This window comes from Rhinolophus ferrumequinum, chromosome 9 (genome assembly GCF_004115265.2).
Source record: "Rhinolophus ferrumequinum isolate MPI-CBG mRhiFer1 chromosome 9, mRhiFer1_v1.p, whole genome shotgun sequence".
Taxonomy (NCBI): Eukaryota; Metazoa; Chordata; class Mammalia; order Chiroptera; family Rhinolophidae; genus Rhinolophus; species Rhinolophus ferrumequinum.
The window spans coordinates 85,582,608-85,654,696 of NC_046292.1; the positions used below are offsets into that span (position 1 = coordinate 85,582,608).

Below are 72,089 nucleotides of genomic sequence, written 5' to 3' on the forward strand. Positions count from 1 at the left end.
ATTTGTAAAATGCTGATGACATTGACCTGACGAAGTTGGTAAGGATTAAATGAAAATGCCTAGCCAGACACCCTTACAGTGGAAGATATCTGCTGTGTTTCAACAGAAACCCTAACATCCAATACAAAACACAAATGCTGCCCTTTCTGTATAATGTCTGTGAAATTTTAAAAGTTGTACATACCCCACTGTATTCTAATATATATTAATCCAATACATTCCTTTCTGGGTATCCAAAGAATGCACTCAAAAATGTTCTAGCATTGTTACATTAATGTTTCCCTTCCACGTCATTTTTGTGTTGCCTAAAAAACAACTCATCACCTATCCCATCTTGGTTTTCAAATCATTACATCCCAGTAATTGTAGACGTAGCCCTAAATGCAGGGTAAATGTTTATTTAGTAGGAGTTTGACGGCTGGTCAAGTTATGGGATTTACATTTAGAGCAATAAGTGACACTGTCAAAACAATGCTGGCAACACTTCTGTTCTATTTCAAGGACCGGGATGCTGTACCTACAACCTGAATTATTACATCTTCACCAGAAAGCAGGTGTAAGTAAGGCAAGAACATGGAAGCACAGAAAGTTACGGTGACGGTTCCATCTCATTTGGATCAAGCAGAGAGAAGAGGGAACCCCAAGGGTTTCTAAATGCGGGTGCAACATTGTCCAGTTGGCCGCCTTCTCAAATTTCAGTGCAGAGCCATCGGGCTCCTGCCTGGGCACTCACGGGGCTGGGGGTGCCGCAGAGCACCAGGCCGCTGTAACCCGGGAGGCTGCGGAGGCTCAGAGGCGCGGTCCCAGGAACAAGCGGAGCACCGATCAAAGGATGAGAACACTCAACCCGATCGGAGATCGCCGTCCCTACTCCCTTTTTAGTGGGTAGAGAAGCACAGTCCTCGCATCGTTGGCTCACTTTGGCTGCGCTCTAACTCGCGTCCGGAGGAGAGAGAGCATGCGCGAGAGGTAACCGTGCCAATGGCCCCCCCCACGACCCTCAGCCGACAATGGGGCGGGGCCTGCAACTGCGCACGCGCGCAGGGACACATAGGCGGAAGTGGCGCTTCGGCGCCGGGAAAGCGAGCACCTTGCGTGAAGGCGGCGTCGGCGGTGGGAAGTGCAGCAGTAGGCGGAGAGGAGGAGAAGCAGGAGGTGGTAGCTGCGGACCTTGGACGGGGAGACGCCTTGTTTGGCTGGCGCCACCCAGGCTGGGGTCATCTTTCCAGGTGACACACCGGCTGTGGAGTGGACGTGCCGCGGGCCTTTCTCCCTGTTTGGGACCCAGAACCCCTCTCCCCAGAGAAACTTGATACTGTCCATCTTCCTCATACACAGTGAGCGTGCGTGGAGAGAGAATGAGGTCCGGATTGTGAGCTCGGTAACTGCCTTTTTCAAAGAACGGTAACTGGTCCGTGTTTTCTAGGAAGGAGCATCTGCTGCTCCTCGCCCCCTTTCCGCACTCTGGCTGCAGAGAACCCCTCAGGCCTGGGTCAGTGGACTCGCAGGCAGGAGGACACTTACAGGGAGTGCGGGTGGGGACTCTTCTAGACTACAGTCGGGCCTATGGAGAAGTGGCAGTCGCCTGGTGTCCCCAAGGCTGCGTTTCAGTGAAGAGCTACTTCCGGGGTCTGCGTTACATAGGGTACTCAGCTGTTCACTTGATTTGCAGCGTGATTTTTCTCGCCAGGTTATTAAGTTCATGTCATAAACTTCCACTAGAAGTTATGCCGATTCCTACAGTCTTTGCAGCTTCACTCTCTCCCCCACCATTTTATTTTTCTTTTAAATATTGAAAGAAGGCGGGGTGATTTGATGTGCTAAGAGAGTCTGTTTAGTATTGGACATATTCATTTCTTCCACAGTAGGATATCATGTGTTGAGAATTGATTTTTGGATAAACATTTTCTAAGTGAACTGGAATGGTTTGGGACTTGGAAGAGAGAGATACAGTAGCATTTGAAAATAATTTAGATAAGTGTTATTTGTACTTAATTTCTTAATATATATATTAAATCCTAAATTTAACTTTCCCCCTTAGGGGTAAAAAAAAAGAGTAGCCTTCAAAAATTAGCACACGGTTTCTTGAACTTTGTGTAACAAAGTATGTACAAAGAACTGAAACAGAATCTTGTTTTTCTCTATTTTGTAAGTATACCCTGTAGGTCATGATTAATATTTAGAGTCCAGTTAATCTAGATATAATGGCAAGATTCTTTTATTTGTATTGAGTGTGAAAAATTACAGAATCAAGCGTTTTTCAGGATTCTGTAATTCAGTGTGAATGATCACACTGAAATGACAATTTTCTCATTCTGCCCTTTTATATAGTGGGAGACTTTTATTCTAAAGGCTTGAAAAGACTAGATTAAGAAACTATCTGAAATAATTTTGATTTCAGTAAGTCATTGTAAATCACCATTATCGCCAGTTATTAGAATTTTTAAATTTCACTATGTACTGGAAATGCTACCTTTTATTCAATTTTAACAGTTATTTTTACCGTCAAGTAACTAAAGTTAAATATCTGGGTTGACTTTAGGAAGAGGCCTCAGGCAGTGATTCAAAGCCATGGGTTTTTTATACTTAGTTTCAAGGGTTACTATAAACTTCTAAAGCAAAGCAAAATGTGGATCATTTAACTTGAACACTAATTTGATTTTTATGCTTGAGGTTTTTTTTTTCCCTGCACCACGAGGACATTGGCTGAATTTCTTTGGCTGTTGGTTAATATCATTAATGTCTGAAATGGAAGGGATAGGGCAAACATTTATTGGGTATCAGTTTAGTGTCTTCCTTCTTCAGCACATGATCCGACCACTGATATTCTGATTAATAAAACTGCATTTGAAATGCAAGGTCTTAAAGAGCAGGTTTTCTGGTGCTGTTGGCTCAAGTAGGCAAAGGAATGAATTGATTTCCATGTTCATTTTAGATGCTTTGTGGGAAATTTCAGTAGAGATGTCAGTATGTTGGCACAGATGTCCAAGAAGTGACAGTGAGGGAGGGGTGTAACTACGTGTCTGGCACAGATCTGTGGCTCATAAGATTGTCAGTAGATGTTAGAAGTGGCAAAGAATTGGAAAGAAGAGGAATACTTTGGATTAAATTGTGCTTACTAGTGCAAGGGAGTCCTTGAATGTGTTACACTTTGGTTATGTGCTAGAACTTCATATGAAGATGACATTATCTCTTCCTTTAAGTATTTCATAAACTTGTAAGAGAAGCAGACATAAGAACAAAAACAGTTATACAATTATGATTTAAGTATTTATAAAAATACATATAAAGTGCTGTGAGAGTTCAGAGGATCAACCAGTTTGTAATTCATAGGTCCTTAATCAGAAGTACACCTTGATCAGAATTCATGTTGAGCAGTATGAAAGATGTATCAGAAAAGGAGAAGAGGTTCTAAACAGGCTAATCTAGTAATCTAGGCAAGAGAAAACGGTTGCTTGATGTTAGGGTCAGGAACAGATTTTAGATATACAGATGTAGAGTCAACAGGAATCTTAGCAAAATATAGAATGTGAGGAAAAGGAAGGAATCTAAGAAAACTTCCAATTTTCAGCTTGATATCATTAAGTGGGATTGGGACTATAGGAAGAAGTGCGGATTTGTTTTGAGAGTAAAAGAATGAGTTAAGCTCTGGGCACTTTTAAAATGAGGTGCCAATGGAGCTCCTGAGTAGAGGTAACAAAAAAGAATTTTGGAATATAGATCTGCATCTCGGGAGAGAAGTCCGAGTTGGAAATCCAGATTCATATTTCCAGCTGCACATCAAAGGAGTGAATCTGCTTCAGCAGACCATTATCACCCTAGCAATATTTGTAAAAGTTTAATAATGATAGCTAACATTTATGCGGTGTCTTACTATACACCAGGCACTTTTACATTATTTCATTTAGTCCTAACAAAAATCCTATGATAGGCACTTTTTTTTTTCACCCCTCTTTTAAAGATACAGACCTGAAGTTCAGAAAGGTTAAGTAATTTGCACAAAGGCTCCTCCGCTGACAAGTCGCAAAGCCGGGTCTTGAACTTAGATCTGTCAAAATCCCAAAGCATACGGGGAAGGACCATGCCATGCTGCCTCCTCATACTATCAGGTATAATTTCATTGAGTCATTGCAACATGCCAGGCATTTTGCTAAATTACAAACATCCCACCGGAAGGTGATTTGAGGAAAAATTTTTTCATACCAATAAAATCCAGAAACAGAGGTCTTCTAGAAATTTTATTTATTCTCTCTCATTTCTCTCTCTCGTTTCTCTCTCTCTCTCTCTCTCTCTCTCTTTTTCTCTCTTAGTAAATATATAATCATTATTTTTACTTTCCTCCTATCCTCTGTTTTCTATGAGATTTTTAGTTTTGCCCACAAGTTTGCCACCACCACAGTACATTTTAAAAATCATAGTGAGGTAGAGGTTGAGGGATTGCAAGCTGAGGTGAAAGTCATCCAGGAGAATGGTCAGTTTATTTGTTTCATCTGAGTATTGGGTGCAGAGTAGGCCAGATATCAAAAATGCAAAGACAAACAAGATTTGAGTCTTGCCTTCCCAGTTCCGTTCTCTCCTAACGGGGAATTATGGACGGTGTCACAAAGGATGGAACATTACAGCTCATCTTCAAATCCTGACCCAGAGAAAGAGGACATCAGGCTGAAAGAACATCATGAACAAAAGGCAAGGATGTGAAAGTCCATGGTGTGTTTAATAGTGAGCAGTTCAGTGCTTGATTGAAGGAAGCAGAGGGAGAGGAAGCTGAAAACCCTATGTGGGGCCAGGTTTATTTGAATGGTCCTCTGTATCCATGCCTACACATAAGGAAAGGAGTTCAGTTTTTTTTTTCCTCTGCATTCAAGATCATTTAAAGTAGGTTTATAAAGAAAGTCAAATCTCAAGGGTATCCTACAAGAGGGCTTAAAAGTCTTATTCAGAGATGACAGTAAAACAGCGTGGGAAGCAAGAACAATGTATAAACAAAAACAGGTAAAGGAAAAGAAATACAGTAAAACTTCTTAAAATTACACATTTTCTGTTTGAAATATGGCAGTTACCCTATAAAACAAGTACTCTTTGATGGTCAAGTATTGTTAGTGACAAGTTGTATTCAAAGCTTTGGCCCCAAATTTAAATTACTGATTGGGACCTACTTAATCTCTAAATTAGCCACTTGAAGTGACCAGGAAGAGATGATCTTAGTTCTTACTCTTTTAAACCATCATATGACAGTTTCTTTAAAAAGATTTCCAGAGGAGCATTCACTATCAAAATTATACTTATCCTTTTCCCTCAACTAAACTCTAAATTTTAGTTCCCACTGGGATGTAACAGATTTTTTTTTCTAGGAAGATAACAAACTTTTCTTAAGTTTGTTCTATTCTTTAATTTTTATAATTCTTCAGTCTTCAACCTTTACATGGAATTCATTTTTCAGTTTATAGAAATCCAAAGAGAAAACAACAGTCATCTATGGAGCCTTCATGATTTTTTTTTAATACAGGCTAACAAAAAATGTTGTTTTCCAGTTTTTCACAATTCTAAAGACCGTTTTCTTTTGTTTTTAAACAGCTTTATTGAGGTATAATTAATATACAAAAAAAAACTGCACATGTTTAATATATACAATTGATGAGTTTGGACATATCCGTACACCTGTGGTACCATCACCAGACTCAAGGTAATAAACTTATCTATCACCTCCAAACGTTTCTTTGTGTACCGTGTGTGTGTGTGTGTGTGTGTGTGTGTGTGTGAGAGAGAGAGAGAGAGACAGAGAGAGAGAGAGAGAGAGAGATTAAGAGCACTTCACATGACATCTACTCACTTAACAAATTTGTAGCACACAGCACCATGTTGTAAACTGTGGTGCCATGTTGTACAGCAGATCTCTAGAACTTACTCATCTTGTGTAACTGAAATTTTATTATACCCATTGAACAACAGCCCCCCCCAAAGTCTTTTCAAATTAAAATGATTTTCTCCAACGGAAAAAAAGCATTTACTTTTTATCTAAGAGATACTATTATTAAAGCATATTATCCTTGTGATAGTCTAAATCTAGCTTTTTAAATAACTTAAAAATTGTTTGACTTGATTTTAAAATGTCATTAGCAAATATATTTTACAATTGTCTTAGTATTTTAAAGGAGTATCGGTTCTTTACTCTTCTTCAATTAAAAATTGACATTCATGTTGAATATGTTATTCATAAACTATGATGGGCTTTAAAAATTATATCCCTACTACATATAAAAACATCAAGGCTTGTTTATTCCTTTGATGAAATAAATGCAAGGTTAGCTGTTTTGTTGCTATGGAAATGAGAATTCTACATATTTAATTTAATGATGTGTTGGTTTTTACCGGGTTGAGATCAATTGTTTGGAGAGTCAACATACTGTTTTTGATTGGTTGGACACTTGACTAGGGGAATTAAGATATTAATATCCAGAGAGAATGAGACTTACCTGTATAATTTTTAAAGTGTGATTTGAAATATTTGGAGCATAATACTTTATGCTCCAAATATTTTGCTTAAATTCGTTATTTCCTTCTTTAGGAATTAGTAAGCAAAAGAAAGACTGACAAAAGGAAAAGAAGCCAACAAAGACAACTTTGGAAGCACTGAATGCAGCGAAATAAGAACAATGGATCTCAAGTTCAACAACTCCAGGAAATATATTTCTATAAGTGTCCCATCCAAAACCCAAACAATGTCACCACACATCAAGTCAATAGATGACATTGTAGTTCTTGGCATAAATCTCAGCAGATTTAACAAACTTACACAATTTTTCATATGTGTTGCTGGAGTTTTTGTATTTTACCTCATTTATGGATATTTACAGGTAAAAAACATTTATTTGTTAATAATGTCAGTTATAAAAATTAAGGTCAATAAGGGTACTTACTAGTAGTTTTGTTCAAGATTTTTTTTTTAGTTGCTAGTTTATTCACAAATTTGAGTTTTTCAATATAGTAGTAGAAAAGGGCTTAAAAGTAACTGCTGAAAATGGGTCACAATTTCAGAGTTAAATATTTCAAGTGAGGTAAAGGGAGTAGAAACAATCTTTAAAACTTTATGAGAAAATTTGAAATATATTTTAACAAAATACAGGTAATAGTTGCAAATATGTTCGTTTTTAAGAGAATGATTCAAATATCAATTGGTATTTTGCAACATAATTCCCCAATAATATTGAATGATACCACAAAATCCATATTCCAGTTCATTCTTGATTCTTGGAACTTAATAACAGGCCATTATTGCAAAAGCATATCAGGATGTTTTATAGTTTTCTAAGAGGATCTAATTCCGTAATAATTGAATCATTCCTTTTTGAAGCATCTATTGTGTTTTCTTTCTTGTTGGTTTCTTCTTCTAATCAAACTTTGCCAGAACCTAATTTTTCTGTGTTTTTTTTTTTTTTTTTTTTACCTGTGCAAAACATTTCTAACATTGCAACAATTTGTCTGGTATTTGCATGCATTGTGGCGTAGTGTGGGTGTACACTTGACCAGAAGCAATTTAGCATAAAGTGTTTAAATGGACTAATATTAACCGTTAGTTCATTAGTATTTTCAGCCAGTACCAATTTACTTTTGGTACTGGCAACTCTCTAATTTGGGAGAACCTTTTATAATTCAAGAAAAGGAAAGTGATATGTTTTCTTAAAACACAATGTATTTCTGGTATTCTGTGGCATTAATCAGTGAGCTTAATCAGTGTGCTCTTTTCCATGTCTTACAGAGATGAAATACAAATGTTGGTATAAATAAAGGTGATTTGTGACTATTTCTTAGCGTATAAAAATGCTATGAAGAGTATTTGTGTAAAACAAAAACATTAATTAAAAATCTTAGTTATAATAACTGATTTTCCAAATAGAAGATGATATAAAAATTCAGGTATCACAATGAAAAATAGTAAATTTTATCAAATAAAGATTGGAATTTCTTGCTGGAAAATATTTTTTTCCTCCTTCAAAATGTCATTGTTACCAAGTAGCTTGGGAGCAAAGTTAGCCAGTGCAAAGGAAAATGAATTGGAGATTTACGGTACCGATTTTGTTAATTTGTTTTTTATTTGATTATTAGAGATTTTAATTGTAACTAATGTATGCAAAGTTTCTTTTAAAATTAAATAAACCAGTGATAATTATGTTTGTAACATCACTGTCACTTTGTGAAAACTGACATTGCTACCAACTTACGTACAATGCATATTATAAAATAGTTTAAAGAAAATAGAGTTTTATAATAAAATTATATATATACAAAGGGTGCCAAAAAATGTATACACATTTTAAGAAAAGAAAATCTGTTTTAAAATTACGCTGATGGTAACCACTTTGAGCACCTCTTGGAATTGCAGAAATCAAACGTGACTTGTATTCATCTTTTGTTACCTGTATATATTGAGTATTAAAACTTTAATACAGTATTTTCCTTTCTTAAAATGTGTATACATTTTTGGGGCACCCTCTGTATATATATCAAAGTACTTAATAAAGGTTTTTTCATGTTTTACAGTTAAACCAGGAAAATCCTAAATACTTTGCCGGCTTACTTGAACGTGAGATTTAAATTGGGGGAATTAGCACAATATCTTAAATTTATAAAATCTAGTTCAGAGTCTATTTAGAGGCTATATTTAGTGTTTCTTTGAAAAGAAATGTATACATAAATCTCATCTTTTTAAACTATTTAAAATACAGTTGAAATATATATATGAAAGTTTAATTTTTTTAAAATTAAGCCAGATAACTTAATTAGAACACCTCTTAATGACTTCTTAAGAATGTTGTCAGCAACTAATGTATTACTTCATGGTTTAACATGTAGGCAAAGTAACCATTTCCTCTACAAGGAGAAGTTTTATATAATCTGTGGCACAAGTATTCCAAAAAATAGCATTATTGATTTGAACTGATTATAGTCCTATAGAAAAACAGGCCTGAGATAATAGACTTCTGATGAAATATGCTTTTTGAATAATAAATGAGTTCTTGAATCAGCTACCTTTATCATTGTTTGGGGCAACTCTTTCAATTTTGAGGAAAGCATAGAATAATGCTTCATAGCTATCCTCCCTCTATTTTTTTTCTTGATTTTCATACCTGGAATATCTATTATTAGTTCTTTGGAAAGTCCTCCTAATTACTGTAATTTTACCTCTGTGAATTCTTGTAATTTGAGTGTTTCTTTAAATGTGGTGTTTATAGGAATTTATTGCAGGGAAATTTATTTGCTTCTTGAAATTAACAGTATTCATGTATCTTTTAACAGGAATTAATATTTTCAATGGAGGGTTTTAAGCCCTATGGCTGGTACCTTACTTTAGTGCAGTTTGCATTTTACTCTATATTTGGCCTTATAGAGCTTCAGCTTATTCAGGACAAAAGGAGAAGGTATGTGGTTTGTTTTTATTTTTTGACAGTTAAGCTCACTAGTGGTAATTAAATTTTTTGTTTTGCTTTTTGGGCATACAGAGTGTATTATACATGAAATATACACTTCCCATTAATAAAACGTTTCTTCTACTATCCAAGAATTTTTATCAGTGTAATCAACTTGTTTAAAATATTAAATATGATGTTTCATTATACACTGAAAAAAGTAATCTCTAATGTTACCAAATGTTACAAGTAGGCTCAACTTGTAACTGATCTTGAAACAGGAGAAAGTATTCAGATGTACATATGTGTTTTTATAAATTCCACTGCAATAGAGTGATTACTGAAAGATTTACAGTGCTGCTATATCAAAGTGCTTAAATGAAATATCAATACCTGTTTTTATAGCGGTTTTTTAAAATATATAGTCATGTTTTGTTTTGTGGAATATATTCCACTTAACATTGCCACATTTGTAATGTCCAGTAGCTAAGATTGCATTCTTAGACATTAGAGAAATGTTACATTCCTTTTCATCAACACTGAAGAAGCTTGTTTGACAGCATATTTTAAATTGGCCATCTAGGTTTGAGAAATACCTCGAAATATTTGGAATGATATATAAAACAATATGCAATAAAAAAACCTTGTCTCTGATTATAAACAAAAAAAAATGAGTAGGAAAATCAACAGAATGTTTTGGGAAATGTAAGTGTGGTTATTCTGATCTGTCAGACCCTAATATGTGAGTAGTTCATGTATAAATTAGGCAGTTTAAATGTAATAAGGAGCTCTAATACTGTACTGACATTCTGTCTTCATTGATGTAAATATTGATATAATCCTTCAGTGAAAATACAAAATTTTCACAGCTATTTTTTCTTACATAAATATTTTTGATGTTTGTATGAAGGCAACTATGAAATTAAATATTTAAATCTGTATCACCAGTGTTTCTTCGTGAGTATAATTTTACCTTTCAACCTATCTATCTTGCCAATAAATTGTTATAGCAGTGATATTAAAAATGTTTGAATCCGAGATATCTTCTTCATTATTTTCATGCTCTAAAATCTGTAAGACTGAGCCATAAGTGATAGAATAGGAAATAATTAAATATACCGGTATCTGTTAAGACTAATATATAGGGAAGCCTGATGATTCGTTACCTGTTGCAAACTGCTGGACCTCTGATTGCTTCTAAAGTAAAAGAATCTAATGCTGTCTCTATTAAATGAAAAGTGGCACAAAGAAATTACACCTGCTCAACGTGAGACCTCTCAGCTACCCAGATGAGATGGAGAGTAGGCCTCGAGCCATGTTAACCCCAACCTTTAAACCACATGACCATACATAGTTAAAGAGAACATCATTTGAGTTTGTTTAAACATAAGTGAAGGGAGACTGCACATGACTTGCTGCGCCTGTATGTGCTGTGTTGCAGTCGTTTTTCCTTTTTCCTTTTCCCAAATAAATCCTTTTTGGTAACGGAAAAAAATAAAATAAACGTAAGTGAAGGAATTTGATAGAAGAATTTATAGGTGTATAACAAATACAATTATGAATTGAAACCTTTTCATTCCAAAGTTCATGAAAAACTACTTTAGAAAAAGTCTTCAAAGGTATGTTACAATGAAAATATGCCTAATCATATATTTTATTTCTGAGTATATACCCATCCCTGTATTTAAGTGGCACTGCTCTTTAGACCTTTGCTTAGTTTTTTTTTTCTTTCTTCCTGTTTATATGAATACAAGTGTACTTGAAAGAGTACAGGATTTGGAGTCAGAAAACATGGTTTTGAGTCTAGCATAGCCTCTGACATTGTCAAGACGTCAGGGAAGTTTCTTAAATTCTTTCCATTTTATTTTGACGATCAAATGTGGTGATGTGTGGTAAGGCACATTGTAAACTGGAATACTAAGTATACTGCTTGTTATTGTTCAAAGATACCCTTGTAACTTTATTATTAATTACTTTATGTGAGTTTTTAATAAAGGAGATCTGTCAAATTGGTTTTGAAGGGGCTTTATAAAGTTAAAATTTCCCCCACCATATCTAAGGAAGTAAGCAGTTGGGATGTTAAAAAGAAACAATGAGAATCCTAGAAGCAAGATGCTGAAATCTAACTTCGTCATTTACCAACAGAAAGCAGAGACCCAAAGGACCGCTGGGACTTTCGTGAGATCATATAGCAAGTCACTCTGAGAATTGAGCCATTTGAATTTAGGTTTCCTGAGTTTCGGGTTGTTATTTTTGTTTGTTTGTTTTTTTGTTTTCCCTACCTGTACTATGCTGCTCTTCTAATCATCATTCCTTGCAATTTTTCTGGCTTGAACTTTTTATCTTTTGACCACTGTTTGACTGTGACATATCATTGCCTAGGCAGCGATGCTGTCCTCCTTCCCTGATATCGCACTGAGGGGTAAACCCCACAAGCAGCATAAAAATCAGTGTTTGTGTACGCAGATGCGTACAGACGTGCCCGATTATTTCCATGTGGATTTTTTTCTTTGCTTCTTTCTTTTTTGTTATTAGTTTTAGGGGTACAAAACAATGTAATAGACATTTATCGTTTATACTCCTCACAAAGTGATGACCCCCTCCCCCAATCTACTACCCCTCTGACATCGCACACAGCCATTACATTTCCATTGTCTCTATTTCTAATGCTGTACTCCACTTCTTGTGACTATATATAGTCACATATATATATATATATATACACACATATATATATCATATATATATATATATATATCTTAAATTATAGTTGACGTTCATTATTATTCAGCTTCAGCTTCATGTGTACAGGCATCTACCCCATCCCTGAAGTGGTCTCCCTAATAAGACAAGTGTCCATCGGATACCCTACAAAATCTCTACAACATTATTGATTATATTCCCCAAACTGATTTTCGTATCCCTGTGGCAATCTTGTGGTTACCAATTGTGCTTTCTAATCCCCTCACCTTTTTCCTCATCCTCAGCCCCCACCCCAATCCAGCAACCCTCAGTTTTTCCTCTATCTCTGAGACTGTTTCTGATTAGTTCGTTCATTTATTCTTTTCTTTAGATTCCACATATAAGTGAGATCACATGGTATTTGTCTTTCTCTGTCTTACTTATTTCACTTAGTGTAATGTTCTCTAGGTCCATCCATATCGTTGCAAATGGTAAGATTTCATTCTTCTTTATGGCCGAGTAATACTCCATTGTATAAATGTACCACAGTTTCTTAAGCCATCATCTACCAATGGGCATTTCAGTTGTTTCCATGTCTTGGCTTTTGTGAATGGCACTGCAGTAAACATAGGGGTGCATAAATTTTTTTGAATTAGTGTTTTGGATTTCTCTGGATAGATACGAGTTTTAAATGTTGACCCCTGTTTAAGTAGTAATGTAGGAAAAGGCCTCAAAATTGAAAATTGAGTGGAAGTGATGCACTTTCATTAAATTTTCCCAGTAAATTATCTTGCCTTACATCTAGCCATATTAAAAACGTTAAAAGAATTTGTTGCCTTGATTTAAATATGAACATAAATCCCAAAATGCAACTAGATCTAATTACGCACCATAATCTAATTATGTGGATAGTGCTTCCTGTGTTAGTCGCACCAGTGTATGAGATTATTATTTCAGACCATTTAAATAGCTAGTCAAAGTGGGCATATATGCTCACAGTGACAGCTCAAAATTCTGAAGATGCCAAATTTAAGAATCTTTTTTAGGAAATCCACAAAGAACCCAAAGTAGAAGATTCGTGATCATAAGGAGAGAGTCAGAGGCATCATCTGAAAGTTGATTATTTTAACATTTTATAGAATACAGACAGGGAGGTGAATCATAAGATACTGTGGTAATAAAAATTTTGTGTAGAGTTTTAAACCACTATGTACTTTTTCTAGAGAAAATCTGCTCAGGTTACTCCAGCAGAATAATGGATGTATTTTTTCCTAATGCTAGATGGAAAATTAGGAGACAGAACAACAATTTAGAAATTAAAAATTAGTTAAAGTGCCTTTTACCATCATAGAGATCAATATTTTTTTAAAATTCAACTTTTTTTCTAAATTTAATCAAGATAATTTTTATGTATAGCTAGAACTACTGTTAAAAAAACATTTTTTATACCTTATACCTTCAGTAAGAATCTAACTTTCTCATATACTACTTTTTCACACAGTTGAGACTTCTTATTTATGATTAAGGATGAATTGTCATTTTTACCAACATTCTTTTATATAATTATACTGTTACAACTCTAAAAATGGTGATATTTTACCATTATTTACAAAATATTAAACAGAAATAAGTGTAATTAGACATTTACACATTGTAAACACATAATCGAACAATAACATGAATTGGGTCCCAAAATGAAGATTTTAAAAATTGTCTTTTACAGAATCCCAGGAAAAACCTACATGATAATAGCGTTTCTAACTGTGGGCACCATGGGCTTATCAAACACTTCCTTGGGCTACCTGAACTACCCTACCCAAGTCATTTTCAAGTGCTGCAAATTGATTCCTGTTATGCTAGGAGGAGTTTTTATTCAAGGTACAGTAATGACGTATTTTCATACTGTTTGAAACCAGTAGGATATGTTACAGCATCTAGCATAGGAAAAACGTGAAACTCCGGTTCATATTTTTAATGAACATTCTAGATACTGTAGCAATTCTGAGTGCTATCTTATATAAATGAGATATAAAAACGCTGATACTTCTGTGATATACCTTAGTATCTGAAATCAACAATTTGAAATCAGGTAGAATAAAAATAGTATTTTGTTTTATTCTCTTAATCTGGAATCTACTATGTTTCCACAATTAATATACTCACATTATTGAAGGCCTACCTCAGAAATATCTGGAAAGCGCCATTTTTCAACTCTCATTCTACACTCAGGACTCCACTCTTTATCTCCATTGTACAAATGGTCAATTCTCATATGAAGCAGAACTGCCTGTTTACCAGCTCTGCTGGCTTCTTGAACACAGGCAGAGTTAGAGATGAATCATTAGCTACTGTGGTAATAATTATGTCTAGAGTTCTAAACCACCAGGTACTTTGGACCTAGAGCCCTCACCAAGTTATAAGTTACGTGGAAGCAGCAGTAAAAGAGGCGGTAGTGATAGCAACAGGCAGCAGAACAGGTTCTTGTTCACATAATTGCCATGAGGAATATTCATGTTTTCATAATCAAGCGTTTCTGTATCACTAACGTTCTTAGCCTGACTTCATTTTATGCCTTGGACGCCTTCCCAAAAAAGCCTTTTTGCAATGAAAGAATGTATGTCAACTAATTCATGTGTATGTTCAGGATAAGTGTTCCTGCAGGAAAAAATAATAATCTCAATCCCTATTAAAAATCACATTTAATGTCATAACTGACTAGCATGTATAATGTTTCCTTATAAGCCTTCCAAAAAGTTACCGTACATGGTTTCTTTATTTAAAATAAATGCGGGTATTCTAAAATAAGTTAATCCTCACCAACCTAGAAGTTATTTGATGATGGTATTTGCAAATAAAACCTAAATAATTACTTTGCTTACTTTGTAAACTTACAAACTATAAGAAAATTCATAGCTTTACATTATTCGTAAAGAAAAAGAGGCACTGGTTTCCACAAACTTTTTAAATGTTCATATTTACTCACTACCACAACAGATAAAATCTGATTATCTAATTTATAAGGACATATTAGTACTCACTGGTAATTTAATTTTCAATAGCCTTTCTGTGACTATCTCATGCTTTGACCTAAAGTATTTTTCATGTTTTTGATATGGGATATAAGCAGATTCCTGCTCAACTTGGTTAAAGACATAGATCAAAAACTATGCTAGGTGGGTATTTGCATAATGAGGTTAACTTAATGTTTTACACAGGAAAGCGTTACAATGTTGCAGATGTGTCTGCTGCAGTATGCATGAGCCTTGGTCTGATATGGTTTACCCTAGCTGATAGCACGATTGCACCAAATTTCAACCTGACAGGTAAGGAATTTTACTGCCTTCCTAGATTTTGTAGGCAGTTTGGTTTAGAGTAAGAATTTTTAGTTTCATAAGAATTTTAAATGATGGTGTGACGTCTATCATTCTTACATCTAACATAAAGCTTTCAGACTTTCCAAATAAGATGTAGTAAAAATATTTACAACTCTGGAAATATAACAATTGTTTTTTAGTACTCATGTATTTGCCCAGTCAAAATCTTTTGTCAGGTACATGATAGATCAATTTCTTATGGGCTGAATTGGAAATATACGCATGAGTCATAGGAGAATCACAATAATTGTTTTTATTCTCTTTTTTAAAAGAAAATTGGAATTTACACATTTACTTGTCATCGTTTTAGTTAAAGACAGACTGTTATGCTGTGCTTCAGTATTAAATGGGGTGATATAAATATGGTCATAACCTTCACATGCTTAAAGTTTCTGCCATAAATAGTTTCCTCGTAGTATGCCATGTGGAATTTTGTAAATTAATTTTAGATTTTTCACAAGCAGTATAGGTATCATAGTATGTTTCGAAATAAATACGAATAAAAAATATGTGTTGGAATCTTTTTGTCATTCTAAAGACTTTATGGAGAAATTGTTTACATATATATTGTTATTCTTAACTACTGAATTTTTCTCATAAGATTATTTTAGTATCACATCTCCTAGCCTAACAAAAATAGTATTTAAAATATCTAAGTCTTCAAAGGAACTCTGAGAGAACAGAAAAAAATATATGTATATATCAGCTAGTACTAAATATAGTAAGTATAATTACTTGTGAGGACAAAAGTACTGCATAATGAAGAAAATCATTTACATCAGTTTCGCTATTACCAATTGTTAGTCAGCGTTCCTTACTAACCTTGTTAATTAACCAGGTTACATTGATGGGTTGAAATGTAACCAGTTCAGCCTTTTAGAGCAGCCCTTTACCAAACCAGAAGATCTGGTAGAACCTCTTACTGTACTCTACTTACACCTTGGAGCTTTCAGAGTGCAAGGGATCATTACCTCAGTGAGTTTTACTCCGAGAGCTTATACTTGCAGATGTTTCCAACATGGTTTAGACTTTTTAGAAACAATTGTTTTCATGTCGGCAAATCTAAAAGAAAGATTATATTTGGAAATTAGGAACTTGACTCTTCTAATTATGAAAACGCAGTTTTAGAAAACACACAGAATTTGCAGAAACATGGCTTCCAATTCTTTTTGAATCACTTAAAAAATACATAACCATGACTAAATGGCCAGATCCCTTTGTGCTTCACTTACAAAACAGAGATAATTTGGTTTCACACAATGGTAGTGAGAAGATAGACTGAGATGCTATAATGATGGATGTGGAAGTACATACGCATGGTGGGCTTGGGGGGTGATGATGGTCTTCGTGATAATGATGGAAAGAGGCTTCTGTCACTTATCACTGTAGCTTAAGTACTAACCTTTTCTGAGTTCCATGGAAATATGCTTTTTAAGAGAATTAAAACCTAACAATACTTCATCGTTAAGAAGAGTTGATGACCACTTGTCACAATCCCTGATCTATATTATCTAAAGGCAATTAGATAAACTATTAAAATAGCTAAGGTAGACATAAATCAAACTTTGAATGTATAAAGGAAATGTATCAGATTGACTTATTCAAATACATGTCCACCTTTAAAACATTCCCCTGAGGATACAATTCAATATTTTCATAGAAGTATTTTATGCTGTTGCCATTGTTCAGAACGTTTCTGGAATGTCTTCCAATAGCCTTTTCAGAGCTAGGCCATTGTTTTCAGAACCTTCAATAATACTGAGTCTCTTTCTTTTGAGGACAGATTTGATATTTGAAACAAGTAAAAGAGCATTCAGAATCAAGTGTGTGAATAAAAATGCATGATTAGGTGATACATACCTAAGTTAGATGATAAAAAGTCAAAGATTAAGTATGAAAACTTGAAAATTTTCAAGTGCAAGTATGTGTGTGTGTGTGTGTGTATGTGTGTGTGTGTGTGTGTGTGTGTATATATATATATATATATATATATATATATATATATGCTACCTTTGATTGCTTATACCGTGTTTCCCCGAAAATAAGACCTAGCCGGACCATCAGCTCTAATGTGTCTTTTGGGGCAAAAATTAATACAAGACCCGGTATTATGTTATATTATTATATTATATTAAAGACCCAGTCTTATATTAAAAGAAGACTGTGTCTTATATTAATTTTTGCTCCAAAAGACCCATTAGAGCCTGATGGTCTGGCTAGGTCTTATTTTCGGGGAAACACGGTACCTTTAAAAGAATGAAAAGAGAAAACGCCCTTGAATTCCATCAGACTCCCAGGTGTAACCCAGGCTGCTTATCCTTCTTTTTGTAAAGCACCATGAGTGGTGACCAGTGCCCTGCACACTTGCAGGTAAGACCCTGTTTCTCAGATAGACGTGCACACCTCTGTGAGTGTATTGATTTCTGGACTTGTTTAGACCATTTGTACCTGTTATTATAATTATGCAGTAATTAAATATTTACATGAATTACTCAAAAATGAGTTTGAAGACAGAATTGTTTCTGTGAAAACTAAGTTAATTGACATAATTTGGTTGACAAGTCAAGAAAATCACTATTGAATTAGGTGTGAGTGAAAGACCTGTAAAAATTGGGGGATGGCATAAAAATAACGGAAGGATTCTGCTCCCTGATTGTTTAAGAAGTTCCTAAGGCTTTGGTTACTTTTGAAAATAAAAACTTGGAAATCATAGAGAATGTGTGTTAAACAAAGGAGAAAGTGCAGAATTTCAGTTGGGACCCCTACTCAAGGAAAAGACCTTGGCCACTGCTTGTATGTTTATGTGTTTTAAATTAAACATTTTAATAATATAGGTAATTTTTTTAATGATTTTCCCTCCTAATCTGTTTTTGTTAATTAACTGACTAACCACCAATCCCAATAGATCGTCTAAGAATTTCTTCTATATTTGTTTAATACAGTATTCCTTTCAAACATATAATCTGGTTTAAAAGCAGAGCTATTGTTTGACATGATAGTGAAGCACAATAATGGTGACAGCATTGATGTAGTTTATTAGTATTAGTTACTGTTTTTTATTTTTTAGTAACATCACCTAAGTGCCTGTTTTAACTGGTTTGGATAAAAATACTCCGTTTTACTGAACAAATGTGATTTAAAATCTGCTTTTGTTTTTTAGCCCAATTAAATCTCTGATAAATCTTGATTATCATTCATATGTTTAAATAAGAGGTTGTTTGCTTCTGCCTTCTCGAAGGTGTGATCCTTATTTCCTTGGCGCTGTGCGCAGATGCGGTCATTGGAAATGTTCAAGAGAAAGCCATGAAACTGCATAATGCTTCTAACTCAGAAATGGTAAATACTTGAGTGTTTTCCTTCAATCAGACAGACTCAAAAATGGTGATATACTTCATTATACTTCATTTTATGACATTGTTATGATAAAGAGTTGCATTGCAGTTTTAAATTAGTTTATCATATTCACGAAAGGAATACATTCAAACATAGTAAGGTAAAACGTAAAAATGCTACTACCACTGTTAATAGCTTATTGTATAGTATTTGGTAAATTTTTCTTCAGTGATTAATAGGTTTTTAACATATTAAAAACTCCTTTGGAATATCATTTTTCTCATCCCTTTGTATTTGGTATTATTTTCCATTTAGAAGTTTGTCATTTTTATGCAGTCCAGTTTATCTTTTCTTTTATGGCTTCTGGCTATGTATTATGACTGAAAGGGGCTTTCCTGACTCCAAGATTTAAGAATTTTACCCATGTTATCTCCTACTTTTATGATTTCCTCTTTTATTAAATCTGTGATCCACCCAAAACTTTTTAACAGTTTTCTTCCTCCATATGGCTGTCCACTCAACCCAGTATCATTTATTGAATAATCTACTTTTGCAGCTTACTTTAAGTGCCTTCTTTATTATTTCATATTCTAACGTAGAGTTCAGAATTGTATTCTGTTGAATCTATTTCTGCACCAGAACCATATGATGACAGCAGCTTTATCATACGTTTACCATTTGTTAGGATTAGCCACCATTGTTCCTTTTGTTTTTCAGAATGTTACTACCAGTAGTTATTCTTGGTGTTCATATCCCCAAATAAACTAGAAATCCCATTGATATTCTGATTGGTATGGCATTGAATTATAAATTAAATTAGGGAGAATGGCATCCATACCCTTCATTCTTTCAGTCCAAGAATAAGGTATGACTTTCCTTTTCTTCAAGTATTCTTTTTAAAATGTCCCTTAGATTTTAAAGTTTTCTTCATATAAGTCCAGCGTATTTCTTTTGAAGTTCTTGTTAGATGTTTCATCTTTTTGCCATTGTTACTGCAAATAATGCCTTTTCTTCCAACATCCCTTCCAACTGGTCGGTGTTTGTATATAGGAAAGTTGCTGTGTGTGTGTGTCTACATTAATGTTAGAGCCAACCACCCTGCTAGACAGATAGAATACACTGCATTAAAAGGGTATACAGCTAGAGATATTCTAAGGAGTCCCTGGGAGCACAGGGACGTTCATCTTGGGCAGAGTTTTCTTGATCGTCATCACCACTCCTCTGATACAATAAAGGTGAGAGGATGAAGGAAGTGTAGGCAGTTAGAAAGCTAATGTAATGCAGTGGTTATGGCCATAGGCTCTGGTCTAAGATGGCTTCAGTTCACACCCTAGCTTTCCTCGCTCTCTTATTTGGGGAAAAGGACTTAATGTCTCTATTTTCAATTTCTTTATCTGCAAATTGGGAAACGATGATTAAAAGTACCTATGTCATAGGTTGGTTGTGAGAAATCAGTGGAATAATCCATGTAGAGCTTTATTAGCACAGCACCTGACATATTGCAGGTACTTAAGTTTGATTCTGACGCTAATTGTGCTTATGAGGAGTATAATAAACTGGGACAGAAAGATTAGTAAGAAAATTGGAACATTAAAAAATAGATATGCCATATACTGCTTATTTTCGTTATATTTTAATGTCTCTGCAAACTTAATGTTTGGGGTTTTTTCATGTTTAATAAGTAGCTTTAAAGTTTTTCTGTTTTGTTTTGTTTATGTATGTTTTTAGAATACCAACATTAAAATCTGGTTTGAATTCAGTAATTAAGCCAGGCGAAAAAATGAGTAATTATGTAACCATATATGGAAAGATCACTACTGATGTGTTATGTTGTTCATAAAATAAAGTGTAGACTTATAAACAGAATCAACCATTAAGTTCCAGAAAGTCAAGCCATATTGAAATAGTGATGTTATTTTAAAAGTGGTTTGTTCTACAAATCTAATTGAGTAGATAAATTGAGCCACATACTGAAAATCCTTCATTTTCCACCTTTGGTTTGATAGCACTTTTCCACTTTATTTTTATCTACTCTAGGTTTTGTATTCGTATTCAATCGGCTTTGTGTATATTTTACTCGGATTGACATGCACTAATGGATTAGGCCCTGCAGTAACATTTTGTTCAAAGGTAAACACTACACACATTTTAAAAAATAAACATCTCCCATTAAATAGTTTTCTCTATATTTCTTATTCCCTTTGCTCAAAAAAGACTATTTTATGTAATTTGATATCTCCTTTATATGCAGATCAGAAATTATTTCAGAAATGAAATGATTTATATTTAAATTTATTTTATCCTTGCTCTACCCTCTAAGTTAATTTTTAAGCTATTCGTGGTGTGGAAGTTGTGGATTTTAAATTTCATCATTATTTTTCCATTAAATCACAACTAAATAAGAATCTTTGCTTGACTGCGTTGTTGAATGGCTTATTATTGCTCAAGAAGTTGATTAAAATCTGTGGTTTTATTTCATTTGTAATACCTCAGGGTTTGTTTTGCATTTTTCTAACTGGCTTTCTTGTATGTTGCAGAATCTAATTCGGACCTACGGTTATGCTTTCCTTTTTTCCCTCACTGGGTATTTTGGAATCTCCTTTGTTCTGGCTTTGATTAAAATTTTTGGTGCACTTCTTGCTGTAACAGGTAGGAATGATATACTTGCTTAGATTATGAAATAAGCATTTAAATTTTCTTTGATGCTCTTTTGTAAATGATAATGGCAGCATCTCCATTAGAAAGAAAATTGTCGTATTTCACCAACTTATTTCTTAGCTTATGGTATTTCTTTACAATTCTAGAGAAAAGTGATGTTGGTTTAATTTTAAAATCAAATATATACATTTATCTAAATAGTAACTTAAATACATGAAGAGAAGTTTTTATTAAAAAGTGTAATGGGATGAATACCTTCAGAGAGAAATGCTACCATTATACCCTTTAACTGACTATTCCAGATGTGTTGCACTTGACAGGTGTATTTTAGTGTATGTGCTGCCAAAGTGAGCACATGACAGGTGTATTTTAAACAAAGCTTTTTGGACCCTTCTCTTGTACACTTTCTAGGACATCAACCAGATGAGCTTCTCTTTTCACTAATAATTATTATGCACATGCTCTGTGCAGGGCCTTTCCTCGCACCTTAGAGGAATGGAAGTTGTATCAGTTCTGCTTTGGTGGAGTGGGGAACAGGTAAGGGGCTACAGGTGAGGCCCAGTGAGGGCAGCAGGTGACTCCCTGTGTTGCCTGTATCATTTGCCAAATGAGCAGCACAGATGATGAGTGCTCTTGGCATCTCCCATATGGAGAGAGCCCAGAAGCCAGGATTGGAAGCAGTGTGGCATGTCTTGAAGAGCACTGGCTTGTGACGTCAGAGAGGATGGAGCCCAGTCTCAGCTGTGACATTTAATGACGTGTGACCTGGAGAGTAAGTCTCTCCTCTTCCCTGGGCCTCACTTCTCTCTTTTGTGTAGTGATGGGTTGATGGATTTGATAGTCTCCAGAATAGATCTGTAGAATTGCATCCATGATGTATACATACATACATTAGTCATTGACCGGATTTTAATTTTCCGTGGTTTTAGGGGACTACTTACGTTAACACCACAGAGTAAATTAAACAAATGAACAAATACCTCTCCCTTTATAGAAGTATATTTGCTTCCTAACTTTTATCTTTATTTGCTCACATATGACTCTCGTTTTTATAGTTTATATCCCTAACGGCAGATAGAGGGAATTTAATTGTAGATCAGTCTGTATCACTAATCTTTCAAGTCATCTCATGCAGTCAAGAAAGATTGCAAATTCATATACTTAGGGTTCCAGTGATGCTTGTAACACTATAACTGTTTAAAAAGGGTCTGATATAATTCGGTGTGTGTTGATTGAGCCCTGTGGTAAGGATAGAGAAATGTGAGAATGTGAGATGCCATTCTTGTCTTGAAGGTGTGGGCCGGTTATATTTCTCTCGTAAAAGAAATGCAGAGGTGGTAATAATAATTATAGCTAACATGTGCATAGTCCTTATTATGTACCAGCCGCCATTTTATGTATTTTATATATGTTATTTATCTTAATCTTGAAATAATCTTAGAAATTAGGCATTATTGTTTCATTTTACGAAAGATAAAGTGAGGCACAGGTAGATTAAATTTTAAGTGATTTTCCCAATAGTCAACCAGCAAATAAGTTGCAGAGTCAGAATTCCAACTAAGATAGTCTGGCTCCAGACCTGTGCTCTTAACCCACGTGCTATGTATACTGCCTCCTGAGCTGGGGGGTGTCTCCACGCTCATTAGGAACCTAGGCTGCTTCTGGCTATGTATACTGCCTCCTGAGCTGGGGGGTGTCTCCACGCTCATTAGGAACCTAGGCTGCTTCTGTCTGCTCTGCCATCTTCATCCTCATTCCAGGCAATGGGATGGAGAGAAGGTGAAACACGCACCTGCTTTTTCTGGAAACATCCTTGAAATCACACTCCTAGAATTGTGAGTACTTCTGCTCACAATTTCATTGGCCAGAACCTAGCCACATGACCACACCTAGCTGTAGGGGAGGCTGGGAGGTATGCTGTGTTAAAATAGGGGTCCTTTTACTAAACTACAAGGAAAAATAGATGTGGAAAATCAGGCTCTGACACGTGTTCCAAAACAGCCTCATTTGGTGTTCATTCATTCGGACAATGAACATTAAATTCCAGGAATTATAGAGTCTGAGATGTAAGGACCAATAAGACAAGGAAGTAAGGAAAAGTACTGTCTAGTGGAAGGATACCCAGTGATAATGCAAAGTTGGGGAAGGCTGCAATGGGAGGTACATGCATCATTCCTGTCTACCTGGATGGGACAGGGAAGGAAGGAAGATTTCAGGCCTTACAGCAGACTTCAAGGTCATAATTTGAAGGACAAGTAAAAGTTAATACACACATGTGAAGAGGATTGTAAAGATTACTCATCATCGTATCCAGAGATGACCACTATTAAGAAATTATGCCTTTAGATCTCTACTTTTAAAGGATAACGATTGCTGTACCTCATCATATCTTCTTTGGGAAAGCCTTTCTTTCCTGCTAAAGTAAGTCTAAGGGATGACATGCCTCCATCAAGCAATTATTACAGTTGTACTTTATCATTTACCTATTAATGACGGTGCCCCTACTGCCATGTCTCCCCAAAAATAAGACCTAGCCAGACAATCAGCTCTAATCTTTTGGAGCCAAAATTATTGTAAGACCCAGTCTTATCTTTTATAAGACCGGTGCTTATGTTATAGTAAAATAAGACCGGGTCTCATATTAATTTTTGTTCCAAAAGACGCATTAGAGGTGATTCTCTGGCTAGGTCTTATTTTCGGTGAAACATGATAAACTATAAACTCCGTAGTAGTAGCAACAGTAACTTCTTGTTTGTTTTTTGCTTTCCATTGTTTCCTTTCACCTCACATAGAATCTGGCACGTACTAGACTCTGTAAATATTTGTTGAATGAATGATTTTCAAAATATCACCAAGATAGTCGGCACATACTAAACCAACCATTTCTTTCCCTACAGTGACAACAGGAAGAAAAGCAATGACCATTGTACTTTCATTTATATTCTTCGCTAAGCCATTCACATTTCAGTAAGTACTTTTTAATTCAACAGGTTTTCCTCATTGTAGATACTTTGTTCTATGTTTCCTCTTAAACAGCCTTAACTCTGTATAAAGACTACTTTTCATCTTGACCCCTAATTCATTGTCTTCTGCTGTTTCAGAAATGTGTGTAATTATTTTGAAGAAATCATTTTGTACACTTAAGTTGACTAACCAGAGTCTCAGTGTAAATGTGACCCTGTTTGCAATATAAGTAAATGAATGTGAGTGATATGTTGAGATTGAGGGACTCATTCCGCCTTGCCCTAGTGCAGATATATAAATTATATATATATATTTTATTTTATTTTATTTTTTATGGAAGTGTCCAGTGACAAAAATAATACAATTTAGCAATGAGTTTGACGTCCTTCCCTCAAGGGAGAACAATCCGTGGATGGGGGGACAGCCCTACACAAGCAGTGCAGCCTCTTCCCCAGGGATTTTGGGCAACAGTGAGATTTATAAAGCATTAGAAGAGGCAACACTGAAACCGGGCAGGATTGGCGAGGAGGGCAGGGATTTCCTTCCAAGGCTAGCTGGTCGTTTTCTAGAGTTAGCTACGCTAGCGAAAGCGGAATCGGAGGTCTGTACTGCTGTCTATAGGTTTCCTTGACAGTGAGCAGTTTTCCCTGAAGTGCAGACTGACGTAGGTTTAGGTTGGTGACCTGGGTCTGGCCACTGGGCAATCTCCATGATGTGAGTCCTGTGATAAGGTTAATTTGTTATCATAAGTTTGATAAATTTTGATTATCAAAGTTTGATCAAATTGATTGTCATCACTTTGATAAATTTTATCCTAACTATATATCTTTGATATGTTTATCATAAGTTTGAATGAATTATTTTATTTGTGCTAATAGTACGTTATATATATTTTTTTTAAAAAAAAGACCTCTGAACTTCAGTAAAACTTTAAGAGACGTGGAAATATTTTTTTCTTTTTGCCACCTTTTTTCTCATCATCTAACCAGATTTGGGTAAATTTTAATATCTTTTTAAAATTATCAGGTAAAAAACACCTAGCGTTTCTTTGGTTGTTAAATACAATCACTTGTATTTTACATTCTTCTCCATTCCCGTACTAAGCTATCCATCTTTGCCAGATCTCTTTTCACTGTGTTTCCTTTGCAATCTCTGTTTGCGTATATACTGTCTAATAGTGTCTAAAAATAAGGGTACTTGCAAACCAGGCTTTTCTGCCATTGTGGTTTTTCAAATATATATTTTCCCATAAATACATAGAAAAACAAACAATATTGGTTGTAGAAATGCAATGTTACCTTAATGAAAGTGAAGAGAGGGTGTATGTTTTTAATATCTCAGGTTCCACTGTACATACTCTGCCCGTTCTGTGTGTTACTTAATGATGTATCTGAGAGAAACACAGAGGCAAATCACAGCATGATTATACAAAATTATTTAACCAGCCCTCTAATTGTATAGAGTTAGGTATTTCCAGCTATTGCTTTTACAAAAATTCGTGCAATAACTCTCCATACATACAATCATGTGAGTATATTTGCAGAATCAATTCCTAGAGATAGAATTGCTGGGGAAATGAGTGCTTTGTAAATTTCAACACTTTCAAAAATACATGTAGTTTTTTAAATTGTTGGTTTATTTGCTGCCTTTTTCTACAAAGGAGTTGAGGCAGAGAAGTATTCTGTAAATTGCACCCTAATTATTTAGTTCGTTTGTGGCTTTTTGTGAAAGCCTTTACTGTTTTCTTTATTGTCTGGAATGTGTTGGAAATTCGCATCATTTAAATTTATGGTGGTTAGGAATTGAGAAGATTCAAACCTAGAAATGATCAATGTATAAACTTAAAGGTAACCACGAACTAAATTTCTATCCGTGTATTATTTGTTTTCTATAAATTAGTTTCTGTATGTGGTAAGTATACAGTATAGTCATCTTTGGCAATTCACCTTTCTCAGAAAGTGCCCCTTTTTGTCTCTGTATGTTCTACCCAGCTGGGATAACTAGTTGGACTGCTGTGTCTAATCTGATCTAAAATTGCTGTTTTGATTTTAATGCTATTACTGTAGGCTTCCAGTAGTAAAATTTCAATTTATTGTATAATTTTTGTGAATTCATCACCAAATTCTGTGGTTAATAAAAAATTTTACCTTAATATTAATCCTTGTTTTCCCATATTGCTTTCTCTTAGGTACATATGGTCTGGTTTGTTAGTTGTTCTTGGTATATTTCTCAATGTTTACAGCAAAAATATGGATAAAATAAGACTACCATCACTATGTGATCTGATAAACAAAACACTAGAAGCAAGAAAGTCACGGACGTTGGCACAGACTGTATAGGCAGTGATTCTTGCTGTTTAACATAGAATTCCAAGGAACAATCATCAATTAATTGCCTTTCCAAAGGGATTATTATAAAAACCAAAGGATCTGAAGGCAGGCTCTCCGTTTGCGCCTGGATTGCATATAAAGTCAGCCCTTTCTTCCAAGCTCTTGTTGGACTGTGTGGCTTCTGAAGCAGTCAAGACAGCAGCATCTGTCACACCTTAGAATAAAATGCCAATATGAAGGACTGTTACTCTTCGCAGTTTATTGAGAATTTCACTGGAAATGGATTGGACCATGTCGCAAGACTAATTAGATATCATGACATATCAAACAAATTGATATATAATAGCAGATTGTTTTCATTCCATTTTGGTGGTGTTATTTAAATTGATTCTCTGTTATAAGAGTGAACTGATGATTTAAAGTCTAGAGAGAATTACTTCATTATAAATAAAAATTATTCTGTGATTTTTTTATTTTGAAGAATGTTGATACAATTTTGTTATCCAAGAGGGCAGTGAAGGGTGGAGAAAGACTTTACATAAACTTTAAAACTTAGGCTTTTCTCTGCTAATTTAAAAGTATTCTTTAGAGAAAACGTGCTTTAAGTTTTCTGTAAAATACAGACAATATGGTAAAAGAAGTCATACTGCCTCCTGTAAGTATGTAGCACAAGAAAAATTTGCTACTATTCGACAAAGAAGTGCTAAAAGATTTAATCATTTGGATCTTCTAATTGGAGGGAAAATAATTGATGTCTAATATAAAATAATAAAATTGTCATCTTTTTTCTCATAAAAGTGGAATTTAATTTGGCAGGTTGAAGATGAAATAGGATAAATTTTAAAACTATAAGTAGATATGGCAAATGTGTACAGTATATTGTTTGCACAGTTTTGGATCTAAACTCATAAAGATTTTGGCCCTTATTTTTTAGCAGTGAGTTTTAGAATTGCTTCTACTGTATTAAAAATCTTATTAATCTTCATTTTCAGTGTAAGTAATGTTGGTTAAAATAGCTCAGGATCTGTGCTATTGGCAGTATCACTATATTTTGTCAGTATAATATCCTTGGAATATTTAATCTCAATTCTTAAAATTCCATTGTATTCTGATGGTGACTTTAGCCTGTTATATGCATATGTGGGTACAACAGAGCCCGTGATAATTTAAGGATCTAACATAAGGAATTCTGACTGATTTTCATTTGTTATATATTAAAATACCGTGCATTTTTCCCCCCAAATGGTAATTAAACACTTTTAAGTTTTCATATTTTAAAATGAAAGGAATCTTAATTTTTACTTCAGTATGCTGCCTTAATCTCAAAAAAAATAAGGATTTGTGCTTTAAAAAAAAGTCAGTTTTCCCACATCCTTGAAAAAATGTTATAATTAACTTATCAGGGCATCATTTTATCCCCCACTATGTTTTAGTATTTTACTTCTATCCCTATTAACAAACTCTTCATCACACCCTACCCCCAATTTAAACAGTTTAGCACTGTTTAAAAATCAGTTTTCCAACTGAACTCTTTATACTCCATTTCCTTTTTTTACCTGCCATCAGATGGAGATAAACTTCACTTATTTACATCCATGGAGTCATTTTAATGAATAGTCTGAAATATAGAATAATTTCTATAGCAAAGGAAATCAACATTTGAATGTGTGTTTGTGCCAGATTTTAAATATGATCTTTCGTTAATATTATGGCATCCCAACAACCAAAATAAGTAATAACAAAGGAATTAAAAATAATAACTGCAATTGCCAATATTTAATTGCTTGTTTGGTGTCAGGCCCTATTGTAAGTGCTTCATGAGCAGTAACTTATTTAATCCTCACAACATCTCTATGAGGGTATTATTATTCTATAAGGGTAAGTATTACCATCGTCATTTTACAGATAAGCTGTGGCCAGAGGGATTAAGTGACATGCCTCACCTAACATAGCTGGACAAAGCCGGAGCTGTCTGTCACGCAGTCTGGTTTGAGTCCTTGCCCTTAACCACTGTGGTTGCCTCTCTGTGGAGATGTGATTATTCTTGTTCTCATTTTCACCAATGCAGAGGTGAGGACCAGGGTAAGTACTTCTAGCTCATCGTCAACATAACTGCTAAGGCAGTGGGTTTCAAGTTCTGTCATACTCCAAAGCATATTTTCTGTCCATTGGACCCCACTATAAATATTTAAGTATAATACCACTTTAAGTAATAAAGTGTCTCTAAATAAAGAATTTATGAGGCATACTTAAAAAGCAAGGGTCATTTGATTGAACATTAAAGGCAGAAGGATGTATTTGTTTTAAGCATTAGTACAGAAATTGTTTCTTCAGCTGTGTTCACATCAGGTGCCTGCCATACAGTAGGCACTCAGTAAATATCTGTGTCACGAAACTAATCAAAGAACCCCATTAGACCAAAAAAGACTGAATAACTGATGTTCTTAATTTTGCCATAGTCCCTTTTTTTTGGCATAATACTCGGGCAATAAAATCACACAGCAGAAGAATCTGGGTAACGTGTTAGACAACTATATCAGCCTAGCCAGAACCCTCTAAGGCCATGTTGTGTAGTAAAGAATTTGGCTGCCCTTTGTCCCTGGTTCCTAGAAGGGAACTCCTAATCCTTGGAATTGTCCAATTGGTGGGCCCCTAGATGGTGCCAGGGTGGAGGCTGGTCTTTCTGAAAAGACTAACCATGTGATTATAGGGTTGGGGGTTTGAGCCATATGATTTCAGCCCATCCTCGGGGAAAGAGGGTTGGAGATTGAATTCAATCCTGTGGCCAATGATTCAGTCATGGCTATGCAGTGAGACCCCAATAAAAGCCGTGAACGCCAAGACTTGGGAGAGCTCCCCTGGTTGGAGATACACATTGCTGTGCTAGGAGGGTGATGTATCCTGAAGACATGGAAGCTTCGCGTTTGCACCTCTTCCAAAACTTGCCCCATGGTTCTCTTGTCTGGTCCTGATTTGTATCGTTTATAAAATAAAACTAATGGAACTTAAACTGCTTTCCTGAGTTCTGTGAGTTGTCTGACAAACTGTCAAACCTGAGGGGATAGTGGGAAAGCTCGAATTTGTAACAAGTTGGTAACAGTGCAAGTAGCTGGGAACCTCAGGCAGTCTTGTGGAGACTGCGCCCATAACCTGTGAAACTTGATCTAACTCCAGGTAAAATTGCACTGCAGGCTTTATGCTTAACAAATGTTTTTCAATAGTTACTGATACTCTCTGGACTGTTATCTAAGTCTCATAGTTTTCTCAAGTGACTTTAATCTTAAACCCACTTTACATTCTAGGTTCTTTATTGGTCAAAGAGCACAGAATTCTACTAAGATTTGACCAGGATAATGGGCCAATGAAAATATGAGTGCATTCCAATATCACATTTGCTCTGTAAACTACACAGTTTATGCACAGTTCAGGCTATGCATATTCTCAAAACCTTTGTTGTGTGCTTCATAATTAAGCACATGACAATTTTTTCCTATTACGTGTTTGAGCAAAAATTTTTCATATTTTCACTTATTCTGCTTTTCATGTGTCCTCATTGAATGTCCTTGCACTTGCCCATTGAACCAACAACCTTAACCTTTTTAACAAATTGTGTAGCATCACTGCCTTATTCCTCATTTAGTCCTTCATTCTCACTGGGCCAAATATGAGCCAGGCATTGAATGAGATGCTGAGGATGCAAAAAAGAATCAATTGTAACTTTCACTCTTAAGGAACACCCATTCTAGAGAAGGTTTGCTGTGATCGCTATAAAAATACAAACTGTTGGTTTCCTTCCACTCATGGATTATGATACTAACACGAAGTTTTCAAAAAATTCTCCACAGTGGTAGTGATTCTAAACTTGAATGTGCGTGTAAATCACCTGGAGATCTTTAAAAGGAGGATTTAATTCAGTAGGATTGGTTGTGGCCTGAGATTTTGCTCCAACAAGATGCTGATGCTTGTGGTCCATGGACTACACCTGAGTACCAAGTTTTCAGAGCACAAACCCCAGACGTTTTCAATCTCAGGACACCTTGAATTATTTGAATACTGTTCACCTGATTACCTCCCATTTGCTTTCCAAACTTCTTCTGTGTGACCCGACCAGATTTAAGAGACTCCCAGTCTCCTTGTCCAAATGGAACAGAAATCTCACATTGCACAATTGCTGGCATATGTGAAAAGAGTCCTTTAATCATTGTAGGTGTATAAAAGATTTAATATTCATTACTTTCTCCATAAATGTTACTTTTTTAAAAATCTTCACAAAAGTAAGATAAGCCCATAATTTTCCAACAGTCATGGTCTGTTGTTTTAATTTCATGGCATGTAGTTAGAATGTTTTTTATGCTATTTTGTAGTGACATTATGAAGAAAATGTTCGCTTCAGCGATTTACCGCCGCTTCAGAATGAACTGTGCATTACAGGGGGTTCAGGAAGTGGGACTTAACACTTAAGGGATTCTTCTGAGACTTTAATCACAAAATGTGTTTTATTAAATATCTTAATCCTGCGATACCCCCAAACTTTCTCAAACATAATTAATTAGACCATTTTAATCAGTTTAACACAATTGATAAGATTTAAATAGATGGAACAAGTAAAGAAATGTGGATAATTATTCATGGTGATGATAGAAATGAGACCTTGGAGTCTGATTATTACAGATCTCATTGCAGGACTCCTCTTCCATTTCTTTTTCTCCTAATGCCAATTACAATGAAAGGAATAAGGAGCAACTCAAGTACATACGTGTTTCATTTCTGACTCAACAGAATTGATTTTTTTAATATGCTCTGAAAAAGTTTATCAGTATGTATCTTAATTGTGTAGGATATATACTCGTATGTATAGGGGAGAAAACAGCATATATAGGGCTCGGTACTATCTGTGGTTTCAGGCATCCACTGCGGGTCTTGGGACAAATCCCTTGTGGATTAGGGGAACTACTATATTACGGTTACTTTAAATTCCTGAGCTCTCTGTTCTAATCATTCTGTCTCTGGTGGCATGTTTTTTAGTCATCTTTCTTTTACAGTAATTGTACACCTCAGCGTAGGCATTGACGGTTTCCCTCCAGCCTTCCCACCTCCCTCCACACAGTGCTTCCCTCCTCCACTTACAGTCCACACTCCACCGTGATCATAGCCTCAGCCTGCCCAGCATGTCTCACTTTTTGGTAAAGTTCTATTTTTCCTAGAATCCATATGTCTGCCTGTCTCCTGCCCCCTCTCTTCCTTTCTCCTCTTTTTCCTCATCTCCTCCCCCATCTCTTTAACAGTTTCTCCAGGGTTTTAAGAAGCCTATGCTAATTTACCATCGTGATAGGAGCCAAGACTAATTAAAAGGGAATTTCTCCCATTATTTGTCTCAGTGATTTTACTAACTGTTCTCCGATTTACCATTCCAATCCGTATAAATAATAGCTTGCTGGCTTCTAGTTTGATTCAATTTTTAAAATGCTGGTTCATTTACCAATGGAAATTAGTAAAAATTCAAATTTAAGCAGTATGCATTGTAAAATGTTTAATAATTTATAGATTTAAAATCTTTTAGAAGGAAGATTAAGGAAATATAAAATAGAATGAAGTCGTTACAGTAAACTTAGAGTTCATATTATGGTTAATTAGATTGTTATTAATACATATAATTGTTTGAGACTGGAAAACTACTTCACCTTAAAGTTTTGCTTACTTGAGATGATACTAACTCACGTTACCTTATAAGATTCCCCAGTTCTGCTGTAGTCTAGTGCACAGCGGAGAAAGCGTCACTTGTACGAAACCTTGTGAAATAAGAAAGGCAGAGATGATTTCTGTTGTGCAGTCATGGAAACAGGCCTCAGCCAGATAAATGACTTGCCTCAGATTCACGTGTAGGAAGTGGCAGAATGGACCTGAATCCAGTTTCTTTGACCTTGGATCCTAAGGCCTGTCTGCAAACCTGCCATTCCTGCACCTCCACCCTCTGCAACCGTCGCGTCCCCAGGTTACGATTGGCATCCTCTCTACTTATTCTGTGTCTTCCCGAAGGACTTAACAGTGCCTTCCTTCTCTGGCCCACTTAAACCGAGGAAGACATTTTCCAAGGAAGGTCTTTAGTGGTCAGTCTTGTTTGTGTGCTTGTTACTCCATCTCAGGAGATTAGCCTCCTCAACCGGGCTTTAGAAGGGATGCACATATTGGGGGAAAGGAGAAGGGATATTCTGCCTGGTGTCCCTGATCAGCCAATTCATCAATGCATCAGTGACATGGTCCTGTTTTACAGGTAGGCACTTAGTTGACCAGTTGGTAATGGGACTGAATAATAGGGGGAAGCGTTTAGGGGCAATTGAGGATTGGGGATAGAATTAAAGTACTGGACAAGATCTGAATTTCAATAGTCGTGCTGAACAAGGAGCCAAGGCGAGTGTCGTCAAGCCTGAAAAGACATAGCTAGAAATGGGACACATGGCAGAAGCCTAATAATATGAGGAAAGACAGAGAATGTAGGCTGCAAGGGCAGAGGAGAACCAAATGGTATCTGACTTGCTAAACTGTGAAGTCCAAGATTTGTCTCCCCCAGCAAGAGACTGAGGTGGTACTAAACCTAAAGCTGGTATAGGGATTAAAGGTAGTTAACAAGGGCAATTTCAAAAATATGGCATGTAAAAGCCAGATCAGGAGTTATACTTAGTGATTTTATGTGACTCTTCAATGTTAGCTGGAGATAGTGTTACCACCATAAGCAAGAGGAGAATCTAGAATTAAGAATCAATACTCCCGAATTATTGTCAGTAATGTGATGAGACATAGCGTAAGTTGCTTGATTTCATTACACTTTATCCACCACGTTAAAAAAGGGATGATTAAAATCCCTCACCACAGAACTGAGTTTTCTTTCTTATGATAGTTTTGTTAATAAGTATGTAATTTGAAATTATAATATTCAAAATTCAAATTACATGACGCTAAGCTTTTCTAAGCATACAACTTCAGTAGTAGTATGATTTCACTATTATCTTCCAGATATAAATATTCAACTGAGGTGGCTATAATGTCAGAAGACTTCATTATAACTGTATTAACACAGACTTCTTTTCTAGAGAGCAGAGATGATCATAAATGGTTCAGCTCTATTTTAAAGTGACATTGACACAAATCCACTCAAATTTATAGTCCCTTCTAAACTGACTTTTCAGAAAAGTTAATAAATAACAAACCATGGACCTACATGACCCCACCACTGAAACGTATGCATTATTGGAAATTGTAATGGTGGGAAAATAGCTTTTCTTTTTTGTGCTTGCTTTTTCCTGATGACATCCATTGACCCAAGTCACATTGCTTCATCCATTCAACAAATATGTATTAAGCGATTTGCAAGGCTCTTAGAATATATTAGGATACATACATAAATGCCATAGTTCCCTCACTCAGTTGTCTCAGAGTGAGGAGAGAAGCAGGAATAGAATTACGGTAATTTCTATAATGTGAATATGTGTGAAGTGTAGTAGGACTACTCAGAAAGACTTTTTCTAAGAGGAAGTATTTAAGCAAGTCCAAGTAAGAAATTTTGAGGACCTAAAGAAGCACTAGGGAGTTGGGGACAGAGAAGAAGGAACAGATACTAGAAATATTTAGGAGGTGATTAATATGGGAAGGAGGAACATAGGGAAAGGAAGAATTCTAGGATAACTTTTCAGGTTCATCCTACAAAATACCTGACCTTCCTCTTTAAAAGTGTCAGAGACATGGAAAACAATAAAAGACTAGAAATTGCCACAGATTAGAGGAGGCTAAGGAGACAGGACAACAAAATGCATCATGGTATCCTGAGTTGGGTCCTGGAACAGAAAAAGAACAATAGTGAAAAAGCTGGTGATAGCCGAATAAACTCTAGTTAATAGTATCATATCAGTGTTAATATCTGAGTTTGAAAAGTGTTTGATATATTTGATAAATACGTTAATACTGGGGGAAGCTGGATGAAGTGTATTTGGGAACTACTTATACTCTTTTCTACTCTTCTGTAAATCTGAAATTAATTCAAAATAAACTTTTTTAAAATAAAAAGATATCACCAAGAAAAGTACAAATGCAAGCCATGGAGTAGAAATATATGTGTGGAGAAGAAATTTCCACACATATAACCAAGAAAGAGCTCATATCTAGAATCTGAAAAGAACCTCTGCAATCGATAAGAAAACAGCCCAATATAAAAGTTGAGAAGCAAACTGAGACATTTTACAAAAGATGATATCCAAATGATCATAAACATATGAAGAAGTGCTCAACCTCATTAGTCATCAGGGAAATATAAATTTAAATTCAAATGAAAGTCTGTTACAAACTGTCAATGAAAAAAACATCCAGCCTAAGAGAAAGCCTGTAAGAGTTTATTTGAGCCAAACTGACGACAATTGCCAGGAAGCAAAGTCTCAATGGGTTGAGAAAATGCTCCGGAAATTGGCAGTTTGCAATTTACTTTGTACATTAGAATCAAGGGAGGAGGGTTACATGAAATCCATTGGTTGTAGATTAAGGGGGTCAGAGAAAGCAAAGCAGGGGAATCTCTGGGATTGGATAAAAAGCACAATGTAGAGACACACTTCTTTTACATTGGTGGGTTCAGGATAGTTAATAGCATTTTACAGCACATAGAGATGGTATTTGGGAAACAAGATTAACAATGAGGGATTTTGTAGTTTCCTACTCTGGTGTGGTGGGTTGTGCTCCCTGAGGGGTCCTGAAAAAGCGATTACTCTGACATTCCAAGGGTATGTTATCTTAGATGCAAAAAGATGGCAGACCAGCTCACTTAAGGTAAAGATTGACCTTTGTCAAGGAAGCTACAGGCCAAGGATGTGACTTCCCGCCATGGCCCACTTTAGTTAGGAATTTTTATGTTCACGCCATCCTGAGTTTGTCAGGTTTAATATGTGGCCTCTTTTCCATCCGCAAAATGTACCAGAAAGGCTATAATTAAAGAGATCATAACTACTAAACATTGACACGTGGAGAAGGAGGAATTCTCATACACTGTTGGTAGAAATGAAAATTGATACACTTCACAAAGCTATTTGGCATTTTCTACCAAATTTGAATATGTGTATACCCAATGACTAAGAAATTCCACTCACACACACATACAACAGAAATGTGTGCATATGTATATCAAAACACACAAAAGCAGCCTAATTCATAAAAGCAGATACTGAAAGCCACCCAGATACAGGAGCTACCTATGGCAGAATGGGGGAAAAAAAGGTGGTAAATACATATAAAGGGATGAATATGAAAACCAATTAATTTCACATTTATACAGTTGCATAAAGAACATAGATACAAAATAATATAAATTGTATGATTCCATTTATACAAAGTTCCAAAGGAAAAAAAAAGGCAAAGCAAAACTATAATGTTTAAGGATGAATTAAATGAATATAACTTAATATACACATGCCTACGTACATACATGTGTTTATTTTTCTAAACCCTCCCTCAAAGACAGTATATTTGACTTTAAGAGATGTATTCAGTCATCAGACACTTTTTCATCTGTGTAGACACATGCTACATTTAGTGTTTTCATTTTGAAGACAGATCTAAAACACTAGTCTTATCATTCTCTGGTTTGCAATTTAAATATAAAATCCTGCCAGTGTTGCATCCATTAAAACAGTCTTGGAAATTAAGCACTAATTTCCCCTTCGAATGGCCATTTCTGTTATTTTCTTTTTCTTTCTAATTACCACTGTAATGAAGTGGCCAGTATCATGGCAGGAAGTGATTTCAAAAGCAGCAATTCCTTATTATGAATCATACATTTTATTCCTCCCCTAATGTGAGTCGGTTCCTGTCACATAAAACGCATGTGCAAACTCCATCTTGACTGAGACCAAAATCACTTTGGAATAGCAAAGCATACATTCAGCTCAAAGAGCAGTCTTTCCGGCATTTCACTACAGCTGAGAGGAAGGGGAAAGCTGTTACATTTTCAGTAGAGGATCATTTCTGATCACTCTGATTTCCTCTAAGCAGCAGCTTTTCAATATCTTTAAGCATTGCTATATTAATAACACATCTGAAAATAACTTGTATCAAAACTGATATGAGAAAAGACACTTAGAAGACTATGAAGCACTATAAAAGTACTCATTTTTGTTAAGCTATTAGTCTGACCACACCCTTTCATACCGTTGGTCATGCCATTCACTCTGCTTCTAACATGGTTCCCCTTTAGTTTCCTGTAAAAGTGAGGCTTAGACAAAATATCTTCCTTTCTCCGTTAAAAAGGAATTTCCCTTTTAACTTTGATCATATTCCATATAAACTTCTGATCCTTCTATATCCCTTTAAAGTTATTTTCCATCAAATGTCTATCATGTATCCAAGCGAAAGTCAGGGCTTCTTGCCTATTGATTGTGCATGGTAATGCTGAGTTCTGCTTTCCGCTGCTTTATTAAGCTGGTATCATGATAATTTACACCAAGAAAATAGTGATAAGCATGCACTCCATTCTCTTGGACCAGCACTCTCAAATTAAAATGGGAATGTCATCTCAAAATGAGTTGTTAAGGTGTCTATTTCAAAATGAGCAGTGCTGACGTCTAAGTTTGAACTGCCACAGCTGGATTTTGTTCTGATGGGGAAAATACAGAAAACGGTAACACTGACCATTGAAATTGAAATTGCCTAGATAATATACCACATTTATTCCCCAGGGTGGGTCTCCCTCCTATAGCTTTTGTTGACCAAGGATCTATTCACTGCACGTTAATGAGAGTAGGAAATGCAATTAGGTCCTTGAAAAGCACTCCAGCTAACTAAGAAAAAGTAAATCTGTGAACATTTTCTGACTATGCAAAATAATTTAAATTTCATGAAGATATTCTTTCTTCATTTTAAGAAAACAGAGATGTGCCTAAAAAGGTGATGAAAACTTTGTTTTAAAATATAATGTTGGGGCAAAACGACAGTAACAAAAGAAAAATCAATGGTTGCCAAGAGTTGAAGAGGAGAAGACGGAAGGGAAGGATAAATAAATGAAGCATAGATGAAACTCTGTGAAATTGCAATGGTGAATACATGTCATTTTGACATGCATTTGTCAAAACCCATAGAATTGTACATCACAAAGAGTGAGCCAGGATGTAAACTATGGACTATAGTGAATAATAATGTATAGATATTGGAACATTAATTATAACAAATGTACCAGACTAGGGAAAGATGTTAATAACAGGGAAACTACATTGGGGGTGGGTAGGATTGGGGTGTATATATGGAATTCTGTGTATTACCTGCCAATTACTCGGTAAATCTAATGCTGTATTAAAAAATAAAGTTTATTAATGTTTTTTCTAAAAAAAAGAAAGGGAAAAAAGAAGCCTGCATCATAGGCGAGGAGTGGCCTAATCTCTTACTCCAGATCTGGGGTTAAATTCACGGCTCCCAAGCTTGCTTCTGGTGTGAGTTACGCATAGAATTGAAAGCTTTGCAAATATGAATAGACTTAAAAGAATAATAACTTTTTGAAGTTTTACAATTCCTATATTCATCTGAACCATACCAGAAAAATAAAGTACAAGAAAGAAAAAGCCATTACTTATTCATTAGAGTATTTTAACAAAAGTTAGATGTTCTAATTTAACAAATTTTCTTGTTCATTATGAAAAACTGAGGGGAAAATAACAAACAACTTTAAATGTTAAATATATGTATAACATCGCTGAACAAATCCGTAATGACAAGGATATGAAAGGCAGAGACCTACTTAGACAGGTTAGTTAGCATGTTGTTAGGTAAACAGGAAGTCCCTGGTAGAATAAACAAAGGCAGCCATATCTTGGAATTCCAGGTTCTGGAATGACTCATTCGCTCCAGAACAACAATGTAATTGTGCTCTGGGGATAAATGGGTTATTTCGTAAATCCCTTCAGGCTAGACAAACAGAGCAAATCTGATAGATAGAATCCATTAGAAGGCTTCAGCTCCCTTCCCCAAGCATACAAGAAAATGCATAAAATAAGAGCCTGTTGCCTTAGTCAGTGGGCACCCCAGTTTCGGGTACCCCTCTCTCATAAGAGAGCTGTACTTTCACTTTAATAAAAATCTTTGCTCCTCTACCTGTCCTTCTGAGCCCACGTTCTCATCCTTTGGGTACATGAGACCACGATCTCTGGGCACCAGTCACCAGAATTCTATATCACGAACAACCCAGTACTAACAGGCTGGGTGGAGAAGAGTAAAGGAATAACTGCAGATGAGTGACAGCAAAAGGAGTGTAGACAGGGGCAGGTAGTTCACTGCCGCTGAAACTCAGATTTCAATTAGGGTTCAGCTGCAAAGGAAGGGGGAGGAGTCCTTAGAGTTTGGGTTTTGCCCTTTGGGAGTAGGAAGCCATTGTGGAGCTTCCAGCTGGAAGTAACATATGCCTCAGGAATGGCTGTGGGACACGGCTGGAGGCGGGGGACTAGTGAGGAGATGTGTTAGACTAATGCAGATTAGACTGGCTGAGGGCTGTGATAAAGGGCTGCAGAGGCAGGGAAGACTGAGAGATATAAAGAAGATAGAACGGTGGGATTGGGTGAACACTTGGATGTGAGGAGGGAAGAAAAGGACTTAGAATGATTCCTGGGTACCATCTACAAGAGAGAATATAGAAGCAGTGGGAGGTGCAGAGCAGGGTGTAGGCAATGAACTCCATTTGGGGCATGTTGAGATGTCATTTCCTGTGGGTCATCCAGGCAGAACTGTCCCGAAAGAAGAAATGGGATCATGGTTCTGCAAGTCAGAATGGTCTGTACCAAAGATGAATTCCTTGATGGTAGTGGAAACTGAATGCATGAGATGACCCAGAAGACACCATATACACTGAGAAGTAAAGAGGCCCAAGGACAGAACTCAGGGAAACACCAGCATCTAAGGGGCAGGCAGAAGAGACGAACCCTAAGAGGTCCAAAAGGACTGGAAAGAGAGAACCAGGAGGCTTGTGGGAGGCACGAGAAAAAAATATGTAATGCTCTGGTGAAGAATGTTACTAAGTGTTGTCCTTCCTTATTTCTAGAGTATTTTAAAAAGTCATAAAATAAAACAAAATTGTGTACCATATATCTTCTAACTGAAATATTAAAAATGTAGCTGAGTTAAATCAATCTGATGATAATGGAGTGCCAAGTAAGAAGTAATTGTCAAATTGTATTTAGCTTAACACTGGAGTTCAAGAGAAGAAATACTGCTGCCATCTCTAGGCATGATTTACCACGTTATCTTGGCTTATACACAGTAGTGAACTTCTAAGAGAAAAAGCAATACAATGTGTCTTGGCCTCGGTGTCAGAAGACCTGAATTTAAATACAATCCCTGCCACTTACCAGCTGTAGGCAATTCATTTAACCTCCTTGAAGTCCAAGAGGGAGATAGCAAATTCTAGAAATTAAATACATGAGTATGTTTTTTCACAATTCAATTAATATTTCTCAAGTCTTTTGTATTTGTTAAGTATTTCCAAATACTATTTGACGGCATTCTGGAGATTAGCTAATATTTTCTTTCAGCATAATACCTGCTTAGAGGCACACAGGTACCCTTGAAATGATAGGAGGTTTGCTCTCCTCTGTGAAGATTCTGGTGCAAATACATGCAGAGGCCAACTGGCTAAGAAGGACTTAGTCCTTGTAATGAATAATAGTAAATGCTGGAAGCTTCTCCAACAGCAAATAATTTGGTACATAACACACTGTCCTCTTTGAATTACCACAGCAGGAAAGAATGGCAGCCCATTTGTTACCTTAGTCGTTTTTTGTTGTTGTTGTTGCTTTTAAACTTTTATTACTTTTTAAGTGTGTTTTTCCAAGGCCCATCAATTCCAAGTCAAGCAGCTGCTCCAATTTAGTTGTGGAGGATGCAGTTCACACAGGCCCGTGTGGGTATGTTACCAGCAACCCTGGTGCTACAAGCATCGCGCTCTAACCAACTGAGCCAACCGGCCGCCCTCCACCTTAGTCGTTTTGAAGAAAAAGAAAAAAATAACTAGATTCCTAGATATTATGGAACTGAAAGAAAATACATATCCCTTGACACACTAAATTGGAATTTTGCTTGTCTTCATTTTTTTTCTTTTTAAATAGATTTATTGAGGCATCATTTACATACAGTAAAATTCACCCTTTTTTCATATGCAGTTCTATGAATGTTGACAAACACATAGAGTAATGCAACATATAATTATACTACCCAAAGAATTCCCGAACCCAATTTCCTCATGCCCTTTGCAATCAACCTTTCTTTCCTACTAGTTCTTAGCAATCAATGATATGTTTTCTGTCTCTATATTTTATCCTTTCCAGAATGTCATTTAAAATGGAATCAGAGTATGGAAAGCGTTTTGGAAGGCTCCTTTCACTCAGACTAATGTATTTGAAATTCATCCCTATTGTGGCATGTGTCAGCTGGCTGTCCCTTTCCATTGCTGAGTAGTATTTCATTGTGTAGATGTACCATAGGTTAGCATTTCAATTGTTGATGGACATTTGGGTTATTTCCAATTTGGGTGATTATGAATGAAGCCACTATAAACATTTATGTACAGGTTTGCATGTGAGCATATGTTTAGTTTCATTTCTCTGGAGTAAGTAAATACCTCGGTTTGGAATCTTTGTGTCATATTGTAAGTGTATGCTTACTTTATAAAAGGCTTCCAAACTGTTTTCCAAAAAGGCGTTCCCATCAACAATGTATGAGAGTTACAACTGCTCTGAATCCTCACCCACACTGAGTATTATAAGGTTTTTACATTTTAGCCATTCTTATAGGTGTATAAACATATCTCATTGTGACTTTAATATGCATTCCCCTAATGATTATGATGTTGACTACCTTTCATGGGTTTATCGGACATCTGTGTATCTACTTTGGTAAAGTATCTGTTCAAATTTTTTGCCCAATTTTTATTGGTTGTTTCCTTATTATTGATCCACATTATTTTATATTCTGGATACATGTTCTTTCTCAGATACATGTTTTGCAAATATTTTCTCCAGTGTTTGTCTTCTCTATTTTCTCAACAATGTTCTTCAAAGAGCAGGGGTTTTTTTGATGAAATCCAATTTATCATTTTTCTCTTTTGTAAAGATCATTCTTTTGATCATTTGCAATGAATCTTTGCCTTACCCAAGATCACAAAATTTTTCTGTTTTCTTCTAGAAGTTTTATAGTTTCAGGTTTTATCTTTAGGTCTAGTTATCCTTTTTGAGTTAATCGTTGCCTGTACTGTGAGGTATAGTTCAAAGTTCATTGTTTTGCATATGGATTATCAATTGTTCCAGCACCATTTATTGGAAAGAAGTTACTTTCTCCACTACACTGTCACTGTACTTTTACTCAAAAATTAATTGACTATATATGCATCAGTCTAATTCCAGACTCTATTCTGTTCCATCAATCTATATGTTGATCTTTTTGTCAATACTACACTGTCTTGATGATTGTGACTTTAAAATGAGTCTTAAAATCAGGTAGTGTGTCTGCTGTAACTTTGTGCTGCTTTTTCAAGATTGTTTAGTCTAATTTAGTTCCTTTGTTTTTCCATGTACATTTTACAATCATCTTGTCAATTTCTTTTTAAAAATTCCTGCTAGGATTTTGATTGGGATTGAATCGAAATATACATGAATTTGGAAGAATTGATATTTTAAATATACTAAAATTTCTAATTCATGAATATTGTATATATTTCTATTTAATTAGGTCTTCTTTGATTTGTTTCATCAGTATTTTGTACTTTTTAGCGTACACACACACACACACACACACACACACAGGGTACCAAAAAAATGTACACATATTTTAAGAAAGGAAAAAACTGTATTAAAATTATCCTGATGGTAACCACTTTGAGCACCTCTTGTAACTGCGGAAGTCAAACGTGACTTGTATTCATCTTTTGTTTTCAGTACATATTGAGTATTACAATTTTTAACAGTGTTTTCCTTTCTTAAAATGTGTATACATTTTTCTGGCACCCTCTCTCTCTTTCTCTCTCTCTCTCTCTCTCTCTCTCTCTCTCTCTCTCTATATATATATATATATATGTATATATATATATATATATCATTCACATGTTATTAGATTTATGCAAATATTTCATGGTTTGGGTGCTATTGTAAATTGTACTTTTTAAAATTTTAATTTTCAATTGTTCATTGTTGATACATAGAAATACAATTGATTTTTCTATATTGATTCATTTTTTATTTACAATTACCAATTACATATATATATGTAATAGAATATATATATATTCTAATAGAGTGGTCCTCAAATCAAACCTGGCTAACCTCAAAATCACCTATGGAACTACAAATACACAGATTCCTGAGCCTCATATCCCACAGGTTCTTACTCCATAGTTCTGGGTCAGGCCCAGGAATTTATGTTTAAAAAGCTTCCCCAAGCAATTCTGATCTTAGTGAGGTTTGGGAACCATCATAAAGTATTTCTGGATGTAAAATTTTCATAGCTAAGACAGATATAACAAGAACACAATACATTTCCCATGCCGACGCTATTAACCTACACTCATTGGGCATTTTCCGTTGGCTTTCCGGTGATGGAGTTCCGAAACCCAACTGCTTCCTTCAGCCAGTGGCATGCATTTGTTAGAATGTGTGCCCAATTACTAACTGGGGTTAGAAGCTCATTAAAATTCAGTCTGTGGCCATATAGGCCAGGTTAGTACAATATTACTAACTATTTGAGTAAACTACACACAATTACTTTCTTGGCGGGGGCAGCAAATAAGAAGACACTGGCTAAATAAGCTAAGAGATGTGGTTAAATTCTGGAGTGGTTTGCCAAGATAAGTATGGTGATAAAGGGATTGTTGAGTGTGAGTGCTACACAATCATATGAAGTAGTTTTGTCAAAAGGGTGGGAGTGGATTTATTACCAGGGCATTGCGGTATCTCTTAGAAGAACCCAAAGACAGGAATTGCAAACTAGCCTCCCAGGGGACTGAAAGAAGGACAAAGAAAGCCATCAGGATCCCAGACAGTTCCTTGGGTTCCTTCTGTCCCCATAGCCATTTTTTGCTTCTCTCTTGTTTGCTTTCTACAGAGCTTTCTTAGCTCCCTCTAAATCAAGAATATCCCTAAAAGAAATGCCACACCCTACATCTGCACAACTTCAGAAGTCACATTAATGTCCAACTAAGCAAGAAGCTCTCAAGTCAGATTATGAGATTGGCCTGAATTAGATGATGTGACTACCCCTTAATATTGACTATGGGAAGTGATCTTCTGAGAAAGAGATTGAGTAAGATATGCAATTTGATTAACATCTGCTGTATATGGATTCCATCCACATATGGAATCTCCTAAGAAGTACCAAATAATGGCCATATAATATGTCATTCTGTGATGATGACATATGTCCCATATAAGTGTACATATTTTGAATTACCTAATAAACTAAGAACAGCATTTGCTAAATAAAACTAATGCTTGTAAAGAAAACATTCTGTTCTAAACTCATAAAGTTTAAATTTACTCTACATTTTTTAACATCAGCATTGCAGAAACAGTATTGGAGTAATTAAAATTAAATTACTTCTAAATAATGAGCTAACTACATAACAGAGCAATGCAAATACCGCCATTTACTTGGATTTTATACAGTGTGTTTTGTTTTTGTTTCCTTCTTCACTGCTTCTCAGATTCCAGTGGTTTCCAGATTATACCACAGAGTTAAATCACATTGGCATAAGGCTTGGCATTATAGAGCTACTTCCATTTTAGAGGGGCAGGAAAGTTGTTATACGTTATTAGATAGCAAGTGTTCTAGAAACACTGGAACAGGCATACACATTCTCCAGAAGTCTTAGCGTCATAGAAACCAGACTGTTAGGAATAAGATAGGCTGGGTCTTAATGTGATGTACATTTCACTTTAGAGAAGAGGAAACTAAGGGCTCCAGGGATTATGAAAAGTGTCGAAGGTCTTCCTTCCTCCGAGGTATTGGCAGGATTGATTGGGGACAGAATAGAGATTTCTGACTCCAACTCAGGGGCCATCTATGAAACCATGTTTTTCCCATTTACCTACAAGCTCTGGGCAAGAGAAAAATAACAACAGTAAGCTTTTTAAAAGCCAAGCCTTTTGTTCTCCCTGAGGAAACAAACCTGAACAGGGTCCCTTTAGCTCTCACTCTCCCGCTGATTCTCACATGTATATCGCTATATTCCTCCCCTTAATTAGACCTCTCCTCCACCATCTGGGTGTCCTAGCCTCGACTACTATCCACGGCTTTCATTTTAATGTTGCTTTAATCTTTAAGGAAATACATCGATGTTGCTGATATTACTTTTAAATGCATTTAAAGTTTACAAATGACACCTGGCAAAAAACTTATGTAACTAAAAATATTTATATATAACACAGTAGAAGAAGAAAGTTTCTTAGTAAGAATTTTAATAACTTCAGTTGTAGTTTAGCTCTTCCTTAGAGTTGATGAGTGTCATAGACCAAATTGTGCCCCACACAAAAATCACATATTGAAGCCCTAACCCCTCACGTGATTGTATTTGAGGAGATAGGACCTAAAAAGAAGTAATTAAAGTTAAATGAAGTCATAAGGGTAGGGCCCTAATTTGATGTCCTTATAAGAAAAGGAAAAAACACCAGATCTCTCTTTCTCTCTGTCTCTGTCTGTCTCTGTCTCTGTCTGTCTCTGTCTCTGTCTCTGTCTCTGTCTCTCTCTCTCTCATACACACACACACACACACACACACACACACACGCACAGAGGAAAGACCATGTGAGATCAACTAAGAAGGCAGCCCTCTGCAAGCCAGGAAGAGAGGTCTCATCAGAAACCAACACTGACACCTTAATCTTGAACTTCCAGCCTTTGGAACTGTGAGAAAATAAATGTCTGTTGGTTAAGTCACCCAGTCTGTGGTATTTTATCATGGCCACCTGAGCTGACTGATATAATGAGCAAGGCTGTACATGGTGTTGTGGGTGGTAAAATGTTTTCTGAACTCCTATGCAAGGTACTTCTAATGAAAGGAATAACATAAGCATATCTCCAGAACTTATGATAGTATATATTTTGAAACTTTATTTTTCATTTTCCAATGTCAGCACTTTTAAACCTTTAATTAGAGTGCAATATATTTATGTGTTCTTTCTACCATGAATCTTTTTTCCAGATTTTTTGACATGACCTAGAATACTGTAAGCATGTTTTTTTTTATCTTATATTTATTTCAGAGATACCGCTTGCTAACACTTTTCTATTTATCACCTTTCGTATTTTTCGACATTTGTGACCCTTAGTCTACTTTTACTAAACTCTTAAATACTGGGTTTTAAAAAAAAATCTTATTCTTTCAATATATAAAATTTTTTAGGCAATTTAGATTAATTTTCACTTTATCTTGATCCTTTAAGATTTCCCCCGAAAATAAGCTTTTTTTGTCTGTTGCATAAGCCTGTTAGATTAAACGGATACTATTTGTCTCATCTTTCATCATTTCCAGACATAACTCCTAAGTTGTAGGAGGATCCATACCGACAATATTTATTTACTTACTCCTGGAAGATATAAAGTCTCTAAATGACAGTACACTCTGTTTTCGCCAATAAATTCTGAAGTCATACAGAAAAATACCGTTAGCTGCATCATACTTCCACACCCCATTTGTGTCGGAAAGCCGTAAGGGCATTTGACAGGCTGGCAAACTAATTAGCAAGATTGTGTGATGTTATTTTCAGAATCATGCTGAAAAATCATAATGAAACATTCCACTCTTAGTCTCTCTTATAGTTTTCCTTTTTCCATTACCTTGTTGTGGGAAACCTTCCAAATATTCTTGATTGATTGAAATCAAGGAAGGAAGACAATGTCCACTGACTTTTCAGAATTCTGAAACAGTGCCAGGTAAAGCCACTCTGAGGATTTTTGATTCTATAAACAAGGATGAAAAATACCAAAAAAAAGTACCAATTCACTTTAGTACATATTATCTAATACAAGAAATGTAAATACATCAGAAATTGGAACAAAACATTATTTGAGAAAGATCAGCATTAGTTGAGATCACTAAGGGCATACATAGCATTCATTTTCCACCTGTCATCATTAAGTGACATTTGCTAAATCAGAGAGGATGACTTTGAATGCTCCCATTCACACAATCTGATATGATTATTTTGACTGCATATTTTCGTGTGCATGAAACTCACATCAAAGATGAATGCCAGAACAAGAACATGAACCTGAAGTGGCTACATTAGCTTCCAGCTCAAATTCAAACTTCCTCATTTACCTTTCCTTTGTATACTCTCTCTTCTCTCCCTCTTATTTCAGCCTTCATAGAAGCCTAAGGAAGTCTTCTTCCTTCTTGCTGTTCTATGGGTGTAGTATTTGTTCCCTGCTGCTTTCAGGGTAAAACCAAAATGCTTTGCTATGATTTCCCAGGTCTTCCTTAGCCAGCCCCTGCCAGTATCTCCAGCGTCATTGTCTCTGGCACACACACGTCCACTACAGCTAAACCGGGACGTATGACGAGTTCTCTCTTCTCTTTCCTGTTTACCTGCACCAGATGATTCCATCTGTCTGGAATGTTCTTCCTCTCCTTCCTCTGGCTAATTCCTTCTTGTCTTAAGATTCCTCTTATGCATGAACAACGTTCCTTTGTCCTCTTGTCCCCCCGCACTGTGCCAGGTAACCCTCCTCTGAGGTCGACAAGCAGATGGTGCTCAGGGTTAGCATGGCACTCAGCATGCTGCAGGCAGTCAGCTACAATCTTCTCTGCTTTCGAGACCAGAACGGAAACCGTGTCTCTTATCTGTGTGGCCCCCTCACCTAGAATAATGAGTGAAAGAGTAAATGTTTATTAAATGAATACCCAACACTGTGCCTTTGTTCACATTCTTCCCCCTTGCCCAAAATTCCCTCCTTCATTTTGTCCACCTGCCCAATCTTTTTCTTCTCCCAGAATCCCACCGAAGCCCCACCCCTCTATGAAGCCCCTTTCTTCTCTGTTTTCTGAGAGCATGTTGTTTGTTTTTTACTAATTTTCTGAAAGTCTTATAGACCCAAATCCGACCAGAAGACCATCTAGATAAGGATTAAATCTTTATAACTTCTGCACATGGTACTTGGTCGCGTAGAAGGTTCTTAGTACTTGGTGACTGATTTGCCTGAATGGGGAATAAAACACTCTGGAAATAAGGTACAGGGTCAACCCTTTCAAAAGAATAATGATCTATACAAGGCTATGACACCTTTTTAAAATAAAATAATTTCCTTTGTTTAATATAAGCACTATTATCATCATCATTATTTTTATTATTATTATTTGCCAAATAAAACACATCTATCCTGAAGCCAAGAAAAGCAATAAGGCCAGTGACATGCTTTGAGTGCTTTTATTAGTCAGAACACTGGTCTATTACATGCTTAAGTCTTTAATATGCATGAAACAATATTCTCTGATGCAACAAATGATTACAGAAATATATTAAAGCATTCATTCTGAATGGAAATACACGGACAAGGTAATTCCCAAGGCTCAGAGCAACTGCAAGGAGGAATATAAGCTGAAGTAGGTCATTTCTCCCCAGAGAATTTCTATGGAGATTGCTTTCAATTTTGGGTTTTAAATCTAAGAAGTTGTGGCATAAAGAGTTGAAAAATAAGGTTTCTATCTTGTTCACATGCCAGCTCTGGTTAATTTGTTTATTTTCTTGTGGGTTTTTTTTTAAGGGTTGGGGTAAGAAAAATGTATTTTTTCTCTTATGAGGACCACTCAATAACATTTTTATCACAGGGCCAGTTTGTTGTCAAAAAGCTGGGAGGCTACTTGCCATCCCAGACTACTAGCTAGTTAGGGGCCTTGGTGAAGCCGCTTGACCTTTCTGAACCTCGGCTTTTTTATATTTCAGATAGGGACAATAACATTTTCTTTGTTTACCCCAACTGGAGTGAGACTGGGGGTGATGGGGTTGAATAAAATAAGAAGTTAGAAATTTTCAAATCATATTCAAAGACAAGGCATTAAAAAATTCGGTTGTTCCCACAGTTTGGGCTGCCCCCAAGCTGAATTTATGAACACCTATATTAAACCATGAGACTGGCACCAATATATGCTTAATGCAGGCTTCAATCCAAATCTGCTTGGCTTATCTACAGGGAGAATTATTCTGGGGCTAACTAGCACGCTTGACTGGGAATATGAGGTCCTGAGTTGTACTCGGCTTTCAACCAATCAATCAACAAATACAGAGGGTACCAAAAAAATGTATACACATTTTAAGAAAGGAAAACTGTATTAAAATTGTAATACTCAATATACACCGACAACAAAAGATGAATACAAGTCACGTTTGACTTCTGCAATGACAAGAGATGTTCAAAGTAGTTACCATCAGCGTGCAGGCACTTCTGATTATGTAGAACTACTGCTTGAGCAACGTTGACCAAAGTGTCCACTTGTATACATTTTTTGGCACCCCCGGTAGATATTGATTAATACATTCACAGGCAAGTAGGGTGGATACTGTACAGAGCTTTCCCAGCATCCAAAACCATAATGCATATTTGAAGACATATGGCATGTACATATGTCAAGTTAATTAAGAATCCACCCAATATAATTGTGTGGGAGTGCATTGGGAGGGGTCAGGAGGCTGCAGGAGAAAAGCACTTGAGCTGACACCAGGAAAGACAATGTATTATTTTGTGAGGGCTGTCCTAGCAGAGCCCACACTCAGTGGCTTAAACAACAGAAATTTCCACACAGTTCTGGAGGCTGGTAACCGGAGATCGAAGTGTCAGCAGGGTGGGTTTCTTCAGAGGCCTTCTCATGTGTCTGCATCCTAAACTTCTCTTCTCATAAGTACACCAGTCACTGTGGATTAGGACCCACCTTCACGACCACCTTTTAACTTAATCCCCTCTTTAAAGTCCCTATCTCCAAACATGGCCACTTTCTAAGCCACTGGAGGGTAGCACGTCAACGTATAAATTTTGGGGAACACAATTCAGCCCATGACAGGTGTAATTCACATACTTAGAGGAAAAGGAGGGAAGGCATTCCAGGCAGAGGGAAGGTTCTGACACAGAAAGGTGTGTGGGCAGGGAGGAACCGTGAGTAAACCAGGATAATTTACTTCATGTTGGTGATGTACTTCACAGTCACCAGAATACATTGTTTCATTTAATCCTCACAACGGTCCTAAATGAGAGATTATTCTTTGAAAACTAAAGAACTAATATTTAAGTGGCTTGTCTCCCACCTCAATACTCAAACTTAGTGTGTGTGCTTGGGGGATCTTGTTCCAGAGCACATTCTTATTCATTAAGTTCGAAGAAGTGGAGCCTGAGAATCAGCATTTCTAGCAAGCCTAAGTGATACTGAGTTCAGGCTGCTTGTCTGCAACCACACTCTGAGTAGCAAGGGTGCAGGGGACAGTAGAGCAGAGCAGTAGAAATTATGTTTTAAAAGAATACGATGGGAACAGGCTACGAGTTCATACTTGACTGTGGTGTTGACTCTGTGGTCTCTGATCATGAGTTGGATATAATCTTGCAAAAATCAAACAGTAGTGATAGTGTCCCAATTCATAAAAAAAAAAAAAAGAATGAATTAGGTAGGGTTTTCTCAATTAAAAAATTCATCTCATAAAACTTCCTTTAAAAGCTTAACACTTAACTACAATGAAAATACAAACAGAAAGAAACTTCCAGAAAAAAAAAATTGGAAATAGTCAACCATGCTTAGTTTGACAATATGTTCTTAAGAAAGATGTGCTCACATCTGTGATTTTTGTATTATACACAATAGAAAATCTTCCTCCTACAAATATTATTCTTAGTATATTTATTGGAATATGTTATTACTCTATGGTACTCTTCACATAGCACCCAGACTTCTAGGTGAATAACCTGGAAATGACAGTAGAAAAAGGAAGACCACTGAGGGTTGCCCAGGGTGTGAATATGGGTGCTGATGCAGGATGAGTGAGAGGAGAAAGGAAAATTGAAAGCAAAAGAATTCAGCATGAAATTATGAACCTCTGAGCAAGAGTAGTAATAAAAAGCAAAGGGTAGAGGCTGAACTGTCCAGATTAGGGGCCTGAGCTCAGTTGGACAGTATTACAGGCCTCGTGTTTCACAGGTATGAACGGAGTGCCAACTGGTCATGCTTATCAAGAGGCCTCATTTAAGAAACTGATGCCAGGGAAAACTGCTTCTTAACAAATCCTGGTTAGAATTAACCTGGGAAATGAACATAGTAGAAATATCCTTGTAAGTAATTGTAAACCTGCTCTCTGAACCACTATTTCCCTAATAGAGGCTCCATAGAAAAAGGGGCACAAGGATTCAGAAGAGGCATCTTTTTCAAATCCAATAAATTTGGAAAGTGTTAGTTACTATAGCCCCTGTTGAGAGATCTGAAATGCACATTCAGTTATCTAAAGTTCTGAGAATCCCACCATTAACAAACAAATACTCTGAAAGCTTTGTAGAGCTCTAATACAGCATTTCCTTAACTTACCACCTAATTCTTTTTTTTATAAACACCCTACTAATATCAAGGTTAAATAGTGTTTTGAGGAACATATCTTAGAAAACACTGTCCTACATCAACTAGCTGAACAAATATTTTATTCTCTGTAGTTTGTAAACTCTTAGGTAATTCCTTTACTTAATGATTTGGGAGAGGAATTCACCATTTTCTAAAATTTTTATCAAGACATGGACCCAAACTTATGAATCTCAAACTCCTCACACTGGTAATAGATGCTTCTGTTGAACTTCTGGTCAGTCAGTCAGTCAGCCGTTTATCATTCATCACATAGGTATTGAGGAGTCACTTCTGTGCAAGGCACTGTCCCAGGCACTTTGGTGGCATCTGGTAAATGACAGCCTCTGTGTTCAAAAAAATCTAGAAGGAAGAAGAGAACACTAAGTAACTATAACCAGGAGAACAAGAGAGGAAAGAAGAAAGATGATGAAAGAAGAAAGGAATAGATCACAGCCACTCAAGAGGATCAGAAAAGACATTCGAATGGGAAGGTTTTAATAGATGGAAATTGGAGGTAGGTGACAAGTAATCATATACCACCATCCAAAACTAAACACGTATGAAAGTGAAAAGGAACACCATTGACAATTACTCCAGGAAAATAGACATAAGCTGGCCAGTGTAGGTTAGGGGGAAGAAATGAGTCAGACCCTCCATTTGCAGAGACGGCTGGGAAGGGCAAAGAATGGGGAATGGACCATCCAGACGAGGCCATTAGGCAGGTAATCTGGCCCCAGCTATCTCTGGACCTCATCTCCTACACCTCAGTCTCCACCCAAGCCACCGCCCCCAGACACACCAAATAAGCTCTTCTCAGGGTCTTTGCACTTGTGTTCCTCAGATGTCCACGTGGTTAATGCTTTCATTTCATTCATGGCCAAATAAAAAGTCCTTCCGATGATATGTCATCTAAAGGGAGTGATGTGCTCTCACTTCTAGTTTAAAAGGATCGTTATGATACCATGTGGGAAGTAGGCAGGCCAGAGTGGAAGCAGAGATCCAAAGGGGGAGTCGGTGCAGTAGTCCAGGTAAAAAATGAAAGATTTACTCTAAGAAGATGGTTTAGCAGCAGCGTGTAAGAAATGAAGAGCGAGACCAGTTGGGAGGCTTGGCTCATTTAGACAACAGGGATTGAAACCTGAATTAGAATTGTGAGAATGACAATGGGCAAATGAAAGGGTAGAAGTGACAGGATTGGCACTTGGTTGTCCATAAGAGAAAGGAAAAGTGGGGAGTTTAAAATGTCACCGAGACAACACCCTCCAAATTGTTTTCCTGAGAAATGCCTCTCAGAGAGACATTTCTAACTGTTGGTCAAATCCACTGGGAAACACTTGTGTTCCACACATCTTCTTAGAGAGTCATGACACACAGGAGGAAATTCAAGGTTATGAGGAGTTCAGCTGTACACACACTTTTTTATTTGATTTGCCTTTGCAAATTTGACAGTGGAACTTTAAAAAACAAAACAAATTAACACCTATGAACACCCTGCTAGAGCCTTAGTCTACCAGCTAGCTAGAACTAATAAGTAAATGTTCACCAATTTTTCAAGGCACAGTCACTAGTAGCTTGAAATCAACCATTGTGGGACAATTTACATTGGGAATGAGCAAACCACTGCCTAGCTGTTTTTGTACAACTGAGGTCAGAATGGTTTGTATAGTTGAAAAAAGTTAGAAGATAATGACATATTATATACAAAATTATATGAAATTCAAATTTCGGTGAACATAGATAAAATTTATTGGAACATAGCCATGCTTATTCAATTGTGTATTGTCCATGGCTGATTTCGCTTACAGGAGCAATTAAGTTATAAGTGGATTTTCAACTGCATGTGAGGTCACAATATAGATATTGTGGCCTAACCTACATTGGGCAGCTTGTGGTTATTTTCCTGGAGAAATTATCAATGGTATCCCCTTTCACTTTCATAAGTGTTTAGCTTCGGATGGTGATATAGGATTACCTACTACCTATCTCAATTTCCATCTATTAAACTCTTCCCATTCCAATGTCTTTTCTGATCCTCTTGAGTGTTGTGATCTAGTCCTTTCCAAAACCACATCATTGTTCCTCTTTCCTCTCTTGGTTTCCTGATTATAGTTATTTAATCTTCTCTTCTTCCTTCTAGATTTTTTGAACACAGAGACTGTAACTTACCAGATGCCACCAAATTGCCTCTAACCCCGGTGATATTCAAGGGTCAACTACAGTTGCAGCAGAGACCACGTGACCTGGAAGCCTAGAATACTTACTATCTGGTCCTTTATAGAAAAAGTTCTCCAACCCCTAATTTACATCATGGAAACCAACAAATACTGTAAATCAGGGCTTTCGGGTGGGGGCATTTACCATTACAGCACTAGACTATGCTCTTCTGAGATTTCTAGCCCAGGTGATTGGGGACAGATGGTACTGCCATGAAGAGAAAAGTGAAATATAACTTGGTTGGGGAGCAATGTGATAATTTTGATCTGCATTATGACAACAATATGCTGCTGGGACTAGAAATAAAATTGGGGGGACCACTCACACAGAGGTGATAGGTAAGGAAGTATAAGACAATGAGGTCTGAGGGCAAAGCTCTGAGTCATACCAATACTTGGGGAGTTTGGTTGAGAATGAAGAAACAAAAAGATACAAGGCAAACCAGCTGCCTTTAGTTCATGTGTGAGAAGTGTTTGAGGGGAGGATGAGAAAATCGGTCAGATTTAGTGATCAGGTAGTATTTTGAACCACCCTTCAAGACAAATGAAATATAATGAAGTAAAGTCAGCAGGCATGGACTGGACTGTTTTTGTTTTTCTTTTTGTTTTTCAAGAAATGGACAAGCAGTGATGACAACTTGAAGAAGAAGCTGAGTTTAAAAAAAACAAACAAACAAATATTCAGTTGTGGGGATACCTGAGTTTGCTTGAAGTCTGAAGGGAAATTGTTCATGGAAAGAAGTGATGAAGTTTGTATCTATGAGGATATTGTGATCCACAAAATAAAGGCTGCCCCAGTGGCCCAGCTCATGTCACAGATCTAAATCTAAACCAGCCTGCACTTAGAGGAAACACCTATCAAGGATACCGAACATACTCTAGTCACAATTCTCCAACTCAGTTTTAGCTAGCTTACCGTACCCTGGAAATAGGATCTGCTAGCCTCGTAAGGAAATCCCCAGCTTCCTAGCCAATTATGCCTTGTTTTTGCATTGCCTCTTCTAACACTCTGTAAAACTCGCTCTTACCCAAATTCCCTGGGGAAGAGGCTCCACTGCTTGTGAGGGACTGCACTCTCCTATCCATGGATTGTTTTCCCTTGGATAAAGGACATCAAACGCATTACCAAATTGTCTTAGTTTTGTCATTTGACAGAAGTAACTTGAGGAAGCCAGACTGATGAGACAAATGATAGAACAAAGTCTTGGAGACAATGGGAACAAGATCAACGTGAATGGTGGTGGGGTCAATTTTGGAAAGCAGACACTCCTTCCTGAGAAAGGAAGGAGAGAAGAAAGGGAGGGAAATATAAACAAAGCCGGAAGTGAGAAGGTTGGTGTTAACAACATCCGCAGGGTCTCAAAGGAATGACAGGTAAAGGATTTGTAGAGAGGGCAGAGGTGAGAGTGCACCTTGGGGGTCAAAGTGAATGGGGATGGTGAAATAGTCCCAGCGCTCACAGGGAACTTACGTACCACCTTATATATGACGTTATCCATTCCAAAGCACAAGCCCAGTTCTCAACCCAGTGCGCCACATTTGTGTATCAATATCTGAAAGACCCTCCTTCCTGGGAGAAGGAGGGACAGGAAACAACAAATGCTTCTTGATTGATTTTCACAAATTCATTGAAATGAAGACTTTGGGCTGAATAAGCTAATCAATTTATCAGTGACAGGCACCAGGCTGGGCTACGAAGCTACAAAGAGAGAAATACACACAGTCTCCACCCTCAGGAAGCTTACAATTTAGCCAAAATCTGAGCCCAAGCATTTGCTCAGGTCTTCATTGGTTTACCACAGAATTAGTGCACTATAGATAAAAGCCATAAGCAAAACAGTACCCAGGAACAGCATTTGTGAATCACTGGGTGGCGAAGCTGGACATCGTAGCGTATGGACCGTCTAGACTGCATTTTTGACTGTATTTTTATTACATATTAAATAATGGTAAGTTAAATTACTTGATTTGCATTGCAATTCATCACAGCTAGTTTTAAATGCACTCTTTGCATAAGCAGTCATACCATTGCTTCGCCAACTCTCTCCGTTGTAAATTATTTCTCTGTATGTGTTTCCTCATTGCACAGTACAAAAGTTAAACTAAAAATAGCCCTAAGAGTGAGTCATGAATTAAGACTGACTATAAGGTGTCTTTTGATTTGAAAAATGTATATAGCTGGGTCATTAATTACATATTAAAATAAATGAGAATCTGTCCAAATATATCCTTTTCCAAAAAATATTTGACAAATAAGAAAACTGCAGATATAAAGTTTTAATTGTGAGTTAAAAAAGTAATGAAAAATACTTACAACATTAGTCTGTAACGACAACTAATTTCCAGTTAATCAAAGACCCAGTCTCCTTTTCCTCTCAGTGAGAAAATGAACGTATTACCTAGTTTTTAAAGAAAACTATTTTAGACACACTATAACGTAGACGGGGACCTACCCAGTTTGGGGTGCACCCATTGTGTATATAATCTAAATCGTTATATGTTCAAGTAGCAACCCTTTTGGATCTTCCCAGACTAAAATAAAACATTATGAATTAAATACTGGTGAGATAACAAAATTGCTTTTCATATTCATAAGTTGAATCCCTCTGGGGTACTATTGTCAGTGACGTTAGAATTGTACTTTCTGAGGTAGAAAGGTATAACTTGTGTTTCCACCTGGGTCTATACCAGGGTTGAAAATAATAATAGTAATAGTAATAATAATGACAATGATGGCGGTGATGATGGCTTCAGAAATGTCAAGTACTCCAGCATTTTTTGCTCTGTTCTAAGTTGTTTAGGAGGCAGTTCCTCTGTGTTTGTGGTTTTGCAGTCAAGATCTATCACCTAGTGTGGTCAGTTGCCTTGTCAGTTACCCACACACAATGTGCATGCGCTCACACACACACACATACACACACACACTCACATACACACACACAGAAACAAATGAGTTCCCCACACTTCATTCATGTCAGAACTCAACAGCTTGAGTAGCACAAATATTCTGCAGTCACTCATGAAAAGAAATTTTTAATAATAAATATCTAACAATTAATGGGCTGGTAGCTGCAATTGTCTTCAGGGCATACTATCTAATTTCCTTGCAATGTTTCATATCCTTACTTTTCACGCTGCAACAGTCTATCATTAAAACCAAATGCAGGTTTCTATCACTTTTATTTATTTTTCAAATCAACTTATAAATCAGTGCCAGGCCTTGTTACAGATGAGTTCCAATAAATTATCGGCTGTGGACAAATTCTGAATGTTAAACACTTCCTTTCTCCTCCTCCCGCCCTTCCTTTCTGTCTGTCTCTTTCTCTCTTTTGTTTTTTCTCTCTCCTGCTCTGAGAGACAGGCTTTACCGCAGCCCTCTAGGCCTGCATACCTCACTGGCTGTGCTTTGGGTACATAACATAGAGCCCTTAGTACTTAATTATGTGCTATTTAAATAATGCAAAAAGGCATTTATTTTTCAGAGAAAAATATCAATATAAGAGACAAGAGTCATTTTACAGTCCTTGGGAAATTTACCTTTCTGAATTTCAAAAGTGAAAGCCTTCTTGTTAGAGGCTTTATACATCCTCTCAGCAGCCTGAGACTGAAGACCTGAGGTCTATTTTTCATAGATGTCAGTCTGCTAAGAAACCCACCTACTTTTTCCAAATTGTCCTGTCACTTCCAAGATGCCCTTTGGCGTCCCTGGAAGGATTGAGGTCACAATATCTGGGTTTCTGCTGTCACTGATACCGGGTCTGCAGGACATACAGGAAACATGAGACACCCTTCCTGTAAGACTAGGGAACAAAGATTCTAAAGAGACTCGGTCTGTTATGATAACCCGTGACTGTCACATGCTCACTCACACTCATACACATGTTCACAAAGCGTGTCTGAAATACTCATGTCTTAGCTAGAAACAAAGAAAAGCCCTTTAAGATCCTTAAAGCAGCAAGACCCTATAATGAAAGCCGTTGTTAAAGTTGCCCACCTCATTGCACAGTAAGTAGATAGTACAATGCATTTCACTGCATTATATGTCTTTGCCATAATTGTGACTGCTGATCTATTTTATAACAAGTAAGACTATGTAGCATTTTCACGATAGTGCTCATTTGACAAACTCAAGAAAGCTCTCTAAAATGTCATTTGTAAATTCTGATCTTCCAGTAGTTTCCTGGAATAGACATGTAATGTTCTGTTTCTCAAGTTTTAGCAAGGTCTTCTCCCTGGAAATGTATAGCAACCTGGGGATAAGGACCATCTGAAAAGCTGAGGCCTGGACAGTGATCCTGGCAGGTTGGGGACAGGCCCCCAAATATAGTCCTGGCAGCACCTATGAGATGTGAGGAGCAGTGCAAGATGCCCTCTGCCTGTCTTCCACAGGGCTGGGGCTGCCTTTTGGGAGCATCACAAGCTTGAGTGAGAGTGTTGCTTTCAGAAGACCTCCGTTCAAATGAAGACATGTACCTGGGAGGGATGATCCTGCCAGGTGGGGCCTCTTTCTTCTTGCCTGAAGAATGCTGCCCATACCAGCAGCTATCTTTATTTTGTTCTTCTTTCTGCTAATGTGTGCTTCCTTGGAGGCAGAGAATGTGCTTATTCATTTCTGTTTTCTTCGTAGAACCTTAACTCCGTATCTTGGCGTATGTGGTGTTCAATATAGGCCTGGTGGGAATTTCCAGTCAAGATGGCAGAGTAAATAAATGCTGCGCTTGCCTCCTTTCATGACCACATCAAAATTACAACTAACCTACCGAATAACCATCATTCACAATCACCTGAAGTCTAGCTGAACTGAAGCCCTACAACTAATGATATACAAAAGAAGCCACCTTGAGACTGGTAGGAGGGGCAGAGATGCAGAACGGGCCAGTCCTACACTCACATGTGACCTTAAAAAATCGGGAGGGATATCTTGGCTGTGGAGGTTTCCCCTGAGGAATGAGGGGTCCCCCCACACTCACATGTGACCGTTAAAAATCGGGAGGGATATCTTGGCTGTGGAGGTTTCCACTGAGGAATGAGGCGTCCCAGCCCCGCTCTAGGCTCCCCAACCCAGGGTTTCAGTGCCAGAGAAAGAAGTCCTCATAACTTCTGGCTGTAAAATCCAGTGGAGACTGCAGCTGGGTGAGACAGAGTGCAGCTAGAGTCCCAGGCGATCTTCTTAAACGGCCCCACATGGACTTACTCACTGAGGGACTCACTTGCTCTGAGCTCCAGCACTGGGGCAGTAGCTGGAAAGGAGCCAGGGACATATGGGGAAGAACTGAACTAGCTGGCAGCAGGGTAAGGGCTGGAGGACCAACTTTCTCCCAGGCAGAGTGCTGGTAAAATCCATTGTTTCTTTGTTGAGCCCTTCTCCTGCAGATGTGGGCAGCTGCCATATCTGAGTCTCCATCAACCTAGCTAACACCATTCCTTGCTGTCCACCATGATTCTCTGAGATCCTGCCCCACCCAACTTGCAGGCCCACTCAAGCCATTTCCAATTGCATTTCATACAAATGACCTGTCATTGCTCATGCTGCAGACTTTCCTAAAATCTATCAAAAGTTCACAAACCCCAAACAAGTAGCATCTGGCTTCAGTGTGCCCTGTACATCTTGCTTAGCAGCCCTAAGCCCAGAACTAGCAGCAGCTGGTCTTGTTCATGGCTTGGCCTGTTGAGGAAACTCCAAGCTTAGTGCAGGTGACAATCATCTTCAGATTACTTTGTAACTTATAAAAGTGACCCTGAGCAAGGCATAGGCTGCTCCTGAACTTGGCCTGCAGTGGGGAGCTTCTTAGGAGTCCCCATGGCTGGCATGCCTGGTGGCCTGCTTTGAACCAAGCTGGAGCAACACTCGGCTGCCTCCAAAAATGACACACCCAAAGGGCAGACTGGGAAAGCACCAGACCCTGCTAAAGCAAATCCTGCTCCACAGGGTCAGCACCTGCACAACAGCTCTTCCACTGTAATCATGGCCAGTCCTCACAACCAATCGACCTGAGGGTGAATCCCTCTCATTGATGTGCAAACAGCAACCAAGGCTCACCTACAACAGGAGGGCACACAACCCAAAGAAGGAATACACCCAGAGCACCTGGCTCAAGTGACCAGGGAAACTGCACCACTGGGCATAAAGGACACATACTACATAAACCACTCTAGTAAGACTGGGAAACATAGCAGCCCTACCTAATACATAGAAACAAACACAGGAAGGCAGCTAAAAATGGGGAGACAAAGAAACATGTCCCAAAGGAAAGAACAGAACAAAGCTCCAGAAAAAGAACTAAACAAAATGGAGACAAACAATCTATCAAACACAGAGTTCAAAACACTCCCCGAGTTCAATGATCTCCGGGAGAACTTCAATAATGAGATAGGAAACATAAAAATGGAGATAGAAAATATAAAAAACAACCAGTCGAAAATAAAAAATACAATAACTGAAATGAAGAATACATTAGAGGAAATCAGCAGTAGATTAGATGAAACAGAGGATTGAATCAGTGATTTAGAAGAAAATACCCAAACAGAACAGCAAAAAGAAAAAAGAATCTCCCCTCATCAAAAAAAATGAGGGCATTTTAAGGGGCCTCTGGGATAATATCAAGTGCACCAATATTTGCATCATAAGGGTACCTGAAGGAGAATAGAGAGAGCAAGGAATTGAAAACCTATTTGAAGAAACTTCTGTAACATAGTGAATGAAATAGACATACAAGCCCAGGAAGTACAGAGTCGTCCCAAACAAGATGAACCCAAAGAGGCCCACACCAAGACACATTATAATTAAAATGCCAAAGTTTAAAGACAAAGAAAAAAATCTTAAAAGCAACAAGAGAAAAGCAGTTAGTTACCTACAAGGGAGCTCCCTTAAGACTATCAGCTGATTTCTCAACAGAAACTTTGCAGGCCAGAAGTCTCGCCTCTCTTTGGAGAGAAAAAGAATATCTTCTGCCTTTAAGAAACTTTGCAGGCCAGAATGGATTGGCACAAAATATTCAAAGTGATGAAAAGCAAAGACCTACAACCAAGGGTGCTCTACCCAACAAGACTATCATTTAGAATCAAAGGATACAAAAAGAGCTTCCCAGACAAAAAAAGCTAAAGGAGTTCATCACCACCAAACCAATATTACAAGGAATGTTGGAAGGTCTTCTTTATGGACGGGAAAAAAAAGGATAAAAAATATGAATAGTAAAATGGCAATAACTACATACTTATCAACAATTACTTTAAGTGTAAGTGGATGAAATTCTCCAATCAAAAGACATACAGTGGCTGAATGGATAAGAAAACAAGACCATTACATATGCTTCCTACCAGAGACTCATTTCAGATCAAAATACACACATAGACTAAAAGTATAGGGGTGAAAAATGAGATTTCATTAAAAAAATACAAGCTAGCACACCAATACTTATACCACACAAAACTGACATCCTGAGGCTGAGGGCTGTGAAACTAGAAATAAGCTTATAGGATGTTCATTGTTATTTAAATACTCAGTGACTGTGTCTCCCCTGCTCCCGGGAATTTGAAATGACTACAGCAATGCACTGGAGGAGACGTAGGGATGAAACTAAGTAGTAGATGCTGGCTTAGGGACAAACAGCAGGGCTATCTGTGAAATCACATAGAACTGTTACTGAAACTTGCAAACATAAAACTATACCTTTGGATTGTGTCTATAACTCCCATGGGGGGAAAATAATATAACAATCCATTGAGGAGACCAAATATAGAGTTTGAGAACTTGATAACAAAATAAGAGGGCAATAATCAAGTTTTGGAAGTGTGGTAGATACAATAAGTGCAACAAAATTTTCTAGAAGGGCGATATTGGGGCTAGAATAATCATGGAAGAAATGTGACTTGGGTTTTGTGTAGGGCACTTAGCTTAGGAGAAGGAGCAGGGCATAATAATAATGACAATAGCAATCCCAAATTAAGTGATTGAGAGCAATGTGCCAAGCATTGCACCACACTCTTTTGTACTCACAGCCCAATGAGCTATGTGTTATCATGATCCCCACTTTACAACTAAAACACCTGAATATCAGAGTTGTTGGGGTCATAAGTGGTAGAACTAGTTATCAAACACAGGGCTGCCTGTCTACAAAACGACATGGCTTGGCCACTGAGCTGCAATGCTTCTGGGTGTAGAGTATGGACTTTGCTGACAAATAAGCTTAAATTTGTATCTTACCTCCAGCCCTGCTGTGGGATTTGGGGAAAGTTGCCAAACCCTTGCTAATCCCCCTCCTCAGGGGATAATTTATCTTATCCTTATTTTACAAGATTTCTAAGAGCCGCCTGTAAAATAAGGATGATACCTCTTTTTCAGATTTGTTCTGAGGATTAATTACGGTAATCCTAAAGTCCTAGCACAGTACCTGACATTGACATATTGGGGGCACACGATGCTCATGAACCTTTTCTAGAATAATGTGACCAAGTGGTAGGATTTGATTAGACAGTGGGCAGGAAAGGCAAAAAGGCTGAGGAACAGAGATAGTAGGGGTGAAGAGAGAGAATGACTGCCCAACTAGTACCTAGCTTAGAGAAACACACAGAAGGCCTGTTGGAGGAAGAGCTGACAGCAAAACAAAGTGAGATCGAGAGGCTGAAGCTGAAGCAGAGACAAAGTTGTGTTCCTGGGCTGGTCTGGAGACAGAGAGAGAAGAGTGCACTCAGAAAGCTGACCAATGAGTGAATCAAACATTAGCGAAAAGTCAAGACAAATGACGACAAGGAAGTGGCCATCACATCCAAAAGTGTGAACGTCAGTGGTGAGCTCTCAGAGCAAATTCAAAGTGCAGAGGCAGAAACCATGCTGTGGGGATTTTGAAAGGCACTGGAAGACAAACTGATGGGTCAGATTTCCAGCATTTAGCAGTTCAAAGAAAGATAGAATGCATGAACTAATTTTGAGAAAACCAGATGGTTGCTTATATGCAACCCAGGTGTCACACCTGACTAGGTAACGGGAGCAAGAATCACACCCCCAACTTTTGTTGGTGGCTGGTGAGCTCTGATGGAGGTTCTATGCAATTCCAGGCACAAGGCATGGGTAGCAGGGAAGTCACATCATCTGCACAAGTCCACCGTGACACAGAAAAAGCAGCTGCCTGAGTTCCCTCGTTACTGTCCTAACCTACTAATTTTAATTGAGTACACTGTCATGATTAATGTCTATGTCAAGGACCAAGGGCCAAGCATCCAGCTGGCAGTGTCTCTGGCAGAAATAGGAGGCATACGTTAATCTTAGCTCCAGAGATGGGAGGCAATGATGTTTTATAAATTAACTCACTAGCACCATCCAAAAATAGAACCAGGAAGAAAAAAATATTTTTTTAAGTTTAGCCAGCAAAGAGACCTTCTGGGTTTATTTCCTTTGAGTGCATACCTTCCTTAACAGGACTGAGGAGCCAAACCTGATTAAACCAACGTGATTATGGTTTAATATAGGATGGATTTATGAATTTTCTGCCATGGGCCAGTTCTCCAATGTGTGCAGGAACCCCTAAAGGGTGGTAGGGCTTTGCCGCCTCAAGACGTCCATCATGTTTGCCATGGATTGCCAAAGCAGAAACTGGCGCTCTGGTTGGCTGGTCCACCTGCCTCCACCAAACCTGTGGGAGTTGTGAGCCCAACAGCACTAGTCCAAGATGATGTCTGCTGTGTTGAGAGTTCATCTTCATTTCTCAGTAATCTGCATTCATCCACCTTACTAAAAATACAGTTTTTTCAAACTTTTGCCATGTGTGTAGTTGAGTGAATAAACGCTCATCTTGCTGTGAGTTCGCAAAGCCAGAGTTGGGACCCTGTTCTCTGACTAGCCTGACATCCTGGGGCTGAGGGCTGTGACACTAGAAATAAGCCTATATGATGGTCATTGTTATTTAAATACTCAGTGACTCAGTCCTCCCTCTTTTAAGATGATGATGCCCTCGCTGGGGAACTTATGAGGAGTGATTAAGGTGCTCTGAAATGGGCTAGGTTTAGTGGTAGGAAGCAGTGTTATTTACTCTGAAATGACTCTCAAAAATTCTGTTATATACTTTGAATTCCACGCCAGAAGATGTGACATCCAGCTTTGAATGCATAGCCTTTATTCAGGAAAAACAAAACAACAACCAAAAACCCCTCTAAACTCTCCATGTCCTTCCAGCTCATTTCTGAAGAAGCAGCATCAATGTGGAAGCAACAAAAATGCTATAAATTCTAGGACCAGAGAAGGGGCTAGAACCAGGGGTGGGAGTCGAGATGGGGGTGGGAGTAGCAAATTATCAAAATAAATACCTAGCAGCTCATCCTTATTCTGTTCAATTTCCCAAGAAGACATTCTAACACTTTAGTGTTAGCATTCATAATCAATTCCCAGGGTTTAATGTGAACAGCAGCAACATTTAAAACAGTATAACAATTTATTGAATATCTACTATGTGCCATGTTCTGACAGAGTCTCGGCCTTTATGGGACATTTTATCAATTGGGTAAATAATATATGTCAAGCAACAGGCAATATGGTAAGACCTGGACCTTTCATTCTAATGCAGGAGACTGACAATAAACTAATAATTACAAAAATCATCATTTACTTGCATTTGTGTTAATGTTATGAAGGAAAACTACAGTGGACAATAAAAGTGCACCACAGGAGGGCTTTACCTTTTTTGGAAGTCGGATAAGTCTTCTCTGATGAAGGGATTGTTTAAGCTGAAACCCAACGAGTAGGAGTAGAATGATAGTCACTGTTGCAAGAACGTAGTAACCAAGGGAGAATGGTATAAAGTGAGGTTAGCATGGTAGAATAGTTTAAGATGATCCAGATAGGTCTTGCGGACCATTGGAAGACAGATCTTCAGGGCCATTGCAAGGACTTTGGACGGTGGAGTTAAAAAAGAACCATTGAGGGGTTTTAAGCCAAAGAGTGTTTAATCTTTATGTTCCTACAAGATTATTCTGGTTACCAGGTGAAGAATGAACTGGGACTGGGGGGATCCACTCTATTTATAGAGATGAGTCAGGGACTCTCTCAGTAGTTAGTACAAGTACGGGACAACGGTGGCAGTGGAGATCAACAGAAATACGTATGTTTTAAGAATACTTTGGAAGTAGAATTGACAGAATTTGGTGACTGATAGGCTAGGGGAGGTGAAAAATAGTGCAGAGGATGACACGCCAAATTCTAGACTGAGCATCTGAGTGAATGGTGATGTCATTCACAAAAGTAGAGATGGTGAAAGAAGACCAGGCTGGGAGAACGATCATTGGTTCCATTTTGGACACGCTGAATTTCAAAAGTCTGTAAGTGGAGTTATTGATCCCAAAGTAAGAAATGTGAGTCTGTGGCTCATTGGAGAAGTCTGGGCTGAAGACGCGTTGGAGACTGGGGGCAGTCACTGGGGTGTCTGTGGTCACTGAGCCAATATGATCACTTAGAAAGAACATGGAGCCAGGTGTGGAGCCCAAGAGCTCCCACCTTTGGAGGTCAGAGAGAGGACGTGGTACACGCAACAAAACTGAAAAGGATCGGGCAACAGAGAAGTATGGAGAGACAACAGTATCAGCAAACCAAGGGCAAAATGGTTTGAGAAAGTGGTGCTCAAATGTGTCAAAGGCTACTTGAAAGTCCAATAAGATGAAGACAAGGGTTTTATTCTAGATTTTGTGAACAGGGATCATTAAGAACCTTAAGGAGGGCTATTTTTGTGGAGTGAAAACAGAAACGGTAGACAACTTACAAAATTGATTATGAAAAATTTCAAACCTACAAAAGTAGAGAGACTAGTGTAATGAACCTCAATATACCCAGAACCCAGATTCAATAATTATCAAGATTTTGCCACACTTGCTTCATCTATCCTATTTTGTTGTTTGCTCCTCTTGCTGTTTCCAGAGTATTTTAAAGCCAATCCCAGACTCGTGTCTTTTCACTTTCACTGTGCATGTTTGAGGCTTATGTAGAACCATAATGCCATTAACACACCACCGAAAGGAATAGTAACCCGTTGGTATCATCCAATACTACGGTCATGTGCAGATTCCCCTGATTGCGTAGACCCTTCTATACAAGTATGCTTCACAGACCAGCAGCGTGGGTGTCACCTGGGAGCTTGTCAAAAAGGCAGAATCTCAGGCCCTACTTCAGACCCACTGAGTCAGAACCTATGTTTTCCCAGCATTCCCAGGTGATTTGTGTGCCATTAAATGACTTACCCTGTGTGCAGTGAAAAGGCACTTCCCCCTTCCTATCCTTTTTGTAAGTTCCCGCTCCTAGACATGCATACACAGATATGTGCACATTAGTGACTACGTTTACTGGTTTTGTTTTCCTCTCCAACATTTCTCTTTGCATATAAAACCAAATTCAAAGATTAGCATATCTCCTGCAAGTTAGCTTATTATTACTTGTTGTTATGAATCTTGCATTTTTAACTTAGTGAACTTATTTTTAGGGAATTAAATGTTCTTCATTCCATCTTTAAAGATGATTTACTAGAGGGGGTGGCCGGTTAGCTCAGTTGGTTTAGAGCGCCATGCTCTTAACAACAAGGTTACCAGTTCAATCCCCACATGGGCCACTGTGAGTTGTGCCCTCCACAACTAGATTGAAACAATTACTTAACTTGGAGCTGATGGGTCCTGGAAAAACACAAATAAATAAAAGTTTTTTTAAAAAGATGATTTACTGGAAATACTGCTTTTTCACTGTTGTAGCACTCAGTTTTTTTCTTCACTCTACACATATTTGTCAACATTGATGACTACTTGCTGTGAGGCATTTGCACTTTCACCTTAATTACCCATGTCATGCGATTGCAAGCTGAGTAGTTAAGCTGATGGCATCGGCCATGGCTTTCTTTTAGTATGAAATTAGAAAAGCCCATACAGGAACTGAGCCTATTCCCACTAGAACCTTGCTTAATCTCAAAAGATTTTACAGAACAATAATAACCCAAAGAATAATCTCCATATTTCAAGTCGGCACAAAAGGAAAGTTGGAGCTTTCTTCATTTTATTCGGTGCATGTGATCATCCTACATCTTGGATTTTCTAATCTCTTTACTTCTACGCCTGCCATCACCCCTGCTGGAATTACCTACCCTTGAAAACCTCCACCCATTGAAATTCTTTTCATATGTTAAAATTCAACTCTAAAAGACCTTTGCCAAGAAGACTTTCCTGACCACTCCAACCGGAAGAGCTTCCTCTGTCTTCTGAAACCCTAACTTTTTTTCTTTGACTACCACCTCTCTAGCTTTTCACACATCCTGCCTAATTACCTGTGACCAGAGCATTTCCTGTATTTAAATATCCAGCTTCTTGAAGTCAGAGATTGTATCTTAAAAATATTTGTATCCACTTTCATGCCTACTATATTACAGAATATAGCAGAAGTTCTTGATAACTATTTGTTAAATGTGCGATTCAAACTATGTAAAACACCTTAGTATATAGTCCTGGGCTGAGTTCTACATTATCTACTTCTCTTTTGCTCTCTCCTACCCTTCAAATTAGTTCTAACCCTCTGTAATCAGACCACATCAGTCAGCCATGAAAGCAAAGCAACCCTTATCCAGAGATCTCTTCAATGTTAGATTGTTAAACAAATTAAAATTTTGTATGTATAGAAGACCCTTTTCCATATGTGCTAAAATATTTTAAAGATTATTATGTCACTTTACCACTAATAGCTCTGGTAGAGACTTTTAAAATTACACACTACCGCCTTTTAAAAGAGATTTGAAATTGCAATGTCGTTTGGTTAATACAGATCCCAAATATGTTTCAGAAATACAGAAACTGTGAGTATATAACTCCTGAAGTTCTTCCAATCTAAGGTTCAATGATCCTTTGATATGCTTAAACCAGATTTGTCATAATCTGACATTCTTAAAAGTCAGATATAGCTCACAGTTGAGAAAATTGATAAAATACATGTGACGTTGGACTGAGCACCAGTATATGTGTTTGTAGATGGCATGAGTACATATAAAATAAAGGTTAAGAAGAAGTGCCTCAACAACAACTTTACTGTCTGTATAGCATAGGTTTTATATATATACCGGAGGTGCCAAAAAAATGTATACAAGTGGACACGTTGGTCAGCGTTGCTCAAGCAGTAGATCACCGTAATCAGAAGTGTCTGGACACTGATGGTAACCACTTTGAGCACCTCTTGTAATTGCAGAAGTCAAATGTGACTTGTATTTATCATTTATCGGTATATTGAATATTACAATTTTAATTCAGTTTTCCTTTCTTAAAATGTGTATACATTTTTTTGGTACCCGCTGTGTATATGTATATATATAGTAATATATTCCTGGAGATACCTTCAAAGTGGAAGTGAAGATTATGTATGCTGTATAATTAAAATAGCTCTTCAGTTTGGGAATTTGCTAGGTATCTCAGGGCCATACTAGACAGACTTTTTTAAATAAATAATAAATTCTTAAGATTTCAATTTTTGTCTACAGAGGAAAAACAAATAAACAAACATTCATGATGCCATCACACCCCTCAGCATGAACAATGAACTTCCTAGCTATCTCCCTCCTCCCCCTAAAAAGCAATTTAATGCACCACTGGAGGTTGCCTATTAATTGGACTAGAAATAAAGTAGCCTGTAAAGGTTGGCTGGGAAAATACAGTGTGTGTGTGTGTGTGTGTGTGTGTGTGTGTGTGTGTGTGTATGTGTACATATATAATTATAGACGTATATAATATTTCACCCACAAAGTAAACAAGTAACACTAGCACGTCATTTTCTAATTACAGGGCTGTTTCATAAACTGTAAATGCTAACATGGGAGAGGTAAATCATAGCAATTTAATTAATAAAACAATTTAGACACTTAAACCCATATGTGCCCCTGGGGGTACCACATCAATAACAGAAGCTTGCAGGCATATTTTAGAAATTTTATGCAATCATTTGCAGATCTTGTAGTCAATAATTGCTTCAAACTGCATTAACTCTTCTCTGGCGGTTTGCAAAGAGTGAATTTTCATTTGTTAAAGGTTTTTTTTTTTTTTTCTCTTCAGATGGTCTCAAGGTCTCTAGGAGTAGAGGAGCACAGAGTTTCTTTCCCTGAGTTAGCAGGACTGGAGGAGGTGAAAGAACCCCCCTCTAGCAAAACAGCAAAAAATAGCAAAACATAGGAAGTGAGAAATATTTTTAGATCCTCTATCTCTTTTAACCTTTTAAAATTATGTCTATAGAACTCTCATGTATTGCTGGTGGAAATTTAAAATGGTAAAGTCACTTTGAAACAGTTTAGCAGCTTCTAAAAAATTAAATATAAATTTACCATATGACCTGCAATTTCACTACTAGGGATTTCCTGTATTCTAAGAGGAGTGGAAATATATGTCTATCAAAACACTTGTACATGAATATTCATAGTGACATTATCCGTAATAGCCAAAACAGTAGATACAACCCAAATGGCTATCAGTTGATGAAAATAGATAAACAAAATGTGTATAGCCATATCATGGAATACTGTTCATCAATACAAAGGAACATAATACTGATATATGCTCCAACATGCTTAAAAACAAGTTAACCTAAAGAAGCCAGACACACAAGACTATGTATTGTTTAATTCCATTTATATAAAATGTCCGGAAAACGCCAAATCATAAAAACAGAACGTAGATTAGTGGCGTGTGGAGCTGGGCATAAGAACTGGGGTTAACTGTAAGCGAGCATGAGGGATCTTATTAGGCTGATGGAAATGTTCTAAAACTGGATTGTGGTGATGGTTACACAACTCGGGAAATTTCCAAAAAACATCATTTAATTGTGCGCTTAAAATCAGTGACATTGTAACACATAATTACTCTTCAATAAAGTTCTTTTAAAATTGTGCCCAAAATTTTATTGATGTTTCCTATCAATCCTGAAAACAAGAAGGAATTTGTATTGAATTATATCCACATAAGATAATTAGTGGATTGTAAAGTTTGGCGACTGCCCAACACTAAGCCTAAACAAATGTGTCTTTTTGTAACTGTGGTTATCACCAGTACAGTTTGCATATACTCAGATCCCCAGTTACCAAACGATCCTTCTTTCAACTTTTGCAACCCCATCAGAGAGATAACAAACTGTTATAATTAAGCATTTACTGTATTATGCATGCTATATGGTATTAACTTCTTAATCAATGTAATAATCCTTATACAACACTTTAACATTCTCATTTGCACAGGAGTCAGTTGAGGCAAAGAAAAGCTGAATCATTTGCCCAACTTTCGCAGTAAGTGACGCAACTGGGATTTGAACACCTTTGACTCCAGGTTGCACTCTGACTTGCCCCCATCACTGATGCCTTATAGGAGCTAAGTTCTCTCCTCTGAAATCTGAGGTCAGTCATTATCTCTTCATGGGCAGCTTTAAAGGAAGCAAATGTAGACCAACGGAGTCTTGCTCAAGAGAGAGTGTGGAAGTACCCAGGAGGCAAATCAGCTGCCTCAGCGGATCACTCGGAAGGACAAGAGCTTTTTCTTCATAAGCCTCTGCAGCGTTTGATTTATTATAATTAACATATGCTGTTTTTTATAATAAAAAAATCCACCAGAAACACTTTCCCCCCCAAGAAAAGACGTAAACAAGAAAAAACGCCATAGGCACACATCAGTTTTTCTGAATATGATTGTTTCCAAATGAACCCAGTTGATCATCTTTAGCAAGAAAAACTGAACAACAGTTTTAGCCATGTGACCTATTATTTTGAGAGGTCATCAAAACCTAAAAGAAAGCAGGCCACGAAAAAGACAGCTGAATTTGACTGGAAATGGGACATCTTGTGGACGGTGTGAGTCCTGCATTCCCCCAGCAAGAGGCAGCTGTTGGCCAACGATGGGTGCCAGGCAGCACTCTGTAAAGAGTTGTGCTTGTGATTTTCCTTAAATGTCTGAGAGGGTCTTCTGAAAATTCTGGCAAATCTATGTTTTTGTGGGTATAAGGAATGCCCCAGTTTACAAACACATTACAAATGTATTCCAAACATTTACTTATCATTAGCGTGGAACCTGTTTTAATCTGAAAGCAATAACATAAAATGGTAGAGCGTATATATACATGAGCGTATATATACTGACACAGAGAGGAAACATAGTGATCATGGAAAATGGTGGATAAAGTGCTACTGCGATATCGGTAACTAAAAAAAAAAAACAGAATTTTTAAAATCGATAACTATTTTTTAAAAATTAGATTGAAGACTTACAATTGAGGTTCTTATCATGACCTGAACCTGAGGTGTAATCAGAATGTTCTCTTTGTTATCACTGCATCCTTACATTTTTCTTATTTTTTCACATGTACTGAATCTTCTCTTCCCCTCTCAGTCACCTTCAGCTCTTTACCCCTGCTAAGCTCTGCATCCATCCACCCGTCCATCCATCTGTCCATCCATCCATCCATCCATCAGTCCATCTTTCACTTGGCTCATGTTACAGTGTGAACATTAACAATTTTAGAGTGTCTTCACCAGCACCCCAATATACTGCACCCCCTTATCCTGCTGTGACCCCACAGTATAGGCACGAAATAAATATTAGTCAACTTACTGGATGACTTCCCACCTTGCTACTACCTGTTCGTGGAGAACGTTATAAAACTGCTTTAATTGAATCCTTTGAAATATGCTGAAGTCTAATGTTGCCTGAGCTTACTCTGAAATCCTCCCATTCAACGCCAGGTGACTTATACTGACTTTCCAATCAGAGTATAACACTTTTATACTCAACTCTGTCTACTTTTATTTTATTTGGTATAGAGAAATATTTTTTTTTCGTATTACAGCACAGTAGGCATACAATCAACATTATTTCCTAGGTTGTGTAATATATAAATTATTCACATTAAAAAAATAAGAACAGAAAGCCTCGTATGCAGGAAATACTTTTAAATGTTACCCACTTTGAATCTGTGGTTTTGACAATACACACTACTAGCTTTATAAATCTGAATATGACATGACACACATTGGAACAAAGTACACATATGGATCCACTCCAGACACTTAATTCAGTGTACAGCTAACTCACTCTCCACTTTGGTTGTTGGGATTCCAGGTGCTGAGGCATATGTGGATTTGAAAGGTACTTCCAGAAGTACATTTATTACATTGGTATTTTAAAGATTTCTGTGTTTTTTTTTATTCTCCTTTATAGCGAGGGGACTTTTTCTCTTGAACAACTGGAAGACCTTCAAGTCTGTCTTTTGTTGAAATAGTCTGAGTGTAACAAGCTTCTTCTATGGCTAACCCTGTTACGAAATCAACCTCCATCCCTTGATGAGTTGTTTATTTTGCCACTCGCACTGCAACAGATCCCTGAGGTAAAAACTCTCTTGCTAGGTCCACGGTCTTTTGGTGGGCAGCATAGCCATAGCCCTCCTGGTTCTGTTCTAGAACGTGGCTGATCAAGCCCACTGCTTTGGCTTCTTGGCCAAGGAGCACATGTGCAGAGAACATGAACTCTTTGGCTAGGGACATCCCAATGGTACGAGGCAGTCATTGTGTTCCTCT

At 37.2% G+C, this 72,089-nt stretch overlaps 1 protein-coding gene and 1 pseudogene across 3 annotated transcripts; one reads left to right on the top strand and one right to left on the bottom strand.

Annotated features, from left to right (window-relative positions):
- The first annotated feature begins 1,060 nt into the window (after positions 1 to 1,060).
- On the top strand, positions 1,061 to 29,744 carry SLC35B3 (solute carrier family 35 member B3). 3 transcript variants are annotated; one of them, XM_033114418.1, is made up of 11 exons: positions 1,061 to 1,404; positions 5,575 to 5,683; positions 6,566 to 6,854; positions 9,295 to 9,416; positions 13,810 to 13,964; positions 15,302 to 15,409; positions 18,699 to 18,796; positions 20,831 to 20,923; positions 21,331 to 21,442; positions 24,349 to 24,418; positions 26,604 to 29,744. In XM_033114418.1, the coding sequence occupies exons 3-11, from the start codon at positions 6,654 to 6,656 to the stop codon at positions 26,752 to 26,754; spliced, it is 1,110 nt and encodes a 369-aa protein (XP_032970309.1). In that variant the 5' UTR covers positions 1,061 to 1,404; positions 5,575 to 5,683; positions 6,566 to 6,653; the 3' UTR covers positions 26,755 to 29,744. The 3 variants fall into 3 exon arrangements, with proteins under 3 accessions (XP_032970309.1, XP_032970310.1, XP_032970311.1); XM_033114419.1 differs by having other exon boundaries at positions 1,061 to 1,363; XM_033114420.1 differs by having other exon boundaries at positions 1,061 to 1,229.
- Positions 29,745 to 71,717: 41,973 nt separating this feature from the next.
- Positions 71,718 to 72,089, bottom strand: part of LOC117027604 (methylglutaconyl-CoA hydratase, mitochondrial-like) — a 765-nt pseudogene continuing 393 nt past the window's right edge.

Coding starts and splice junctions, on each gene's coding strand:
- SLC35B3 (XM_033114418.1), top strand. CDS start 6,654: ATGGATCTCAAGTTCAACAACTCCAGGAAATATATTTCTATAAGTGTC. Junction 9,417..13,809: donor ATTCAGGACAAAAGGAGAAG/GTATGTGGTTTG, acceptor TGTCTTTTACAG/AATCCCAGGAAAAACCTACA. Junction 15,410..18,698: donor ACCAAATTTCAACCTGACAG/GTAAGGAATTTT, acceptor GCCTTCTCGAAG/GTGTGATCCTTATTTCCTTG.